The 60,948-nt window shown below is 62.8% G+C and overlaps 4 protein-coding genes across 7 annotated transcripts in view; 3 read left to right on the plus strand and 1 right to left on the minus strand.

Annotated features, from left to right (window-relative positions):
• The window catches only part of LOC147415910 (uncharacterized), a 19,604-nt gene extending 10,533 nt beyond the window's left edge, over window positions 1-9,071 (plus strand). The window contains exons 19-32 of the mRNA XM_086460881.1: window positions 142-297; window positions 1,022-1,242; window positions 1,541-1,718; window positions 2,017-2,163; window positions 2,376-2,759; window positions 4,399-5,931; window positions 6,355-6,435; window positions 6,653-6,739; window positions 6,863-6,954; window positions 7,189-7,274; window positions 7,860-7,926; window positions 8,039-8,202; window positions 8,489-8,623; window positions 8,836-9,071. Of these exons, the coding sequence (XP_086317007.1) occupies window positions 142-297; window positions 1,022-1,242; window positions 1,541-1,718; window positions 2,017-2,163; window positions 2,376-2,759; window positions 4,399-5,931; window positions 6,355-6,435; window positions 6,653-6,739; window positions 6,863-6,954; window positions 7,189-7,274; window positions 7,860-7,926; window positions 8,039-8,202; window positions 8,489-8,623; window positions 8,836-9,071 (3,567 nt within the window). The remainder of the gene's footprint in view (window positions 1-141; window positions 298-1,021; window positions 1,243-1,540; window positions 1,719-2,016; window positions 2,164-2,375; window positions 2,760-4,398; window positions 5,932-6,354; window positions 6,436-6,652; window positions 6,740-6,862; window positions 6,955-7,188; window positions 7,275-7,859; window positions 7,927-8,038; window positions 8,203-8,488; window positions 8,624-8,835) is intronic.
• A 23,585-nt stretch (window positions 9,072-32,656) lies between these two features.
• SLC29A1 (solute carrier family 29 member 1 (Augustine blood group)) lies at window positions 32,657-46,758 on the plus strand. The gene is made up of 13 exons (XM_086461825.1): window positions 32,657-32,823; window positions 39,041-39,123; window positions 39,612-39,693; window positions 39,830-40,002; window positions 40,231-40,370; window positions 40,568-40,702; window positions 40,887-40,984; window positions 41,325-41,415; window positions 41,515-41,606; window positions 41,740-41,848; window positions 43,231-43,316; window positions 44,987-45,186; window positions 45,766-46,758. Exons 2-13 carry the CDS (start codon window positions 39,095-39,097, stop codon window positions 45,875-45,877), a joined length of 1,347 nt encoding a protein of 448 aa, XP_086317951.1. The 5' UTR covers window positions 32,657-32,823; window positions 39,041-39,094; the 3' UTR covers window positions 45,878-46,758.
• A 1,414-nt stretch (window positions 46,759-48,172) lies between these two features.
• Window positions 48,173-54,275, plus strand: HSP90AB1 (heat shock protein 90 alpha family class B member 1). Of its 4 annotated transcripts, none has more exons than XR_015183370.1 (11): window positions 48,173-48,364; window positions 48,551-48,757; window positions 49,004-49,163; window positions 49,415-49,548; window positions 50,046-50,363; window positions 50,847-51,012; window positions 51,229-51,419; window positions 51,702-51,849; window positions 52,094-52,362; window positions 52,477-52,542; window positions 52,801-52,831. XR_015183370.1 is itself a non-coding variant. In XM_009951556.2 (11 exons), the coding sequence occupies exons 1-11, from the start codon at window positions 48,215-48,217 to the stop codon at window positions 53,795-53,797; spliced, it is 2,187 nt and encodes a 728-aa protein (XP_009949858.1). In that variant the 5' UTR covers window positions 48,173-48,214; the 3' UTR covers window positions 53,798-54,275. The 4 variants fall into 4 exon arrangements, 3 of the variants coding, with proteins under 3 accessions (XP_009949858.1, XP_009949859.1, XP_009949860.1); XM_009951556.2 differs by lacking the exon at window positions 52,477-52,542 and adding an exon at window positions 53,688-54,275 and having other exon boundaries at window positions 52,801-53,134; XM_009951557.2 differs by lacking the exon at window positions 52,477-52,542 and adding an exon at window positions 53,688-54,275 and having other exon boundaries at window positions 49,034-49,163; window positions 52,801-53,134.
• A 3,027-nt stretch (window positions 54,276-57,302) lies between these two features.
• Window positions 57,303-60,129, minus strand: SLC35B2 (solute carrier family 35 member B2). The gene is made up of 3 exons (XM_009951559.2): window positions 59,973-60,129; window positions 59,486-59,646; window positions 57,303-58,241 (listed from the first exon to the last, which is right to left on the minus strand). The coding sequence occupies exons 1-3, from the start codon at window positions 60,127-60,129 to the stop codon at window positions 57,303-57,305; spliced, it is 1,257 nt and encodes a 418-aa protein (XP_009949861.2).
• Window positions 60,130-60,948: the final 819 nt, after the last annotated feature.

The following is a 60,948-nucleotide window of genomic DNA, read 5'->3' on the forward strand; positions in this document are numbered from 1 at the left end:
TGGTGTGCCCGTCCCTCCCGGGGCTGGTGCTCCCTGCCCTCTTGCAGGTACATGGCAGGGTGGGCTGGGGGTGTGTGGCAAGTGGTGGCACAGGGGGTCCCACGCCGGGACTCATCTCTCTTTCCCCCGGCACCCACCAAGGTGGCAGAGGTGTCCCCGCGCCTGGAGGCCCTTCGATGCAGAGCCGAGGCGCTGGCTCGGGACACTGCCCAAGCAGAGAGGGGCTTCACTGCGGTGAAGAGCGAGAAGGACCTCCAGGGGTTGCAGGGCTTGCTGAGCCAGCAGCAGGAGATGGAGGTGAGACCCCAGGGAGCACCGTGGCCAGCCCTGCCTGCGGCAGGGAGGTGTCCTGGCTGGCTGGGACCGTCCCAGGGAGGCACTGGCCCCCCGGGGGCCCAGGTGTCGTAAGCTTTGGCACGCAGCAACGGGCTGGGCTGGAATTTTCCATCGGAGCCGAGCCCTGCCCCGCTCCGCTCCCCTCTGCCAGCATGGGCCAGGCAAGAGGAGGGAGTTTGCATGAGCTCCCATGTGCCAGCGCCTGGCTGCCACCACCTTGCACATCTTCTCGCTGGCGGGGAGGTGACACTCGAGCAGAGCAGGGAAACCAGGCAGCCCCCTGCTCTGTGCGTCCTCGCCACCAAGGGCGGCTCTGCCCGCTCCCCACAGCCCCTGTGCCAGCATCTTCCCCCCCCATCCCCGCGTCGTCCCCTCCATCCCCGCGCCGTCCCCTCCATCCCCGCGCCGTCCCCTCCATCCCCGCGCCGTCCCCTCCATCCCCGCGCCGTCCCCTCCATCCCCGCGTCGTCCCCTCCATCCCCGCGTCGTCCCCTCCATCCCCGCGTCGTCCCCTCCATCCCCGCGTCGTCCCCTCCATCCCCGCGTCGTCCCCTCCATCCCCGCGTCGTCCCCTCCATCCCCGCGTCTTCCCCCTCCATCCCTGCATCCCAGAAGGCAGGGGAGTCCAGCCCGGGCGCAGAGGGCTCAGATGCATCCCGAACCTTTTCTGCCTTATGATCTTCAGCGTGCGGCGTCGGAGACCCTGCAGGGGCAGCTGGAGGAGCTGGAGAGGGCAGCTGCCCGCTTGCAAGAGCTCTGTCCCGCTCGGCTCTGCCCCGTCCACCGGGAGGTGCAGGGGACGCTGCGGGCCTGGGCAGGGCTGCGGGAGCGGCTGCAGGAGACCCGGGCCCGCGTGGAGCAAGCCAGCCGGCTGCGGCGCTTCTTCAAGGATTACTTAGCCATGATGTAAGTGGTGAGGAGCTGCCGGGGGTGCCGCTGCGGCGGTTGCGGGGGGGAGCTGGTGGTGGGACGGCGTTGCCAGAGCCTGTGGGCAGTGCCAAAGCCAGGCAGGACCGCGGGGAGCCTGTGACGCAGGGCTGCCTGCGGTGGGGCAGCCCTACGGCATCTCGCCCTGCCCTGCCAGCATTGCCGCTACGGCAGCGAGTTGCTTTCAGCTGTCCCTGAACACGGGAATGGCGTCCCTGGGGCCTGCAGGGCTGAGGAGGGGCTGGCTCGTTCTTTCACGTCTTTCACACGCCCACAGCTCCTGGACAGAGGACACACGGGCTCAGATCTTCTCTGAAAGCCCAAGCGGCCACAGCCTCCCAGAGACTCCGTGTGAGGAGCTGGAGAGGAGGATCGAAGGGAAACTCAAGGAATTTGAGGCGCTGGCGGCGGCGGGGCAGCAGCTGGTGTCTGAGGAGCACTACCTGAGCGCAACAGTAAGGACGGGGCAAGTGGGGTCGGGGAAACCCTCAGCCACCCCTTGGAGTCCTCTGGGGACCGTCCCTGGAGGAGAGAGCAAGGTGTGGGTGCAGAGCCCCCGGCGAGTGGTACAGGGCCAGCCGTGCATCCCCGGGGCTGCTCAGGGCAACAGATGCTGAGACCTGAGGTGATGTGACTGACTCTATCCTGCTCTCAAAAAGCTCCTAAACTGCTCTGTAGTGGGGTGTCCTGGTAGGGCCGGTGTCCCTGGGCCGGGGGTACTCGCAGGCTGCCCGACATCTCTCCTCTTCTCAGATAAAGGAGCGCTTGGAGGAGCTGCAGAGCATGCTGGGCTGGGTGCTGGTGCGCTGGCGAGCACAGAGGCACCAGCAGGACCCGGGGAGCAAGCAGGAGGACAGGAGGGACCTGAAGAGCCCCTCAGGCGCATCCCCCACCTGCCAAGTGAGTACCCAGCCACGTTGAGACTGTCGGGGAGCAGGACCAGCCTCCAGAGACACCGGCCAAAGCGGGTGGTGCGACGGTAGGGGAGGGATGTGCGCCGACACCCCTGGGACTCTCTGGGGTTCAGGCAGGGCAAAGGGAAGACCAGCCTGAGAAGGTGCCTGGCCCCAGCAGCCTTTCCTCTACGTTCCCTCTCTTGCCTCACTCCCCAGGAGCAGCTGAGGGGTATCCACAGCCCCGTGGAGTTCACACCCTGCTCCCTCCCGGAGCCCGCGCAGAGCCTGGAGCCCCAGCTGCCAGCAGGAACGACCCTCTCCCCGCCGACATCACCCCTCTCGGATGCCCCACGGGGAGCGGAGCAGAGCTGGGGGGAGCCCAGCAGCTCAACACCCCATAGTGGGGGACCCCCCGAGGAGGCTGTCCTCTGGGATCCTGCCGAGACCTCCACGCTGCTGCTGCCGCCGCGGGGCCCTGGCGGGCTGGGGGGGACAGTCAACCTCATCCTCAGCATCGGCAAGAAGGGCGAGAAGAAGAAGGTGCAGCCAGGGGAGGAGGCGCTGCGGACGGTACGTGTGGGACAGCAGGCAGAACCACGGGTGGGCACCCAGAGCCCACCCCAGGGCCGCCCACCGCCGTGGAAGCCAGGGCAGCTCCCCAAAGCTGTGCCCCGACACCGACCGGGGTGGGGGGGGTGTGGGTTCTTTGAGGGCTGCAGGGCAGCCGCCTCGCTAGGACCACCCCAGGCTGTTTCCAAGGGAGCTGTTGGGGCTGTGTCCGTCTCGGGAAAGGGATCTTTGGCTGCGCCGATGCCGAGCGATGCCCAAGGGCTGAGGACCAGCTTGCGCCACCCCCTTCGCTGCCTGCGCTCTCCTGCTGCAGCTCCTTGCCCGCTCTGCCTTCAACTCTCTGTGTCTCTCTCTCTTTCCCCCCCCCTGCTCAGCTCCCCGCCACTAAAACCTCGGGCTGTAAGACCCTTTGGAAGCGTTGCCAGGGGCTTTTGGGAAACACTTGGGGTAGTTTAAAGCGAAAGAGAAAGCTGCCTCGCCAGACGGTGGAAGAGGTAACAACGCCGGGCGAGGCTGCATGCCGGGCAGAGTGGCTGCATGGCGTGAACCCGTGCCTGCTACCAACCCTCCTGGCTGTGCCCTGCCGCCGGTGGTCCCTTGGGAGAGGGGGGAACCCTCCCAGTGCCGTGGGTCCCAGAGGGTGTGTTGTGCTGGGGCATGCAAGGAGGGAGCTCGGGTAGGGCTGGCCACAGTTTGGCCCCCTCCGGGTAAGTGGTTTCGATGGCTGTGGCAGGCATGGCAAGGTGGTGGCTGGAGGGAGAGCCTCATCCCTCCGCTGCTGGGGGGGCAGCAGCAGTCTCTTGTGCAGCTGACTGGAGGGGGCAAGGGTGGATGGGGCCGTGTGAGGGTGCACGTTTTGGCTCCAGGTTGCATGGCTTGTAACCGTGGGGCTGGGAGCCCAGTATTTTGTCGGGGGCTCGCATCCATGTGTTGCTCCAGAGCCCGTACGAAGGTCTGTGTGCGAGGAGCCCCAGGAGCAGCCACGGCTGGGCCCCCCCATGCAGCCAGGCTGGGTAGCCCAAGGGAGAGGACGGGGGGAAGCCAGAGAGGCCAGAAGGCATCGAGGCAGGGCTAAGGGCTGCTGAGCTGCCAGGAGAGTTTTGGTGACAGGCACCCTCCAGCCTAAGGGGTACAGGGGGACACACTGCTCCAGCTCCTGCGGGCAAAGCCCTTTGCTTTCATCCTTGCAGCGCTGGAAACCCAGGAAAAGGGCTGTGGCTGAGCTGGGGAGGGTGTCTGTGGGGAAGGGGAGGGGAAGGGGCTGTGCTCAGCCCCTGCCCTTGCATTCGCCCGCTTTGCTGTCTGGGGGCATGCAGGGGTGGGCAGCAGTGACTGCTCAGTAGCCACTTAACAGCGGTGGCTCGGAGGGCAGTGGTGAGGGGGGGGATAGCTGTATGGCACAGGCGGCCCCTGCTGCACCTCGCTTCAGGGGGGGGACTCCATCATGGTCAGATGTTCCCCTGCCTGCGATGAGGTGGGAGCAGCCCTTGGGGGGGCTGGGGTGAAGCTGTGCCCCTCCCAGCTCCGCACAAACGCCGCTGGTGAGGATATTTGGCCGCTGGGGAGCTCCCTGCTTGCCCAGGCACAGCATGGAGGTTGGTGCAGGGTGGTGGAGGCTCCGGCCATGGCGGGGTCACTCCTTTCTCCTCCTCTCTGTCCCCAGGTGCAGGTGGAGGCCGGGAAAACGCCTGCTGCCAAGCGGCCGCCCACCATTGCCCGCCATCCCCCTCCAGCATCCAGCAGTGGGACGCATCCTGCCGCATCCCACACCCTGCCCAAGGCCGGGGCCGGCTCCTTCTTCAACAGCCTGCAGCGGCGGGAACGGGCGAGGGCTGAGCAGGCGCGGGTGCTGACGCTGCGGGGCATCATGGGCGCCAGCTCCCTGCCACCCGCGCCCGAGGAGCCCCCCGGCCCCAGCAACACGTGGCCGCAGAAGTGCGGCCGGAGGAAAGCGGGGCCGGGGGAAGCCGCCGCTGACCCCCCGCTCGGGGAGCTGCTGCTCTACGTCAGGAACCCGCTGGTGCGGGACATCGACGCTGAGTGCGGGGCGGCCCCCCAGGACCCCTGCCTCCCTACCCCGAAACCCACGTGCCCCCAGCTTTCCCTGGGCTCCGTGCTCAGCCTGGAGCTGCCCCGGCGCGCGGTGGTCCTGGGGGGCCACCAAAGGGCCACGGCGCGGCAGGAGGAGGCGGAGGGGCAGGAGCGGAGGCAGAGCAGGGGGGTGAAGCCGCGGGAGCCCACAGGCCCGCGCGGGGAGGGATGGCAGGAGGAGGTAGATGCGGACGGGCACAGTCCCCAGGGGCCTGGCGGGATGCTGGGGACGTCCCCCAAGAGCGAGCGAGGAACGTGGTTCGAGGAGGTGAGCTACAACCCCAGCTACAGCCGGCAAAGGGCACACCGGGCTGGGGAGCAGCGCCGGAGCCCTGGGAGCCCCGGCAGTGCCGGTGAAGACCCCTTGGACTTCAGGCCGAGCCGGCCATCCTGCCTCGGGGTGCTGAGCGAGCGGGTCAGCCGGGAGGGGGACGAGCCGGCCGCTCGGCTGGGCCAGGACGGCAGCCCCAGCGCCGCCGGCAGGGCCAGGCATCGCGAAGCCACTCGTCCGGAGCTCGGGCCGTCCCCTTCCAGCAGCATCCCAGGCAGGGCAGGAGCCATCCTTGGCACCCCTAGTGCCGACAGCGGCCAGCCCAGAGGGTCCCCGGCTTCCCCTGCCGCCCCCACCCAGCTCTCCGTCTTCGAGTGGGCGCTGGGGTCCCCGCAGCCCCCCAGCCCTGTGGCGGGCAGCGGGGAGGTTTGCCACCCGGCCCACGGGCAGTTTGAGGAAGAGGAGGAGGAGCTGCAGGCCATCTGGGACGGGGCGGCTGAGCGGCGGGCACCCAGCCCGCTGGCGGGCAGCTGTGCCCACCGTCGGCCGGGGAGCCGGGCAGGCAGCTTGCCCAGCCCCGATGCCACCGCCGGCGGGCCCCTCATCCTCTCGGCGGCCAACAACATGCTAGTGGCCAAGTTCACCCTTCCCACCGCCGCTCGGCTCCTCCACGGCCCGGCGGGAGAAAAGACCCCCAGCACGGGGCACGGCGGCGGTGGCAGCCCCGGTGGGCTCGGGGGGTCCCCACGCACAGAGGAGCTGGTGTCGGCAGCCCCCATGGACAGTCCCAGAGCCTGGGATCGGCGGCGGCATGGGGAAGAGGAGAGAGAGGGCAGGAAGGTGAGAGCTGCGGGCCAGGGGGTCTGTCTCAGGGTTAAGGGGGGGGGGGGTGGGGGTGTTGGGGGAAACCTCAGGCAGCTGGGTTACCTCCTCCAGCAAACGCGAGCTGTGTTTGGGGGCGCCCCGACTGCAGCGGCCCCTGCGCTCCAGCTGGCGGGGTGTGGAAGAGCTAGGTGCTGAATCTGGGGGTCCCTGCAGAGTGCACTTCCCCCCAAAAGCCTACGAACAGCCTTAGCAAGGCAGCACTTCATCCCACGAACAGCCCAGCCCCTGCCCCGGCCAGAAAATTGCTTCTGTTGTCCCGTTCCCCCCCCCCCCTTGGCATTGCCTGTGGGGATGGGTCCGATGGACCCTGTGTGCCCCAGGGCTGAAGTGGCGCTGCCAGCCTCAGCACTGCTTTGCTCACCCCCTGTCCCCTTGCAGGCTTCTCCTGGTAAAATGGAGTTTCAGATGATGGAGGGGACGCTGGAAAGGAAGCACGTGTTGCAGCCAGGAGGGAAGAAGGTACCAGGGGCTTCTTTGGGGTGCTGGGACATGGTGGGGGGCATCTGGGGCAGGCGGGAAGCCAGGGATGCTCCTGGCGCTACCGTGGCAGTGCTGCTAGCCATGTTGGGAGGGCAGAGCCCACCGGGGCTGGGGGGGCATTTTTGAGTGGGAGATAACCCCTTGTCTTCTCCCAAACCTGTTGATGTCACTGCTGTCCCCTGCTTGTGTCCCACAGGCCAACTACCGAGCCTGGGGCCTCTTCCACGCCGTGCTGATGAGGCAGACGCTGTGCTTCTACCAGGACCGCAGAGACAGCCTCAAGGTGGGGTGGGGGAGAGTGGGGTGACATGAGAGGGGGCTGGCAGCAGGGTGCCCTCGCCCCCGCAGCTGGGGAAGGCAGAGCCTGCCAACCCCGCTGTTGCTCTTGCTGTTCCCTGTGCTGCAGAGCTCCGTGGTGGCCCTTCCCCTGAACCTCTCCGGGGCTGTCTGCACCCCAGACGCCGAGTACACCAAGAAGACCAACTGCTTCAGGCTTCAGTGAGTCACCCCCAAAACCCAGGGCAGCCTCGTAGCCACAGCCCTCCCTAATGTGTCCCCGCTGGGACAGCTACGCACCAACACCCCCAGAGAGGGCTAGCTCAGCCTGGTGCTTGGCTGAGGATTTCCTTCTCTCTTTCCCACCTGCTTCCCTTCTTTCCCAGGCTGGCGGGGGCTGTGGTACCTCCACCCCACGTCTGCCTCGTGGCTGACTTGTTCTCCCCGCCCTGGCAGGCTGCGGGATGGCTCCGAATACCTCCTGAGGGCCCCCTCCCAGCCCCTCATGAATGAATGGGTCTCCAAGCTGCAGCAAAACTCAGGTGAGCAGCCCTGGCTGGCAGAGCAGGGCCCCGGCTAGACGCGGTTCGGCGGGGTGTGCGGGCCCTGCCGAGCACGGCGGGTCAGAAGAGAAGCAGCCCAGCGTTGTCTCCGGTTGATGAACCCTCCTAACCTGCCTGGGGAACGGCAGTTCTCTGCCAGGCAGGATTTGGAGGCTTTGTTTTCGCACCACATACACAGTTATAAATCAGGAATAGCGCGGCTTGACGTCAGCGGAGCCTCAGCAGCAAAAAAAAAAGCCAGTGTCAGGAAAATTGTAATTGCGCCTCAGCCTTCCTCCATCTCCCCTGTGGGGCCTGGAAACCCCTTGCCTGCCCTCCAGGCAAGGCGACCTGTCATGCTGAGGTCTTTCCCGCTGCTGCACCCATACCCGGGGGGGGGGGGGGGTGGGGGGGGTGGGGATTCGGGCCCCGCCATGAAGTCCTAGGCGGGTTGGCAGGACCGAGAGCGGACGCTACGGCAGGAGGTCGGCGAGCCCAGCCGTGCAGCGTGGGCACCTGGGGCTGGCTCTGCGGGCTGCTCCTGTGTGCTGCCAGCGCCCAGCAGCGTGTTTGCTGTGCCCCCAGGTTTCCCCGAAGTGGATTACTTTCAGGCAGCGGCACAGCGTGGCGAGGGCACCAGCGGTGCCGGGGGGTGAGTCGCCACGAGCCGGCCAGCCGGGTCTCGTTGTCCCAACTCTCCCACGTGTTGCTCCAGCGGGGGCGTTGGTGGGCCAGTCTGGTTCGCTCAATCTGCTCCTTTCCAGTTTCAGCAAGGTCCCCAGCCCTGGGAGCTCCCACCTCCAGGGACACCATCAGGTCGCGACCGCCAAGAGCCAGGAGATCGTGGTGCTACCCCGCTCAAATGCCCGGCTGCAGCGGCCGCTGGGCCGCCAGGAGGGCCCAGCTGATGGGGCTGTGGCAGCAGCAGGTGACTTTCCTGCCTGGCTGGGCTCCTGCTGTCCCCCTGACTCCTCTCCCCAGCCCGGAGAGGTGCAAGAGAGCCAACTGAGGGAAGCTGAAGGCTGTCAGTCAGTCTTGAACGTGGGGGTGTCTGGGCCAGGAGTGCCCAGGGATGGGGTTGGGGGAAGGACCAGTTACCTCCCTTCGCTTCCTGGGGTGCTGGTATAACCACACGTTTCCCTGTCCTCTGTGGGGCTGACACAGCGGTGTCCTGTGGTGGCCTTGCCTGGTGACGTGTCTCCATTCCTCTTCAGAGGACGCGCGTGGGGCTGGGCTCAGGGAGCAGCAGTGGTCACCCAGGGGCTCCCCCGGGCTGTGGGACAACAGCTGCCGAGACGACGACGGCGGGCTGGTGGCCAACAAGAGGAGGTCCTACTCCTTCACCTCAGGTATGGCCCTGGTTTCGCCGTCACTCCCAAGAGGTGGCACCGCTGCCCCTGTCCCCGCAGACACCCGAGGGCTGGTGCGATGCTGCCCCAGCACCCACCCGCTCCCACGTCCCTGTGCCTTGGGCTGCAGCTCCCCCCCCCCCGCTCAGGGATGGCTCGGGGGGGTGGCTGCTGGCACCCTTGCCCTCCCCGCTGACTGCTCCCTCTTGCAGCCACCTACCAGAAGATCACCCCCGTGGCGGCGCCGAAGGAGCCGGCAGAGGCTGGGAGCAGCTACTCGGTCACCCTCTACATCGGGGAGCAAGCGCCGGCCGTGCCCCGGGCACGCTGCCACTCCTTCGTGGCCCGGCCGGGGAGCCCACGGGACACGCTGGTGGAGAAGCCCCCCGGTCCCCCTCGCCCCAAGAACAAATCCGTCTTCAAGAAGTTCTTTGGGAAGAAGGAGTGAGCCCCAGCTGAGGGGGGGGCCTGGGGGAGAAAAGCCCTGGCCTCTCCTTCATCCTCCTCCTGGGTGCCAGCCTGGCATGGTCTCCGCTCCTAACACCAGCTCACCCCTCGCCGCCTCCCCCGGGGGGCAGAGGGGCTGCAGCAAGCAGCTCCGCTCCAGCCAGCCCCGGGGCTGCACCTCAGCCCGGTGCTGAGCACCTGCTGCCCACCCACCGGGTGCTCTCCTTGGGTGCCACCAGCTCCCCGGGCGTCCTGCTGACACACAGCACAAGCAGAGGTGGGGTGGGGGGTGGTTGTTTTTAATTAAAAAAAAAAAAACCAACAAGATGCTTAGTCTGGGAGCTTCTTCCTCCAGCAGCACCTGTCAGTGAGGGGTGGTCTCTGCTAAGGGGTAAGGGGAGCTGCAGCTGAGGGGGGGCCCCTGCAGCGGGGTTCGGTCCTGCGCGGGGAGAAGTCTGAGCCGGCTGGTGCCTCTCACAAGGATGCTTTGTCTCGTGGTTCCTTTATGCCTGCACCCAGCCCAGCTAATCCCACGGGGAAAAGGGGCCCGGGTGCCTACAGAGCAAATCCTCCCGCCTGCACCCCCCCTGCCCAGGCTCCCTCTCTCCCAGGGCGGCCGCCGGCTCAGGTCACGGCAGAAGGATGCTGCACTGCCGTGGAACGGGCCAGGGGAGCGTGGCCGGACCCCCAGGGCTTCCTGCACCCCAGATATTTTGCAATAATCTCACCAGGCTACACCGGCTTCAGCTGCCCTGGTTCCTGCCGGCGCTGGGAAGGGGCAAGAGGAGCTGGTCCAACCTGCCCTGAGCCTGTGCCAGCCCCAGGGGGAGAAGGGGAAGGTTCCGGGGCCGTGGGTAGCAGGGCCTCTCCCTGGCAGGCTGCGAGGCTTGGCCTCGCAAACCCCTCGCCTCCTCAATACACATTGTGGGGCTTAAAATAGAAGTGCTGGCTGCAGCCCAGCTCTGCAGCAAGGGCTGGGAGAGGAGAAATTCTCCCACCACCTCCTCTCCCTCCCACAGTGTCCCCAGGCTTGGGGACAGGCAGCGGGAGGTGGAGGTGGGCACGCCGGTGTCACCGGCCGAGGGGCTTTCTCCGTGCTCCCAGGGAGGGGTGGGAGGGAATGCTGGTGAGGGGTGCTGCCAGGCGGGCGGGGGTGTGCTTTTTGTGTTCCCCCTGGTGCCTTCCCGCCCTCCCTTTGGCTCCATCGCTCTTGGCTCCGGCACCTGTTTTCCTCCGGCACCGAAGCTCAGCTGCCAGCGCTGCCTTAATGGGAAGAGGCGAGAGGGATGGCGGGGCTGGGGGGCGATGGCCTGGGAGGGGGGGGGCCAACCCCAGCTGGGCTGGGGAGGAGGCCGAGGCCCGGCCTTCAGGGCTCCGGCCGCACATACCAGCGGAGCAACCGGTGGGCAGGCGCCAGGTCATTCCTGAGCCGCCGAGGGGCCCGGCGGAGGGACAGCGGGTGCGGGGTGCTCTGCTGAGGGTCCCCCGGGGGTCCGATGCTCTGCGGAGGGTCCCCCAGGGGTCTGATGCTGACCCATGGGGGGATGGGGGGGGGGGGGGGGGCTCAGCAAGCATCTCGCCGTGGCTCCAGCACAGCAGCCTGGGGGGTGACACGCGTGCCACGGTCCCCTCGGTGGAGTCGGGGTGGTTCGTTCGCTGTGATCCCAAAGCGCAAAACGAAGGCGACCTCGTCAAAGAGGTTGGCTGCCCTCAGCGGACTCGTGATGATGGGCCAGCGGAGAGGTGCCCCCCATCCCAGGGACGATGCTGGTGGCCCCTGTAGCGGCACTGTCATGTGTCGTGTGTGTGTCCCCCCTTTGCATGGGCTGCGTTGTCGGTGTCGTGTCCCCCCCCTTTCTCCTTCCCCGCACTGGGGGTCGGCCCCGCTGACGAATCCCGCTCCTCGCAGTTCCTATGGCAGAAGCCACTTCGCACACACCCCCCCCCCCCGCCCACCCCCCCCACCCCCCCTCTAATCCGCCCCTGAGGGCAGCCTCCACCTGCTGAGCCAGCGGGAGCTCAGCTCAGCCCGCCCCAGCCACCACCGGGGCTCTCACCCCCCTCCGGCTGCAGAGCCCCCCCCTGGGGGCAGAAACACACCACCCCCCCCCCCGGGGCAGCAGAGCCTCCCCCCGGTGGCAGCAGAGCCCCCCGCCCCCCGGGGTAGCGGAGCCTCCACGCCCCCCGGTCCCGCCGCTGCAGGAGACCCCCGGCCCCTCTCGGCACCAGGCAGCGAGGGGGCTGCGGGCAGCATCAGCTGAGCCCTCCAGGTAAGGGCAGGGTGCAGGCGGGGGAGCAGAGCAAGCGCTGTCCCTGCTGGGCCTTGTGCCCCCCTCCCTCCCCCCGGGGTACCAGGGAGGAGGAGGGGGTCCCCTCCAGCCAGCCAAGGACACCTTCCCTGTTTTGGCTGCCCGGCAAGGTCACCCTTGCAGCCGGGGGGGGGGGGCTGTGCTGAGCTCCCGGAGCCCTGCTTCCCCACCTCCTGGGGGGGGACAGAGGTCTGGGACACCCCCACCCCCCCCCCCCGCCCCTAACCCAGGACCTGGGGCTTGCCGTGGCTGCAAGGAAGGCTGGAGCCTGGCGAGGGGAGCGGGGGGCGATGGGGCTGGCTGGGGGCACCCTTTGCCTGCTTCGCCTGGGCAAACTGGCAGCACGGCAATACCCCTCCTCCCGGGGCAAGGGGACCCCCGGGGCAGGGTCCCCAGGAGGGTGCCAGGGGCAGGAGGACCAGGAGGAAGGGGAGGCACCGGGAAAAGCCGGAGCAACGGGGGGCATCCCTGTGCGGGGGCTTGGGGCGACGGGGCGAGCCCCGCAGCACCTTCCTCGCAGCGCGGGGTGGGGTGGGGGGGTGCCAGGCAGGGGGTCGGGAGCACTGAGTTGGGGGCTGAGGGCTGCCCTGTGTCCTTGACGTGGCAGGCAGGGCGCTAGGACCTGGCCGGCCCCCCGGCGGGCATTGCTGGCAGCGCCCTGCCGGAGCCGTGCGGGACCCTGCAGCACCGCGGGAAGGAGCCTGTAGGCTCCGGGGGGGGACAAAAACCATGTAAGTAAGGGGGGGGGGGGGGCTGTACCCCGGGACACCCCGGGATGGGCTGCAGCGACCTGCGCTGCGCCCCAGGGGCAGGGAAGCGTCGGTCGGAGGGCTGGGGGGGGGCCGGCTGGAAAGGGGGCACCGGTGCCGGGAGTGGTGGGGGGGGGGGGATATGTGCTGCAGAGCGGGGACCCCGGCAGCGGGCGGGGGGGGTGGCAGTGCTGCGGGAAAGCCCTGGCACCCATCTCGGGGCAGGGCAGGGTAGGGCGGCCCGGGGTTGGGGTGCTGCGGGGGGGGGGGGGGGGGGGGCGGCCGGTGGGTGATTTGACCCCCACGCGGGCAGCCCCGCACTCCTGCCTGCACTGGGTGCTGCCGCCTTCCTCTACTCCCTTTGGGACGACACCCCCCCCCCCCCCCCCCCGGGGCTTGGGCAGGACCTCTCTCCCTTTGGGACACACACCCCCCCCCCTCCCCTCCGGGTCTGGGCAGGAGATCTGCGGTGGGAGACAGGGCTGGCACCAGGACAGTGCCATGGGGCAGCAAATCCCACCCCCTCCCCAGCACCAGCCGGCTGGGTACGGTGTTGGGCGAGCCTGCCCGTGGGGCTGTCACCCCAGGGCTGGCATGGCCACCTCTTACTGGCCCCTGTCACCTTCTGGTGTCGGTCCCAGCCTGCCCTGAGCGCTGGTTCCCTCCCTGCCTGCGCAGCCCCATATGTTCCCGTATGGCCCCAGGGGTGTCTGCGCTGCAGGGACACGGAGCCCTCCCTGTTCCTCGAAGCCCTAGGGCTGTGCCACCCCTCACCTCCCCGCCAGGGCTTCTTCTGCCACCCCATCTGCCTCTCGCAGGCCCTTTGCTCCCGGAGCCGGGCACTCTCCCGTGACCCCTTTCCATTTTGTAGGCTGCCCACTGGGAGCCAGGAGCCCGCCCTCTGCCCTTGCGCCATTCCCCACGCAGCTCCTTCCTCCCCAGGTCCTTTGTCCCCAGCTGTCCTCAGCATGATTTGGCCCGGTGCAGAGGTCCCGGCTGTCCCCGGGGCCCGAAGCTTAGCCCCAGCCTTGTTTGCAGGCCTCTGACCCCGTGTGCAGGGGAGAGAGAGAGGAAGGTACAGCCAGCGTAGGGCTCATGGCGTGGCCCTTGCCCTCGCATCTGTGGTGCAAGGCCAGGGCGCTGCTCTGCTGCCCAAGTAAAGGTCTGATGTGAGAAGTGACAAAAAGAGGGTCCCCGCAGCTGTTTGCTGTCCCTTGCGTGCCCTGGTGCTGCCTCGGGGAAGACGTGGGTGCTGTAGGGGCTGCGATAGGTGGGGAGCGAGGGAAGCTGGCGCGGACGGGCGGTGGGAGACGGTGAAACCCGTCTGTCACGGTCCCCAGACCCACGCAGGAAAGATGGTGGGGGACACGGTGGAGGAGCATGGACATGTGCTGCTGCTGGCCTGCTTGTGCACAGACATATAAGGAGCCCCCAGTCCCTGCCTGGAGCGACCAGAGCCACCCTGAAGGCGAGCTGGTTGGCACTGGGAGCAGTGGGACGGGAGATGCGGGCAGCAGCAGCAGCAGAGCAGCCTGTCCTGCAGCAGAGCGGGCAGCCCTGACCTGAGCTTCTGGCAGCAATGGGCTGCTCCAGGGCTTACTGGGAAGCCAGGCTTCCATGGAACCCTTTTCCTTCTCGAGGAGCCTGGCTTTTTGCAGGGATCCCAGCACCCTCGTGACTGCAGCGACAAAGCAGGGCCAGCAGCAGCAGCAGCTCCAGCCCCGCTCCGAAGCTTCCCAGGGCACGGCACTAGTGAAAAGCCGGGTGAGGCTTTTCCACCTGCTTGCACCTCCTGGAGGTGGCAGGTCCTGCGGGGAGAGCGGAGAAGGCAGGGAATAGGTGATGCCTGGAGCTCCTCCTCAGAAGGGTGGTCTTCCTGGGATGCCAGACGCCTGTTCTTTTCAGGGTTGACTTCTGGCTCGACAGAGAGGAGATTTACTGGGTCTGGGTCACTGTGTTAGCAGAGCAGGCTGTTTCCCTGGAGGCTGTGAAGCCCTATGGACTGAGGATGGATGTGGCAAGTCAGCCTCAGGCCCTGAGACCCTGGGAAGGCAGTGCCAGGAGCCCATCTTGTCCCTGGCGTGCTTGGCAGAGGCACGAGGGTGCTCCTGGTCCCCTTATAGCCCAGGGCCGTGGGGAGAAGCAAGCAGGCTGCCTTCTGAGAAGCGAGCTGCACCGAGGAGGTGCGCCCTGTGCTTTTCCCCACCCCACCCCACCCCTGTGAGACTCAGGGCCCTCAGAAGACCAGCCAGGACCCCTTTTCTCCGTGGCCTGCAGTCAAGCCCAGCCCCGCAGGACAGCTATCGTGCTCAGGGTGGCTGTCGCTGTGTGATGTCCTCATGTGATCCATCCCTGGGTGACAGCAAGATCCTGGAATCTGCTTCCCAGCACCGTCCCTGCCCTTCTGCATGGTACAGGGACCTGCAAGCAGGTGCTGCCCTTCCAACCAAGAGCTGGAGCTTCTGCCCTTGGACTTCCCTGCTCGCCCCCTGCCAGTTTTCCGGGCTCTTGCTCATCCCCAGACCCCCCACCCCGCCCTGCGGCACGGCGCCCACCCTAAACCCTCCGAATCGCTGCCCACGCTTTGGGGTGCCTGGTCCCACTTTTAGCTCCCGGTGATGCTCCCTCCACCCCCCTGCTTCAGCCCTTTGCCTCCTCATCCTCACGGCAGGCCCGGGGTCCCCAGCAGCCTGGGGTCCTTGGGATGCTTCCAAAGGCCACATCCTCTCCCACCAGCCATCAGCTCCCCACTTTTGGGAGGGTGCCGCTGGTGTCCCACATCACACCCCCCCCCCCTTCCCCCAATATGCCGCGGAGCCGCTCAAGCCTAGAGGCCGGCTAAGCCCTTCCCCGTGCCCCCCCCCCCCCCCCCCCCCCCCCCGTGCTCCCCGGTCACCGGAGGGGGCCCGCAGCTACCGGGGGTCGCCGCAGGGCTGGGGGGGGGCAGTGCCACGCTGCCGCCACCAGAGGGCAGCACCGGCACATGCGCCTCCCGGAGATGAGTTTGTGCGTGCTCTGCGGGGGGGGGGGGGTGCCCCCCAACAGACCCCCCAAGCAGAGCCCCTCTCGGGGCCAGGCAGCTTTGCAGTGAGGGCGAGCAGGGGCCAGAAGCGGGGGCCTCCCCTCCGAGAGCGGGGGGCACTGCAGGCTGCCGGTGGCTGTCCCCCCCAGTCCCATGCATGAGGGGCGCAGGACACCCCCCCCACACCCCCTTCGAGGGGTTCCCTTCTCCCCAGGCCGTGTTAGCGCATCCTCTGCCCACTGGGGTTGTGGAGGGGCTGAGGGTGGTCACTTGGGGGGTACCCGGCAGCCGGGCTGCCGGTCATGGGTTCGGCGTGCCCTTCTTTTGATGTCCCATGGTTGCGCTCTGCCGGGTGGCCTGGGGGCCACGTTTCGGCTTGGGAACCTACGGAAGCATGGCTGGCAAGGAGAGGGGAATGATGAAGGGCTGGTACTGTTGGAAACTGTGGGAAAGGGCCCTCCTGGAGACCTCCCTGGGGGATGTTTGGGAGCATTCAGCCACAGCCGGTTTGCCCAAGGGGGAAAGCATGACAGGACGGGCTTAGTCTCCAAACAGGATTTAATCAGCCGTGCCAGACGTTTGCACAGAGCTGAATTCCTCCACGCCAGCCAGCGACTCTTGGGCCAGGCACAGACCGGGGCCGGCATGGCTGGGAGAGAGCCTGGGGCTGTGTTGGGAGCCCTCGCCTCTGCGGCTGGCCCGGTACCACCACGGTCCCTGTGGTGCTGGTGGCTGCAGAGCCCCCCTGGGGAGCGGGCTGGCTGGGAGAGCAGGCAGGCGCCTTGCCCCTGCTTGGCTGTGCAGGGTGGGCAACCTCCAACCACAGCTGCGCTCCCCGAGAGCCGGAGCATGGCTCTGCTCGGGAAGGCTGATGGGGAGCCACGGCTTCAGGCTGTTCCTCGGGGCTGGGATTCAGCCAGCCTCCGGAAAGGCTTCTTCTGCCTTTTAGGCGATGCTTGGAGGTGCTTCTTCTGCCTTTTCGACGATGCTCGGAGGTCCAGGGAGCTGCTGGGCACCTGGCTGTGCCCGGGCATGGCCAGGCTTTGTGGAGTGGGACCACACAGCAGCTGCCACCTCCCTTCCTCCCGCCACGTTCCCTCATTCCCAGCTGCCCGCAGGTCCCCTGGGGAGTTTTACAAGGGTGGCTGGGTGCCAGCCGGCTCCTTCCTCAATGGCTCTGCTCCCGTGGTGCCAAGGAGTGGGATGTGCCGCCGTCGCCGGCACGGCTTCAATGGGCCGGATGGCCTTGACCGTAGCCTGGCTCCCTCCGCCCACACCAGCTCCATCCTCGGCCAAGGGCACCTGGCGGCTTCGCAGAGACCTTGACAGGGCCTGCGCGGAGTGGCCTGTGCCCTGGGGCTGCCGTTGCTGAATGCAGCAGGGCATTGCTGCCCACCGCTGTGCCAGGGGTTAACCCTGGCTCCTCCTGGGAGCTTGCACTCTGTGTGTGTCGAGTTTTCCCAGGTCTCAGCTCGGCCCCTGGCAAGTGGGAGCCGCCAGCTGCAGGGGTAACATTTCACCCTGTCACTCAATAACTAGCCACCCAGCGACTCTGCGGCTAATTGGTGTCATTAGGCAGTAAATGCTTGTAAGAAGAAGCAAAGGGGCAGCTGGGGCTGAGGGGAGGACGGCAGCGGTGCAGGGAGGGCAGGAAGATGTGCGGGGCGGCGGGGAGGGAGGGAGGCAGAGTGATGGGGGCGGAGGAGGGAGGGATCGCTGCGGGAAGGATCGCGCCCAGGGGGTGGTGGGGAGCGGAGACCCTCAGCGGTGGCTTGGGCGGAGGGGTTGTGTCCCCCCCGCAGCCTGCCAGCGGGGAGGTGCCCCATGTCCCAAAGGCGCTGCTGCCCCACAGGGCACCAGTCCCTCCCTTCTGGCAGTCTGAGAGGGGCTGGAGCTTGCCTGGACCCCACCAGCCCGCGGGAGCCTTGTGGGCACCCCAGGCCCTTCGCCGAGCCGTGCCAGCCCGGCGGACAATGGGGTTTGTTTCTGCTTGCCCAGCTGGAAAACACCCACGGCCCCACCGTCGGGCTGGAGGCGCTCGGGGCCGGGGCCCTTCCCTGCCTCCTCTCTGGGCTGTTTGCTCACGGGGGCTGCGAGTGCTTTTGGGGGTGGCGGCGGCACCCCGTTGCGTCTCAGTGTTACCGGCGAGGGGGGACGCGGGGCGTGAGGAGACGGTGGGACCGATGGACAGCAAGTGCCTCCCTCTCTCCTTGCAGGTTTTCACCCAGGGCTGCTCCTCGACGGGCACCGAGCTCCTGCTGCCCTCAGCCCGCTGGTGAAGAAGTCCCAGGCAGCTGCCTGGCTTTATACCGGCGGGTCCGCGTGGCTCCCGGCAAGCGGTGACGTGCCTGGCTGGATCTCCGTGCCACGGGCAGAGCTCGGCAGGGGATCGCAGCCTGCTCCTTCCCCGCCTCGTCCCAGCCAGGCTCAGGCCATCAGGTGAGCATCACCTCCACTCTGCCACCTCTCTCATCCCGAAACGCGGGGCAGGGCACCGGGAGGTCACCGCTGGGAGGCCCGCAAGCCGTGACCGGAGAACTCCCACCCCAAAAAAGGGTCTGCCAGCAGCTCTGGGGTCAAGCCAGGACCCTGCTCTGGGGTCAGCCAGGGCCAGGGAGGGAACAGCGAAACTAAAACGGTCCCTGAGCCGTTCGCTGATCTCAGCAACAGGCTGAGATGCTTTGTTGACTATCAAAGCATCCAGGATCGTTGCAGTCTCATTATAACTGGATTCCCAGGAGCCTGTAGTGGGGTTTTTCCCCCCCCCCTTCATTGGGTAATAGGTTAATAACCTGCTGGCACTTGACAGAGCTCCAGCATCTTCTGTGTTTCCCTCCATGTGACCGATTAAAATGCCCCTTCTCCCCCTTTCCCACACCGGCTGGGCTCCGCCGCCGTGTCACACGTGCGGAGAATCGGATACGGCTGCTAATCCGCTTGCCACCCCACTCCTGCCTGCCCGCTCGGCCTCTGAAACACACTGGCTCTCTGTTCCCCTGCTCCGCGGTGCCGAGGGCCGGCGCCGAGGCTCTCGGAGCTGAGCCACCCCTGCCTTCCGCCGGGAGAGGGTGGGCAGCGCCCCGTGGAAGGAAACGCGGTCGCCGTGGGCCGTGCTGGCCAAGGGAAGGGCGGTTTGGTGATGGGAAGGGGAGCTGGGCGGCGTGCAGCCCCCCCGCCCCCAGCCCCGATGGAGGCTGCCGGCCTCGCTGTGCCTCAGTTTCCCCTGCCCCTAGCAAGGTAGAGGGAAAGGGAAATCTCACTGTAGGGGAGGGGGGCTGGAGGGTTCATGAATATAGGGTTGCAAAGTGCTCGCAAATCTCCAAGGAGAACGGGTGCCAAGTGTAAAGGACCCTAGAAACACTAAACGCCTGCAAATGCTGCCTAGAGCCTCAGGCCCTACAACTCAAATATTGCCCAAGAGGCACGGAAAATATTCCTTCTGCTCGTATGATGCATTACCCACAGCCTGGAATAAATCTCCTTTCTTTTTTTTTTTTTTTTTTTTGCTCTTGCTTTCCAAACCAGCTGTTTGTTTGCTTTCCCCTTTTTGGATTTCGGTGCTTTAGTTGAAGTGGGGAATTGCTACAAGGGGCGGGGAGGGGGCGGGGGGGAAAGCGGCTTTTGTGAAGGGTTTGGCAGCAAGATTCTCCGAAGGGAGAGCCCTTGGCTTCTTTGTTCCCCTTGTTACCCGCCAGTTTTGAGCGGGGCGTACAGAGGGGGCTGCAGGTGGCAGCGCCGCAGTGCCCGCGGCACCCGTTTGGGGTTTCGGGAAGAGAACTTGAAGGGTTGGGCGGCTTGAGCCCCGTTGGCGTGTCCTGGGGAGCGTGGCCGTGGGACCCCCGGCCTTACGTAAGGGAGAGGCTTTGCTGGCTGCCTTCCTCCGGGAAAGCAGGGCTCTGCCTTCTCCCTCCGCTCCAGGGAGCGCAGCAAGCTGCCAACGGCAGCAGCGTGGCTTGGCACCACGGAGGAGCAACGAGCTCCCCCCCCCGGGCCCCACTCGAGGCTGCCTTTCCTCCTCGGGGAGAAACATCTACCTCTGCGTGGCTTACAGTGGTGGGCCCCAGTACCAGCGCTGGGCAAAGCACCAGCTGTTTCCAGTTTGGAGCAGAAGCCGTTTCCGTAGTTGTTTGCTTTTTCTGGGAGGTTTTTTTATTACCCTACGCGAAGGCGATAAGGTGAGGACTTGGGAGCAGAGGGCTCTCCGCCAAGGCGATGCGTCCCACCGAGATGGAGCGAGGTGGCTTGGTCCTTCAGCCAGGGCCCGCGTTTCTGGGGCAGTAAGTGAGCGGTCGCCGGCTGCGTGGTTTGTCACCGTCCCTCACAGAGGAGCTGTCGCCGGCCCGAGATCCCACGCCAGCACTACATCGCGCAGCCCGAGGGCTGAAGACAAACGTGCTCCCCCGGGGGGAGGAGACAAGGGGGTGAAATTCCCATCCTGCACCAGCCAGGTCTGGATTTTAAGAGCAGCTCTCTCCCAGCCCGAGCTTTCCTCGCTCCACGGCGCCTTGCTCGCTCCAGGTCTCCTGCTCGCCCAAAGGAAGGCACCGTTCGAGCCCACCCTACAAGGTGGTGGAGGTGGGTGGGTGGGCAGGTGGGTGCAGAGAAGCGGCCCGTGCTGTGCTTAGGAGCTGGAAGCTGCCTTTCTCCTCGCCTCCCCTCGGGTGTATCTGCCGGCTTTCTGTCTGCCTGCGGTCTGTTCAGCGCTAATGGATTTCAAACCCCACGGAGAGACATCTCTGTGGAGAGATGTTGGTTCCAGCGCTCAGGAGGGGACAGGACCAGAGCTGTGAATCAGAGAACATTTCACCCCGTGCTTTGGCGATGGTAAGTGCTACACACCCCGGCTGCTGAAAGCCTGGGGTGAGGCAGCAGCTACACCCACCCCGTCCCGAAGCGGAGGCTTCCCGGAACATCCACTCAAAAGGTAAATTTTGTGGCGTTTCTCCTCCCGACGAGGCCTGAGGCTCTTAAGGCTGCTGAGAGCCGAGGCCTGAGGCTCTTAAAGCTGCTGAGAGCCTTGTCCTGGCTTCTCAAACCGCAGCGGCGGTTTGGCTGGGCACCACCAGGCTGGGCCTTGTGCTCGGGAGTCCCTGGGGGGAATCGGTTCCCACAGCTTTTTAGCCTGAAGTTGGAGCTTTTATAGAGAAATAAAATTGCAGTGGTGTTCAAATTTTAGCTCAGTGCTGCTGAGCGGCGAGGGTGGACGTCTGGAGAGGAGACACGGGGCTCGTCGGGCTCCGTAGGTGACGGTGCAGCAAACCTCCATGCCAGAGAGGAGGTGACGTGAGACGTCCCAAATCAGGCGAACTTGCTCTTCTATTTTGCCTTTTTTTTTTTTTCCCCAGTCTGTTTTGAAGTGATCTTGGTTCATGTTTTTTCCCTTTAGGCTGGGGTGGAACGAGAGGAGAGGGGAGAGGAGAGGAGAGGGGAGAGGAGGGGAGAGGTGAGGAGAGGGGAGAGGAGAGGGTAGAGGGGAGAGGAGAGGGGAGAGGAGAGGAGAGGAGAGGGGAGAGGAGAGGAGAGGAGAGGAGAGGAGGGGAGAGGAGAGGAGAGGGGAGAGGAGAGGAGAGGAGGGGAGAGGAGAGGAGGGGAGAAAGGAATGAGGAGCTCACCCAGAAGACAACCTTCCAGATCGGAAAGGCTTAGGGAAAGTCGGCTGAAGAAAGGCAGGCCCAGGGCGTGGATCCATCCTTGCCTGGGAGATGCAGCAGGAGCTTAATTGGCGACGGGAGCTTCTAAATTTAATTTGATCTGATATGAATCTTACATTTAAGGCGGCAGCAGCCTCCTGTCTCATTATCTGACAACGTTGCCTGCTGCTCGTTTCGTGTCGTCAGTGCCCCAGAACCCCATCGCCACAACCAATACCTGCCACCAGCGCCGAGGGAGAGATCCAGCGGCAGCCGCCGCCGCTGAGCGGGGCGGCGAAGTCGCTCGCTGAGGGTGACACTCCGCGGTGTCGTCATCATTGCGTCTCAGAAAGCCCCAAGGGCTGGCTCACCCCCCGTCCCCGTTGCCTTTTTCTCAGGCTCTGGGGATTTTCTGCTGCTGTGGCGACGCTTTGCAGGTCTGTCTCAAAATACAAGCTTGGCGCTTGGATCCTGCAGGGAGATGTGGGTTAGAGATCGATCCCTGAGAGACCGGGGGGGATCCGCCAGAGCGTTTGGGGGTGTTTTTAACTTCAATTTTAGTTTCTAACCCAAGCGGATCGCTGTCTCTAGAGGTTTCTCCGAGGCTGTTTGTTCAGGGAGCCGACGCTTCTGCAGTCAGAGCAGCTGCAAGGGGCTTCCTGGGGCCGCTGCCTGCGGTCGGGCGGCCCAGGTGAAGGGAGCGGGCGAGGAGGGCCCTGTGCCGCCGGCGGAAGCACCTTGAATCGCCGAGCTGCAGAAAAACCACCATTTCTGCCGAGCGTTTCACCGCCCGGCTAAGAGGCTGATTTCAGGTGCGCTCCCCTGTGCCCGGGGGACAAAGTACCCCGAGTCGTGCCGCACACTTAAGCGAAACGACAGACTTTTATCACAGCAGAGCCCCCATTATCTATTCCGGAGAGATAGGAGCCTGGAGACGGGGAGCCTGGAAGGAAAACCAGCTTAGAGTCCGCGCCTGCCCTTTGCGTGCTGGGTACACGCCACGCTTCTGTCCTCTGGGTCCGAGGGGAAATAATTGCTAAATTTCGAAGGGGTCTGCACATCCCCTGCTCTCCTGGGTAGCACCAGCATGAGCAGTGCAAAAAGCCGTCTTCTCTCCGTAACCGGATATATATAGATAGATAGAAATAGATATATTTACATCCCTAAGTGGTGACTGACAGCAGAGAGGATTAGGAAGCAGCGTGGGGGATAAGTGGAGCGAACAGGGCCAGTTCACGCTGCGTTTAGAGCCGTCAGATACCGTATGGCTGCGATATTTACTGCTGTAGGGGTACGAATGCAAACCCGGAGCTCGGGAGGGTACGGGGGGGGGGTTGTGGGTGGGTGTTTTTCTGGCAAACCCGGAGCTCAGAAGGGTTAGAGGGGGGGGGTTGTGGGTTGGTTTTTTTTTCTGGCAAACCCAGAGCTCAGGAGGGTATAGGGGGGGTTGTGGGTTGGGTTTTTTTTTTGGCAAATCCGGAGCTCAGGAGGGTAAAGGGGGGATGTCAGTTGGGTTTTTTTCTGGCAAACCTGCAGCTCAGGAGGGTAGAGGGGGGGTTGTGGTCTGGTTTTTTGGTGGGTTTTTTTTTTTTTTGGCAAACCCGGAGCTCAGGAGGGTACGGGGGTGGGGGGGTGGGGGGGGGTGGGTTGGTGGTGTTTTTTTGGCAAGCCCGGAGCTCAGGAGGGTACGGGGGGGGGGGGTTGTGGTCTGGGTTTTTTTTTGGCAAACCCGGAGCTCAAGAGGGTACAGGGGGGGTTGTGGGTTGGGTGTTTTTTTTTTTGGCAAGCCCGGAGCTCAGGAGGATACAGGGGGGGTTGTGAGTTGGTGGTGTTTTTTTGGCAAACCCGGAGCTCAGGAGGGGTAGAGGGGGGGGGTTGTGGTTTGGGTTGTTTTGGGGTGGTTTTTTTTTGGTTTTTTGTTGTTTTTTTTTTTTTTTTGCAAGCAACCGAACGCCGGGCTGGGGAGGGAGGGAGGGAGGGAGGGCCGGGGGGGTTTCCCCCCCGCGGGTTATAGGGAGGTGCTCCAAGGGGTGGGGAGCCAGGGGCGGGCAAAGCCCGGGCGGGAGGGTCGGGGCCGGGGAGCGGCGCGGCGCGGCGCGGCGCGGCAGAAGAGCGCGGCGGGCGCAGGTGGGTTCACCCGGGGGCTGCGCTGCCCGCGGAGGGGTCGCGGCGCCCCTTTCCCATTCTCTCCCCCTCCTGGGGAGGCTGGGGGGGAGGGGAGGGGGAGGAAGAGCACACACCACCCCCACCCCCCCTCCTCCTCCTCCTCCTCCTCCACGCGGGAACCGCGTGGTGCTGAAAGGCGGCAAAAGGAGGAGGAGGAGTCTGCGGAGGGAAGGAAGGAGGTGGTTTCCCATCCGAGTGGGGACAGAAAGAGTTGGGGGGGGGGGGCGGGCCAGCAGCGGTGGGCTCCTGTATTTAAAGTATTGGGTCAAACTTACAAACCGCCCCCCCCCCCAGGCTCCTAGCAGCGTTTCAAAGCTGCCGGGTGCGTGGGTCCCCCACGGGGGGGGGGGGGGGGGGGGGGTAGCTCAGGATCCGGCGCCGCAGCGTGGAGGGGTGGGGGGGGGGAGGGGAGGCGGCTTGGTGCTGGGGAGGGGGGGGGGGTGGTGGTGGGGGGTGATGTGCGGGTGGTGCCTTTTGGGGTAGGGGGGGGGCGGGGCGCTGGTTTCCTCGCTGCCTCGCAGGGCAAGTCCAAATCCCCTTTCGTAGTTACTGGTCCGGGTTCGGGGGGGGGAGCATGGGGGGTTTTGGGGTGCGAAGTAGAGCAGCCGGCGGGGGGGGGGGGGGGGTTTGGGGATGCAGAGTAGAGCAGCCGGCGTGGAGGGGTTTTGGGGATGCGAAGTGGAGCAGCCGGCGTGGGGGGGTTTGGGGATGCGAAGCAGAGTAGCCGGCGTGGGGGGTTTTGGGGATGCGAAGTGGAGCAGCCGGCGTGGGGGGGGTTTGGGGATGCAGAGTAGAGCAGCCGGCGTGGGGGGGGTTTTGGGGATGCGAAGTGGAGCAGCCGGTGTGGGGGGGGTTTTGGGGATGCGAAGTGGAGCAGCCGGCGTGGGGGGGGTTTTGGGGATGCGAAGCGGAGCAGCCGGCGTGGGGGGGGTTTTGGGGATGCGAAGCGGAGCAGCCGGCGTGGGGGGGTTTTGGGGATGCGAAGCGGAGTAGCCGGCGTGGGGGGGTTTTGGGGATGCGAAGCGGAGTAGCCGGCGTGGGGGGGTTCTGGGGATGCGAAGTGGAGCAACCGGCGTGGGGGGGGTTTGGGGATGCAGAGTAGAGCAGCCGGCGTGGGGGGGGTTTTGGGGATGCGAAGTGGAGCAGCCGGCGTGGGGGGGGTTTTGGGATGCGAAGCAGAGCAGCCGGCACGGGTGATGCACAGCAAGCAATGACAATTTCTTTGGTGGGACAGCAGTGGGGGTTTTGGGGATGCAAAGCGGAGCAGCCGGCGTGGGGGGGGGTTTGGGGGTGCGAAGCGCGGTGATGCCGTGATGCCCGAGAGCGCGGGCCTTCGCTGAGGGGTCTGTGGAGGGGGCCTCCAGCTGCAGGGGTGCATTGCCCATCGCTGCCGAGCACTCGTGCGTGTGTGTGGGCACGACAGCGGGTGCCGGCGTGCCGCAGCCGGGCACGTGTTGCGAGGACCCGCTGGAAGGCGCGTGGGCTGGGCGCCATGTGCCAGCAGCGGGGCCAGAGCCCCCTTGGCCGCCAGCAGAGCCGCTGGGCCGGGGTTGCTCCAGGTCCTGCTCAGGAGGATGCTCCCAGTTGGCAGTGGGATGCCGTGGAAGATTTCAGTGAGCGTTTCTTTCCGTTCCTGAGCAAACCAGCCGCGTTAACGGCAAGCCTCGTCCTTGTGTGGAGCCCTTTTGTGCTGTACTCCCTACCCCTGTAGCTAAATGTGAGCCTCTAGTTAAATCTGAACCTCACACCCTTGCGAGGTGCTCAGGCTGCCAGACCAACACACAGTCCCTGCCTGGACCCACCAGTGCTCCTTGGGAACAGGCTGTGGAGCTGCGGGCTGTGTGGGAAGGCGGCAGGAGCCAAGCCCTGGGGCTGTGGGATCGCAGACAAGCGAGCCTGTATCCTGGAGCCCAGTAGATTCCCCAGGGCTAGGGGCTGCAGGAGGAATTTGTGCAGCTGTTGGCCACAGCTGGATGCGCTTCCCGGCCGCTCCGAAGCAGGAAGCGGCGTGACGGCACCTCGGTTGCCTGTTGTGAGCCGACACAATCGAGGGACTTTTTTGTGAATGCCGAGGCGGGAAATCCCACTCCCCTCCCGCACCGTATCCCGGCTTGGCGGCATCGTTTCCGCTCGCCAGCCCCTGCGAGCCGCCGGACAGCCTCGGGCTCCCTGGAGCCTGCCTTGGCCACAAAGCTGTCTCGGGATGTGACTAGGCACGGATGCTTTTCTCTCGGCTTCACTGGTTGTCCCACCAGGGCTGTGGTGTCAGTGCAGTGCCACCACCACGTGTGTGCCCTCTGGAGCGCTCCTGCTCCTGCCTTTTGCTCCTGGAAAAGCCAGATGGGCTTGCTCTTGGCTCACCGAGGAGGTATTCACAGAGAAGGGGCGCTTTCCATACAGCACCGAGGGCTGTGGCGTAGGCCCCAGAAGATGGTGACTGTTTCCCCCACAGCTAGTGCGGTCAAGAGGTGGGAGGCCTACGCTGTGCCAGGTACATGGAGCGGAGAGACTGAAGAAATTCCCTCCAGCCTGAACCTGCAAACGTAGTGCCAGCCCACAGGGCGGTGTGGCACCTCCATCCTGCAGTTGTCCTTCTTTTCCCTCCCTCCCCAAGCTGCATAATTAAATACTGGCATCATTTTGCCATCATGGCATCCCTACTCTCATTATCTTGGGCTGGGAGGTATTAACGAGCCTCTTCCTCTTTGAAGATGAGCCATGGGTTTTGTTCTTGCCCCGGCCTGACCTGTCTCCCTCCTTGTTGTGGTCTGGGGGGAAGCCAGGGCGCAGAGGACAAGGCACCCACCCCGACACGGCACCTTCCTCGCTCTCCCTGGCTCCACTCCCAGCTCCGCTGGCAAGAGGCAGGGCTGGGGACTGGCTCGTTGGGCCAGAGGGAGCCCAGGAGCTGCCCTGTCCAGACGGGGAGGCACTGGGCATGGGCTTTGGGAACACACAGCCTCTGGTGCTTTCTCTAGGACAGATGTAGATCTCGCTTGTTTTCGTCCAGCGTAACGTCCAGGTCCTTGGCAAGTGTTAAGGAAGCTGCAACGCCCGCTCTTATCAGCAGAGTGCTGTTTGCTCGTGGTCCTTGCCAGCTCTGTACCAACCCCACGGTGCAAACTCCGCTCGCCTCCCTGAGCGCCCTTCCCCAGCACCTAGCGCTGCCCCGTGGCTGGGGCTGCTGGGGCTGCGGGGTTGTGAGCTCTCCGAGCCGCATCGCCGCGCTGCCGGCAAGCTCAGGAGCAAAGCGCTGTGCGGGGTGAGCTGCAGGCGTGTGGAGGTGGGCAGGAGTCAGCCGTGCCGCTATTAGGACTTGATTAAGCAGTGCCATCGAGGCTAGATGCTTCCTATGTCAATAGGGTGCCAGATGTGGGATGGGGAGAAGAAGTACAGGGGAGTCAGGGGGGACCCTGAGCAGGTTTGGTTACATCAGGATGCGTCGTCCCGCAGGCCCCCAGCTGATGAGGTTGCAGCACAGCCCTGCACCCCGTCTCCCGCTCCAGACCCTGCAGACCTGACCTGGGGGAGATTTGCTGTACGTGGGCTCTGGGGTCCCCGTGCGGGAGAGGAACCGTGGTGCTGCGTGAGGAACGTGTACGAGGGTTGTTGCTCCTGTGGTTGAAGGGTTGTTGCTTCTGTGGTTGACGGGTTGTTGCTCCCACGAGACAAGGGAAGCTGTTGCGTAGGGGCAGCACTAACCCTTTGTAACTTCATTGCTGCTGGTGGTGAACATCGCTGTTGTGACATTTTGGTCCTGCTCTGGCTTGGAGCAGGCTTTTCGCTGGTCTCACCGATCCCTGACAAAGGGGAGGCTCAAAGCACTGGGTACCCGTGGCTGTCGCGCATTCTCCGTGACCCAAACTGGTGAGCCTGGCGTTCTGGGTGCGGGGCTGAAGGCTTTCCTTCAGCCTTTTAGTTAAGCCGCGGGTGAGCCCCGTCAGGCTTCACCTCCAGGAAACCGGGTTTTTTTTCGAGGCCAAAGGGGAGCAGAGGCCTGTTGCCTGCCCGCCGGCTCCGGCAGGAGAAGCCAGCAGGAAATCAGGCAGATTTCCGCAGAGCCTTCTCGCCTTCTTCCCACCGCACCGCTGCCGGTGGGATTTGCTTAAGTTCATTTCCTTTTAGGACTCGTCTGAAGGGAAAGCACCTCGCTGTGAAATTTCCAGCTGGAAATTCATGGAGTGAGCGGACTGGGAAGCCTCAGGAGGGAGGAGGCAGGCAGGGGCTGGAGGTGGAGAGGAGCAAAGCTGGGAGGGATGTGGCTGGGTCGGGAGCAGCGGTGGGATCCGAGGGGCGTGCAGGCAGCCTCACGCCCAGCGAGCAGCCCTCCCTGGCCCTGTACCGAGGCTGAGTCACAACAACAGGACTGGGTCTCCTCCCAAACTCCTCCTCGCTGTGCCCAGGGCAAGCCACCAACCCCAACGCGTACCAGTGTTCTCCTGCAAGGCTGCTGGGCAGAGGGGCGTCCCACCCGGGCCACCCCCCCCCGTGGCTGGTCCCACTGCTGCCCGCGCTGTGGCTCCGAGCGTGGTCCTCACCCCTGGCTGGTTCATCACGCCTGGCACAGCCACCCGCCGACGCCACGCCGGGACGGGGAGCTGCTTTACACTGAGGGCTGGCTCGCCTGGAGGAGCTCAGAGACGGTGAGGGCTTTGGGGTGGGCAGCCCCCTTCGAGTTTTGCTGCAGGTTTTTGCTTGTGGGAGACCTTCGTGAGAGGACCTCCCTCCTTTTAGGCTTGGGGGTTGCCCATGGAGAACAGCTTGGGGAGGTGGGAGGGACTGGTGGCACAGCTTCCTTCTTGGTCCTGGCCAGGGGCTCAGGGTTGAAGGAGCTGCCTGCCCTGCCTTCGACAGCCCTTGTCTTTTCCTGTCCTCAGGACCAAGTTGGAAGCGATTCTGTTTTTCTTTTTTTTTTTTCCTGGACTATCTTCCCTCGATGCTGTGGATGAGCTCGCCGATGGTGTTTGCTCCGGACAAGACCTCTGCCCCCTCGGGGAGCCCGCTGCTGCGGGCTGCGTGTGGGGAGCACGGTGCTTTCAGCCCGTCGGGGTTTGTGGGTGTTGGGCTGTGGCCGGTGGGGTTGGGTAGGTCCCCGTGCTGTCCTGCTGACAGCAGGAGCATTGTCTACTCAGCACAGGTGAAGGCAACACAACCGAGCTATTAAGAAGCGAGCCACCCTTCCCTGCAGCTTCTCTTTCCCGTCCTCACACCCACTCCTTGTGGCCATGCAAGGTCGGGGTGACTGGGTGGTGAACCACATCAGGGCACTGATCTGCTGGCACCTTCCTGGACGGGGCTGTCACCCTGGAGGCAGCGGGTGCGGGGTGCCCGGGTGATGGGGAGCAGGAGCCGTGCCTTGCTGGGGGCGGGGGAGTGTCAAGGGAGCTGCTGTAGGGCCCTGTGCTCCGTGTGCCTGGGCTCTGCAGCTGGGCTCCTTCCAAAAGAAGAGCCCTCGCCCAGAAACAAAGCCCAACAGCAGTAAGATGCCTGGCTGTGGATGGAAAAACGCGAGTTGTCTGCCGCCGGCTGCCCTCCCTTCCTTCCCCCCGTGGCTGTGAGGGGTTTGCCAGCATGGCTTCAGCGGGGCTCAGCCCCTGGGCTCCCTGTCACCCGGTGTCCCAGTGTGTTCAGGCACTCGGGCAAGCTGCATCAGGACACCTTGCTGGCTGTCCAGCCCGCTCTGATGGAGACTATGGTACTCTCGGGTCTTCCAGCAGGGAGCCTCAGAGCTGCCCTTGTCTCCTCTGCTCCCCGGATTAATGGGGGGGCAGGGGGGGGGGAAGGCTGAGGTGACGGTGGAGCCCGCAAGCTGACGCCAACCTCTCTAACCCCCTGTTTCAGCACAGCGGGCTCTCAGGTGGGGCTCTCCGTGCCTACCCGAGGCATCCCCAAGGATGTTCGTGGTCCCAGGCAGCCCTGGACCTCGTGGCCGTGGCACACGGTGCGTTGGCTGGTTGCAGGGATGCGGCAGCGTCGGCAGGTTGGGATTTGGAAGGGACGTGACTTGCCCTTTCCTGACTTGCAGCCACGCTTGTTATTGTTGGCGGTGAAGGAGAGTGTTTTGCAGGGCTTTGGGCAGACGCGGGGGTGAGCTCCCCACCTCCTGTCGGCTCTCCCCACCTGATCCCACCCCCATAAAGGTTTTCCTGTTCGCCGCAGCTTAGCCGAGGCCAGCGCCGAAAGCGGGAGGTTTGGGCTCTGACTTATCCCTTCCGAAGGAGGCGTCCACCTCGAGCCTTGATCTGGCTCCACGGGTGAGACCGGAGTCCTGCCAGGGCGTTTGGGGAAGCTGAGTCGTTCAGGGAGGAGGCAAGCAAGAGGGTGCCAGAAGTGGCGTTTCCGCCCTGGGTGTTTGCTCCAAGCCCTTTGCTTGCTCCACGCCGCTGATGGCACGCTGCCGCCTTGGCTTTCCGCTCCTCGGTCCCCAGACCGTGCGCTGCCCGCATGGAGCTTCTGGAGCTGCCGCAGAGGAGGGACGCGGCGAGCCCAGCTCTCAGCAGGCAGCATCTTCCCCTCAGCCTAATTTAAATGTGCAGGCGTGCCTGGCTCCTCGAATGCCCCCCAGCTCCTAGGACTCGTGGGGACGGCTGCCACTTTGGAATTGGCTGGCTTTGGGCGCGTGGGGGGGGAGCAGACCCCAGCCAGGGCATCCATCGCTTCTCCCTCCTTTTGCTTCTGGGGATCGTGGGGTGCCCCTTGGCTGAGACGAAAGGGGTGAGGGTGTGACAGATGTGCCCTGTGGCCTGGAGCGGAGCCACCGTTGCCCCGTCCGTTGTGAAACTGCTGCGTCGAGCGGCTGGAGGCAGCTGGGGATTTGTGAGGCGCCGCGGGTGCCCGGGCAGCGAGCGGGACCTTGGCAGGACAGGCGGCTGGCAGGGGGACGGCGGGGACTCGCGGTGAGTGACAAAACCTACTCCCCTGCTCGCCACCCGCTTTCCCAGCAGGGCTGGGGATGTTTCATGCTGGAAATGGTCAGCTCTGAGCTGCCTACGGTCAAAATAGCCCTTGTATTTCTGTCCTGGGCGCAGCTGACAGGCAGGGGGACGGAGCCAGCCTCGACCTGCCGCCGAGCCGGCAGCGGTTGGACCCCGCGCGTCCGTCCCAGCTTCTGCCGGGGGGCTGCTGGTCAGCGGGGGAGGAATCGCCCCCCCCCCCTCCAAATTTGGGGAGCTGGGAAGATGGTGACGGCGGGGGGAAAATCATATTGTTCTGGCTCTGGTTTCGCTCCTCTGTCCGTCCGTCCGTCCGTCCGTCCCCTGCTACGCTGGAAGCAGCTGTCCCGGACCAGCCCCTGAAAAATTGCTGAGTGGGGCAAAACGAGCTGTGCCTCTGTGCCACCCCCGCTCCTGGCAGGGCTGGCAGCTCCTCTGCCGGCTCCGCTGGGTGCAGGGGCAAGGCTTGCTCCATCCAGCCCTGGGGATGCTCTCCCACCTGCTCGGGGGCGGGGGGGGGCTCGGGCAAGGGGGGCAGCGCAGCCCAGGGGCAAGTGGTTCGGCAGCTTCTGCTGGTTGCCAGCATGAGGGTCCTGCCTGCTGCCAGCTCTGGTTTTGGCACCCGGCACCGGCTCCGTGAGGGAAGGAGCCGGAGCTGGAAGGAGAGAGCCTGTCCCCCAGGGAGGCGGACGTGCCCTCGGGGTGCAGGAGGTGGCCGGGTGGCAGTGGGCAGGGGGGCTGCTGTGGGCAGGTGCGCTCGCAACTGGTTGACCCCCCAGCTTTTCCAGAAGCAGCCCTGTTTTGGGGAGAGGGGCCCCTGTAGAGGGCAGAGTGGCCTTTGGAGTGGGTGGGGGAGCATGTTTGGGGTTGAGCTGAGCCCTCCAAGCTTCCTCGGCTGGGGGCTCTGTGCGTAGAGGGGGCTCCCTGCATCGTTCGGGGATCGATTTAGAAGAACTTCCCAATGATTTCGCAGCTCTCCCTGCCCTGCCCCTCACTTCAGGGCTGTTTTGAGGACCTCCCAGCTGCAGCATAAGCTGCCCCTAGCCTTCTCCCCCAGCCCCTCGTTGCAGGTTGCTCCGTGCTCAGCTCCCTTGTGTCGTTCCTGGCCTGACTCCTTCCTGGGTCTGCCAGCTCTGAGCTCAGTCCTGGGGCCAGGAACATGAAGCAATGAAGGAGGAATCCTCTCTTGCTCTCCATCCCAGCACCCTGGGGGCCACCGATGGCAGGTGGCCTCCTGCAGCCCTGCTCTTCCCCTCTGGTACTGATCCCTGAGCGGTGGTGACCTTGGGATAGCCATGTGTTGCAGGTAGACAGGGCCCTACCAAGCCCAGGAGAAGGCAGAGGATGGAGAAACTCATCGTGCCCCTTTTTTCATTCCCTGCCCACGGGGCTCTATCCCCTGGGCTCCTTCCCATGCGTTTGTTGCGTCCTTATCTTCAGACCTGGCTGTCCACAAGCTGGTTTGTTCTCATCCTGCCTTGCTGTCTGCTTCCTCCTTGCAGGTTTCAGCTTCGCCCCTTTCAGCTGCGGACGGGAGAGGGGGAACGGGGTCACGGTCCCGTAGGCTCAGCCCATCCCTCCGACGGGGCTGTTGCTGCTGCCCAAGGTGCGGCTGACCGAGATAGCATCTGTACAGACAGTGATTACTCTTGAGCAAGCCCAAGCGTGACTCCAGGAGCGAGGGCGGGGGGGAAAGCTACTAAAGCAGAAGAGAAGCATCTGGCAGCCATGCCCCAAGGGGTCCTTACCTAAGCGCTGCCCCAGCCCACCAAGGAGCATCCCTCTTCCCACCCGCCCAGGGTGGAAATGAGGAGCGTTCACCTGCCTGCGGGAGAGCCAGGCTGCGGGGCAGGCGGGAGCCTCTGCCCTCGGTGCGTGGCTGTCCTGGGACGTGGTGGCCTGTGGCACTGCTGTGCCAAGGCCCGGGCTCCTCCGTGCAGGAGGATTTGGGGCTGCCTCTGGCCGCTCCTTGTGCTCCCAGCTGGTTTTTTACACTAGCGGCGTCCGGTCGCTCTCCCCAGGGGTCCCGTTGGGCTTTCTCCGTTGGGAAGTGGAAATGTGGCTTCCTCCCATTGTGCCTCTTCCCAACGACCTCGGCGGAGCACCTCCTCCTGCAGCATCCCCCCCCCCTCCCTGCGGCAACCGGGCAGAGCCGGCACCACCAGGGGCTCGGGCCAGCCCTGTGGATGAGGGCTAAGGAGGGGGGGGGTGCCGGCTGCAGAGGATGCTGAGCGAGGATGAAGGTTCTGGGGTAAAGCATCCTGGGGCTCTCCCCTTCCCGTGGGAAGGCATGGCCAGGTGGCGTGAGCTTGGTGTGAGCTTCTGTGCCTGCCCCATCCCACCTCCAGGCAGCCCCTGGAGTGCTGAAAGCTGCCTGGAGGCACCGTCCGGGTCCTGGAGGTGGTTTCTGCCTGGTTTCGGAGGTTTCTGCAGCTGCATTGAGTGGAGCCCTGAGCAAATCCCTCCCTCTGCCCTTGGGGGGAAAAAAGGGTCTTTATTTTTTATAAATTTCCAACAAACGGAGCCTGAACCTAGCCCTGGAAAAAAAATGTGCCTCCTTCCTCAGTCTGCCAAGAAGCAGTTCGGGGTTATGGCGCGGAGGGGATGGTCTCTTCCCTTGGGGACAGCAACCTGAGGAGGTGCCATCAGGGAAACCAACTCCTTGGAAGAGTCCCTGCGAATCCTGTCTCTGTAAACAGGCTCCTGAGAACAGCTTATCTCTCCCCCTCTGACGCCTCCTCAGAAGTGACGTCCCCTGTTAGCTCTTGCTCTCCCCCCGGGCACTGTATCTCCTCCTGCACCCCCTAAACCACTGGCCTTGGAGCAGGTGACTGCCCCAATATTTGGGGGGCTTTTCCTGCCTCTCCCAAGGCCATGGTGTCCCTGCAGTCCCGTGGCCTGAAGTGACCAGGAGAGCAAGGGGCTGGGACCAACCTGCCCTTCAGGTAAGCTCCTTGCTTACCAGACGTTAAAATGTCTCCTCACAGCGTTTGGTGGGGTGCCGAGCAGGAGCACCCATCTCTGCTCGGGGGGGGGGCTGCATGCGTGCCTGGAGGGGTTTTCTCTGGCCAGGGACTAGGTGAGCCTGGGCTTGGGTGTGCTGAGGAGAGAGGTGTGTGCGTTCAGCGTGGGGCTGCCGTCGCTAGAGCCCCCTGGTTGGTGTTTGGGCAGTGATTTGTCAGGGCTGGAAACCCACCCGGCAGCCCCCGGTGGGGAGGAGGATGCCCACAGCCTTGTGGGGACTTGGTGATGGGTGGAAGAGTCCCGGCTGCGTTATTTGGGGTAGTTTTAGGGCTGGCTCTGTCCCGTCGTGGCCCACTCCCCTCTCCCTGGTGGGAAGCCCTTCGTGGATGGTGCTGGAGTCCCACCGGGCCCTGTGGAGTTTACCGCCTGGCTGGGTCACTTTACCTGCTGGGGCCGAGGGGCCCCCAGGGAGCCTCTTGGGGCTCCTTGACCTCTCCAGATAAGGGACTTTGCAGCTGGCTGGGGTGTGCAGTTCAAAACACACCACGGGGCTGAATCCTCCCCCCTCCCCACGCCTCCCCGTGCCACCCGGCAGCCGAGATAACGGCCAGCGGCGCGTGCTGGGAGCCGGGATGGTCTCCGTAGCTCCTGCTCTGCCTGGAGATCGCGGGGTGGCTGAGTGTCACAAGACTGGAGGCGGAGAAGGTCTGGAGCTTCCTCTCCTTTCGCCCACGGAGGAGCGGAGGGAGCAAGGCGAAGCAGGGCAGAAGCATCGCCCGGGGACCCTGACCTCTGTGGGGCGAGGGTGCTGCACGGGCTGCCTGGCAGGAGGTTTCTGCTGCCTGCCAAGCCCTGGCGGTGCGGAGGGGTTCGTCTGCAGGCAGCGAGGCAAGGGAGGAGGCGGAGATGCCCCCATCCTGCTCCCCCGCGAAGCTGCTAGGACGCAGGCACGAGCGGCGCTTGGGGGGAGCGGCTGGTGCAGCAAGCCTGTTTGCAGGGAGGCAAGGCTCAGAAAGGAGAAGGACAAGAATAATAGGAAGCGTTATGAGCTCTTGGGTGGAAGCTGTTCACAAAGCACACCAGGAGCAGGAGGCCTGTTGCAGTCCGTTGGAGGGACGGGGGATCGGAGGCAGCCAAGCCGTAGCAACGCTTTTGCCTCTCTGTTCGCATCCAGAAGAGCCCGAGCGGTTTCTTTCACCTTCTTTTTGCGTGTCGGGGCGGGGGGTTTGCTCCTCAGAGCACCCACAGAGGAAAGGTTAGAAAGCAGAGCTAAAGGGCAGCAAGTCGCTAGGGCAAGGCGATGCTCGCCAGAAGGAAAGGGGAGGGTGAACCGGCTGGCTGTCACGTGTGGCCTCTAGTAACCCATTCACAACTGTCCCGGCCCCCGGGGACTGGGAGGGGGGAAAGATATAATGTTCGTTTCTAAGAAGGGCTGGAGGGAACTTCAGGGAAAACTTGCCACGTGTCCCGGGTGTCCGCGCAGGGACGTGGTCCGTGGGGAGGCTCCTTTTCCCCGAGCTGGGGCAGCACTTCGTAGGGACTCTGAGCCCACGGCGCCCACGCTGCTTCCCAAAAAAGCATTCAGACGGGGCTTTCAGCCCAGTTTTTAGGGGACTTGGCTGGTCGAGAGGGAAGGTCCTCAGAGGGCTCCGTAACTGGTACGAAAACAGGAAGGAGGGTGTAGGAGTCAGCGGTCAGTTTTTGCGGCGGAGAGAGGTCACTGTGTTGGGTCCCGTGTTTTGGGTTTGTTTTTTTTTTTTGCAACGCGTCTGTGAGTGACCTGGAAAAGGGAAGGAGCAACGAGATGGCAGGGCTTGCTGAGGTGATTGGGTTACTCAGCTTCGCGGGGAGATGGGGCAGCTAGGAAGCGTACAGAACACCATGACAACGCTGGGCAGCGGGCAGATGGATTTCAGTTTAGATAGGTGTCAAGTGATAGACAAGGTGGGGAGGAAAAAAAAACAAAACAAACCAAAAAAGGCCCCAAATCCACAAAGAAGATTACACAACGAGGCAGCCACTCTCAGCAAGGCCTGGGGCTGTTGCAGATAGCTTGGTGTGCATAAAAACACGTCGAATCATCTTTGTGAGCCGCAAAGCAGAAGCAAAGCAGGAAAGCCTTGCGCCGCTTCTCAAAGGGGCGTCTCGCTCCCTCGCGGGCCCTGTGTGCTCCCCGCCCCGCTTTCTCCAGAAGGGTGGAAGGGAGCCGAGGAAGGTGGCGGGGAAAAACCCACAAGGAGGACCGAAGGCGTGGAGCTGCGCCTGGGTGACTAACTGAGCTAGAATTTCTCTGGAAAATGGGCTGTTGGGTGGATACGATCCAGGCCTGTAAAGCTGTGGCTGGCGTGGAGGAGCCACTTCAGGGTTCATCCCGCCTTGGAGGGCGAGGGAGCCCCGGCTGAAGCTCTGTGTGCGGGGAGTGATGCTGCTCTTGCTCAGAGGCTCTCGAGTTAAGAGGGGGGGAAGCGGGGATTTCACAGAAGTGAAACCCGCCACGGGCTCCAAAACACGTGGACAGCATGTCCCTCCCGGCTCTGAGGCTGGGGGGGGAGCAGTCAGGGAGTTAGTCCGTGCCTGTGCCGCTCTTAGCCGAGCTTTTGAGCCAGACCAGCCTCTGTGTGGACGCGGGGTACCTGCCCTTATTTTGGGAGGGCTCGCCTTCGTCCCGGCGGCGCAGCAATGGTGCACAACCACGCGCGCTCCTACGTGCTGCCCAAGAGGCTGGTTCCCTGGACCCCGGCACAAGGTAGGAGAACCCGCGAGCGCCGTGGTTAGAGTTCAGGCACGCACGTGAAATCTCACGAAACGGGTGGTCTCGGAGCGTTTCCCAGCCTTCAGCTGCATCACGGCCGCCAGGGCTTCTTGTGGCACGCACGGGTAGACCTTGGCGGGCCCCCGGGTCGGCATTCCTGCCAGGAGGGCTCTGGTGTCACCGAGCAGATGTAGGGGATGGGGTGAAGCCAGGTGAGGTGCTTGGCTCTGCCCCGTCTTGGGTCTTGGCCACGCTGACCTTAGCCCTGCAAAGCGATCCCCTGCCCGTGGTGGCAGGAGGAGGCGGCGTGCTTGCCACCTGCTGGCAGCCCCTTGTGGAGGGGCAGTGCCACGCTTGGTGTGGCTTAAAGGGCTTTTCTTTCAAAAAGCTGGTGTTTTGTGGGTATAAACCCGTAGCATGCCTGCCCGGGCACCGTGAAATCGCTCTTGCATGGAAAGCCAAGCGTGTGCCGTGCTCACCTTCGGTGGAAGCAGGAGAAAAGACGACGCGCAGGAAGGGAGAGGTAGGGAAATCTCCGAAGCCGGGTGACACAGCCGCCGGCAGGCGTGGCTGTCCTGCAGTGCAAGTTTTTCTGCAGAGGTTAGGCAGTTTTGGTGACAGCTGGCCCTGCTGCGGGCTCCCAGGGCTTGGCTGGCGATGGGACTGCGCTGTGGCCCAATACCTCAGCGTCTGTCAAGTCCTTTGTGCGAGGGGAACGGGCCATTAAAGTTGTGCCACCTCTTGTTTGTACCCGCTCGGAGGTGCTAGCCTGTGGTTTGTGAAGCCCACTCTTTCTTATCTTGCTCCTTCCACTTACACATCACTTCTGAGGGGGTAAATCAGGCTGCTCTACGCCCAGAATTCTACAAAAAGAATGTCCTTGGCCCCATGTTGCTCCTCTTTTTCCCTGTCCTCCAGGCTGTGCAGCCACCGAACTGGTGGCTGGGCTGAACATCAAGAGGCTGCTCCAGGAGGTGGTTAGAGTTGTGGCGCTCCAGCCCGGTGGCTGGAGGGTGGCCTCGGTCCCCTGGGTCCCTTAGGGTAAGGCTGCTCTCGCCGGCTGGGAGCAGGGTTGCCTCCTGTGGCTGGCGTTGGGTTTGGGTGACCTTTTCTGCTCGTTGGAGGGTTGTTCAGAAGAGCCGGCGGGCTGGACGCGTTTCCTGCCGTAATGAGTGCTGACCCGCGCGCCCCTTGGCAGGTACCGGCTCTTTGTGGAAAAAAAATTAGAAGGCACTTAGTGAAGTGAGACAGAAAACAAACAGAGCAGGCAGGAGGCGGCAGCCAGGCAGCACCCACCGAGGAGGCTGGCCTCCTGACGCGGGGGATGCGGGTGCTCTCCGGGCAGAAGCAGGAGGAGGCCAGGAAAGCAGCCTGGTGGAGCAGCACCCTGCCCTGGCACCCCCCGCCCCCCCTCCACCCAAACCCCACTCCTGATCCTCCCTGCCTCTTCCCCAACACCCCCAGCTCCCGCCACCTTCTCCACGCCGCCCTTCCCTTCCCTTCCTCCCTTCCTGGGCAGCGGGACGCAGGCCGTGTGCCAGCGGTGGTACCCGACACCTCTTCTCCTCCTCCGCGGATGCCACCAGATCCACATGGCCCCGGTCCCCGTGACTTGAGCGGGGGCCTGACGCTCCCCTCCGAGAGCAGGCGAGTGTGTGTGTGTGGGGGGGGGGGGGGGGGCAGACTGCACCGCCTTCAAATACACCAAACCCAGGGCTTTTCCTTGGCTCCGTCCTCCCCAGCTATGTCTGCGGGGGTCGGTCACTGTCCTGGTTTCTTGGGACACTGACCTGACGTGGTAGGGGGCTGGAAGGGGGACCGTGGGCTTGGCTGGGCAAGGGGCAGAGTGTTGAGGGCTTGCTGGGGGAGCTGGGGTTCTCCTGGCTGTTTGGGGGAGCGGTCTGCTTGCTCGGAGCCAAGCGGCAGCCCCAGCGGGGTTTCTGTGTGCGAGGGGGTGAGTTGTGCTTGCAGATCCCCCCCCCCCCCCCCCGCTCATCCAGGGTCAGGGCTCTCCTGCCCACGGAGGCACTGGCAGGTCTGCTGGGAGGGGATGTTGGGATGTTTTCTCTGGAAGCCCCGGGTGGCTCACCAGGGCAAGGCAGGAGCTGTCATACCCTGAGCCGTCTGCGTGGGAAGGCAGGGGAGCAGCACCGCGGGCGGCTCCGGCGCCGTGGGGTGGCACCTCCCAAGTTGGTGGGGCTCTCGGTCCCAACGCAGACGTACCTGTCAGCCTGCTCGGGCTTATCCAAGCAGCTTCCCAAATCCTTCTCAGCATCCTGACGGCTCTGTTTTTGGCTCCATCACAGCCGTAGGCTTCCCCCACCAGCAGAACCACACCGGGCTGGGGGGGGGGGGGGGGGGGAAGGAGGTGAGCTGTGCCCAGAACCAAGCGAGAACCTGCGACGAGGGTCGGGCTCCGCTGCCTTTAACGCACGCCAGGGCTGGCAGGGACTACAAATCCCAGCATGCTGCATCCCGCCTGCCTCTTCCCACGCCCTACCTGGCAGGGTGCAGGCAGGGATGCTGTAGCGGGCAGCAGTGCGGGCAGCAGAGGGGTATGCCCCGGGGGGGCTGGGGGCTCAGCGCTGGGAGCCCCTCTGCAGATGAAGCCTTGGGAGAGGTGCCAGAGCAGCCCATGCTGCACCGTCCGGACTGGAAAAGGACAAGGCAGGCCTGTGGCTTCTCGGGGGGGACACAACCGGGGGGGGGGGAATGTGCCTTTTCGGGGTTCCCAGGGCGGTGTCTGTGGGGCTGGTTGCGGGGAGAGCATCGGCAGGGCGGTAGCAGGAGCTGGGCAGGTGGTGACGGCGGGGGGAAAAAGGAGCGGTGGGTGCTGGGGAGGGAGGCACAGCAGTGCCAGGGACGCCCTTGGCTTCCCAAGGTGACCCAGGAAAGGGCTGCGAGAGCCTCAGGGAAGCAGGGATTGGAAATGGAGAAGGGGGGGGGGGGGGGGGGGCTGGTTTTGCATGGTTGAGGCTGCTGAATTAAATGTGTCTTTTGTGCCGCCGTGGGAGGGAGGTGGGGAGGGGTGGACGCAGCCCGCCGCGCGTATGCTTCGCTCGCAGCCCCAGGATTGGGGCCAGAGAGCTGCAGGCTCACAAATCCCTTCAGAGCTTACTGCGGAGCCGCTGGGCGGCCGGCGCGGAGCAGTCTGGGCACCTCAGGAAAGCGGTTTCCCTTTCGGAGGGAAGGCTCCTTGTGTTCCCCCCCTCCCCAGCCAGCAGAATGAGGCCGTGTGTCACAGCCCCTCAGCTGAAGGACTCGGAGCCGCAGGTTTCCGAAGCTGCTGGGCTGCGCTCTCGCCGTTTCCCAGCTCGGCAACGGCTCCCAGGGCTGTGGAGCGCTTCCCTGGCAGCGCAGCCGGGGGGGGGGGGTTAAAACCAGCACTGCCCCTGCCTGGCCTGCATCCCTCACTCCCCCAGAAAAATCCCCTGTTTGCTTTCCAGACGGAGAGAAGCCACGCGACTCGCTGGGACCAGTGCTGACCCTTGCCGCACAAGATGACAGCAAGAGACGGGCCCCAAGATAGGTAATGCCGGGCTCTGGGGCGGCTGTGGGGGCACACCCAGGATGTCAGGAGGTGAGGGAGGACCAGGGCACCCTGCATCTGGGGGACCCCCCCCTCCCTCTCCTGCACGCTCACCAGGCTACCTTCCCCGAGATGCTCTTCCCATCAGCTTTTCCGCAGCAAAGGGGCTGTAAACAGTCTCCTGTGTGGCAACACGCCTGGGGAGCGTGACTCCCTCCCAGCTCTGGTGACAGCTGCTGTGCGTCTCGATGGCACCTGCTGAGGAGCAGCCAGCCTCCCCCTGCCGCCTTACCCTCCCTGGGAGGGCGTCCCATGGCCCCTCTGCAGTGCCACAACCTCTGGCAGCCCAGGCCAGCAGGGGCAGGGCCAGGGCAAGAAATGTCATCCTCCCTTCTCCTCCTGGTGCCTCCCGCTGCAGAGTCAGAGCGACGCCTGTCCCCTGCTCTGCCCAGCATCCTTGCTCCAAAACTGCTCTGTCCCCTCCGCAGGTACAAAGCTGTCTGGCTGATTTTCTTCATCCTCGGCCTGGGAACGCTGCTGCCGTGGAATTTCTTCATGACCGCCAGGGAGGTGAGGGCTTCCCTCCCGCTGCTGCCCGTGACACTCATCGTCCCCTGTAACGTCCAGGGGTGGCCTGAGTGTGCTGGGGGGGGGACACACACACGACTCGCTGCACCACGGCCCCACCGGGCTCCTTCCCTCGCAGTATTTCATCGGCCGCCTCGCGGAGCCGGAGGAGCTGAGAAGCTTCAGGAACCAGAGCGGTGAGGCTGCCTTGGCGCCCTCCTACCTGCCGTCCATGTTTGACAACTTCATGACCCTCTGCGCCATGGTGCCCCTCCTCATCTTCACCTGCCTCAACTCCTTCATCCACCAGCGGTGAGCCTTGCCCCGTCCTGGCCCCTGCCAGCCTCCATAGGGCCACCCAGCCCTGGCTTGTCCTCCTGCCCCAGCACTGAGCCGAGCCACGGACCGTTCCGTCGAGTCAAAGGCGAAACACCAGTCTCCTGTGCTGGGGTTTGGCTGGGATTCCCCTGGCAGAGCTTGGCCTCAGCCCCACAGGCTTTTAGGGGGGTGGGTTTTCCTCGCTGAGACCCTCTCTTGCAGGATACCCCAGCAGATCCGCATCTCGGGCAGCCTGGTGGCCATCGGGCTGGTGTTTTTAGTCACCGCAATCATGGTGAAGGTTGCCATGGAGCCTCTTCCCTTCTTCGTCTTTACCATGATCAGCATCATCTTCATCAACTGTGAGTGAGGCAGCGGCGGGCGGGGGGAGGAAGGAGGCAGAGCCCTGTGGCTAGGGCTGATCTCTCCGGGAGAAAAGCGTGAAGCTCGCTGTGGGAGAGCCAAGGAGGAGGGGGACCTGCCTTGCCTCAGAGCGCGGGGGCCTTGGCTTCGTCTTCGCCTTTGGTGGCTCATTTCGGCTCCTCTTTCCCCTTCGCAGCCTTCGGCGCCATCCTCCAGAGCAGCCTCTTTGGGCTGGCAGGGCTCCTGCCCGCCAGCTACACGGCTCCCATCATGAGCGGGCAGGGCCTGGCGGGCACCTTTGCCGCGTTGGCGATGATCTTCAGTATCGCCAGTGAGTAACCCCGGCCCTGCGCGTGGCAGAGCCTTCCCAGAGCCAACCACGTCTTGCCGGGGTCGTGCTGTAGGGTTGGGTGGGAGATGGCAGCGGGGCCTCGCTCCTCTCAGCCCTTGTCATCTTCCTTTTACCACCCCACCGCCCCCCCCCGCCCTCGTCTCCTTCCTTCCTGTGCTCCCAGTTGGCGCCCAGCAACCCGAGAGCTTCATCGGTTACTTCACCACGGCCTGTGTGGCGATCGTGCTGGCAATCATCTCCTACATCCTTCTGCCTCGCATGGTGAGACTTTGTTGTCCTGGGGAGGGGGGGGAAAGGGTGTGGGGACACAGGACCTTCATGCAGCGCATGGACCGTGGCCCACTAGCCCCAACCAGCCTCCACCTCCTGGGTCAGGGCAAACTCTCCCCCGTCCCAAGGGAGATCTCTGGGATACCTCCCACCTCAGATATCCCAGTATCCTTGGGGAACGGTGGCAATGAGCCGCTGGGTGACCAGGAAAGCATCGGTATCAGAAATAAGTGGAAGGACTACTTTGCCCACATCTGCTCTGGCCACACAGCCCCCAGCAGCCTTCTTTCCTCACGCGTGAAATGAGGTCGCTGTGGCTGTCTCTCTGCAGGATTTCTTCCGATACTACTCCATGAAGGACAAGACCGAGTACTGTGTGTACAACGCAGAGCTGGAGACCAAGAGGGACCTGATTAAGAAAGGTGAGGGGCTGAGAGGAGGAAGGAGTAAGAGGAAGAGCTGGGCTGGACTCAGTTAGATCTCTGGAGTCTGCTGTGCCCTACTTGTGTCTCTCCCTGCAGACGAGCCCAATGGGATGGAGCAGAATAACTCAAAGGTCATCCCTATCCACAACCCTGATGAGAAGCCCTCGGTCATCGCTATTTTTAAGAAGGTCTCTGAGTTGTCAGCAACCCCTCGTATCCGGGGATGGGCACGGGTGTGGGAGAGCAGGGGGAGAGGAGACCAGCCCTGCACTGGTCCCTTGCCCTGTGGTTGGTACCAGCCTCTTTCTTCCGTCTGCCTAGCTCTGGGTCATGGCCGTGTCCGTCTGCTTTGTCTTCACGGTCACCATCGGCGTCTTTCCTTCCATCACAGCCAAGGTGTCCACTGTCCTCGGGGAGGGAAACGGATGGGGTAAGTGTGGCATGGGGTGGGGTGGGCTAGGAGGAAACTGGGAGCAAGGTAGATGGGAGAAAAGAAAGTGGGGCTTGAAGTAGTAGATACGTGTGGTGGGTTGACCCTGTCTGGACGCCACGTGCCCACCAAAGCCGCTCTGTCACTCCCCCTACTAAGCTGGACAGGAGAGAGACAATATAACGGAAGGCTCGTGGGTCAAGATAAGAACAGGGGGAGATCACTCAGTGAGTACTGCCACAGGCAAAACAGACTCAACGTGGGGAAAAAGAATTTCATTTATTACCAATCAAACCAGGGCAGGATAACGAGAAATAAAAACTAAATCTTTAAACACCTGCCCCTCACCCCTCCCCTTCTTCCCAGGCTCAACTTCACTCCCGATTTCTCTCCCTCCTGCCCCTCCAGCAGCACAGGGGGATGGGGAATGGGGATGGGGGTTGTGGCCAGTTCATCACACATCTCTGCCGCTCCTTCCTCCTCACGCTCTTCCCCTGTTCCAGCGTGGGGTCCCTCCCACAGGAGGGAGTTCTCCATGAACTTCTCCAACGTGAGTCCTTCCCAGGGGCTGCAGTTCTCCACGCACTGCTCCAGTGTGGGTCCCTTCCGTGGGGTGCAGTCCCTCAGGAACAGACTGCTTCAGCATCGGGGGGGTCACAAGTCCTGCCAGCAAACCTGCTCCACCGTGGGCTCCTCTCTCCACGGGGCCACAGGTCCTGCCAGGAGCCTGCTCCAGCGGGGGGCTTCCCACGGGGTCACAGCCTCCTTTGGGCATCCACCTGCCCTGATGTGGGGTCCTCCATGGGCTGCAGGTGGAGATCTGCTCCCCTGGCTGCAAGGGGGCAGCCTGCCTCACCATGGTCTTCCCCACGGGCTGCAGGGGAATCTCTGCACCGGTGCCTGGAGCATCTCCTGCCCCTCCTTCTTCACCGACCTTGGTGTCTGCAGAGTTGTTTCTCTCACATCTCTCTCTGTCTGCAATTGCACAGGGGGGTTTTTGGTGTCCCCCCCCTTCTTAAATACGTTGTCACAGAGGTTCTATACCCCTGCTGCTGCTGGGCTCAGCCTTGGCCAGCAGTGGGTCCATCTTGGAGCTGGCTGGCACTGGCTGTATCAGACATAAGGGAAGCTTCTAGCAGCTTCTCCCACCAGCCACTCCTGCTACCAAAATCGTGCCACACGAAACCAATACAGGATGCCTGAGGGGAAGAGGAAACCACTGCCTACGACGGTTTGGATGCGGACACCAGTCTGGCTGGGAGACCATTCCAGCCCTTAGCAGGAAACCAGGAGAACCTAGACCTGAAAGACGGTCTCCGTGCAATCGGCAGGAGGGCCTGGGGCGCCCTGGACTTGTCAGTGACGTTCTCCCCCTTCTGCAGGTCTCTACTTCATCCCTGTCTCCTGCTTCCTGCTCTTTAATGTCTTTGACTGGACAGGACGGAGTCTTACTGCCCTCTTCACATGGGTAAGCGTGGGGCAGGGAGCAACCACCCAGGTGGTCTCCATCCCCAGGCCCCTCGGCCACCGCTATCGCTGGGGCTGCCATCCGTGGCTGGGAGCAGGAAGGAGGTGCAGAGCTGCCTCCTGCCTTGGCTTTAAGTCCTAAGCAGAGATTCTATGATTTATGGGTCAGAGCCGAGAACCACAATGTTGTCCTGTCCTCCCACCCCTCCTTCAGCATGGCTTGGATGAAGCTGCCTCCTCCGTTTCAGCCCCTTTGTAAACAAACCTCCACTCCAGCTATGCAAACAGCAAGACAGGACGGCAGCGGGGAAAGAGGGTGAAAGACAGGGCAGCCCAAAATAAAACCTCTGGCCTCCACACAGGACACATCTGTTTTTTAAAGAGCCTTGTCCTGGGAGCAGGGCAGAGCCGTGCCATGTGGGTCTCAGAGCTGTCCCCTCGCTTTCCTCTCCCCTGCCTGGCTCCGAGCGACGGGAGCTGCGGTGGGGGTGGGCGAGGAAGGGGGGGGGGGCTATCCCGTCTGTGTCTCTTCCCACCCCCTTCCCTCTCTATTGTCCAGGCTGTTTGTTTAGAGAAGCTCCTCAGCATCCCACGCCGTGGGGTCTGTCCAGGCCTGGCTTCCCCGCGGCCCTGGAGCCATCGCTGCTGGCTGCCCTCGGCCTTGGCCACGAGCCGCCTTGCCTGGTGTCCAGGCCACAGCCTCCGTGGTGGGATGACCCAGCAGGAGACATTTCCAAAACAAGGCTGGGTGGAAAATCTCACTGCTTGCAGTTTGGGCCTCAGTTCCCTGGTCGGGGCCCCAGTCGCTCCTTTTCTCCTCCTCGAGCAGGAGAAGCTGCTGCTTTTGCCAGTTTGCCCGCAGACACGGCGGCTCGCCTACCCCCAGCTTCCTCCTGCGCTCCTGAAGCGTCCTGTGGCTCTGCCAGCCCAGCGGCTCCCCAGGCCGCTGTGGGTCTCCCCTGACCCCAGCCCTGTCATCTGTGACCCTGTCATCTGCCCCAGACAGAGCCAGGCACGTTGTCGTACCAGGGGCTGCCTCGGTCCCAGCTGCAGGGACAACACAGCGGGGGGACGACACGGTGCCTCCTTCTTCCTCCCAGCCTCACGCATCCAGGGATTCTGTTAGGATCTGAGGAGAACATAACTGGGACCGTGCCTTTCCCAGCGCTGCCTGAAACAGCTCCAGCATAATCCCTTTCCCAGATTGCTGGATCCTGCCCCTGCTTGGCTGGGGGGGGTGGGGGTGGGGGATGGCGTGGGAGGCTGAAGAGCTGGTTAAAGCCCAGTTTGCAGGCCCTGAGGTGCCAGAGGGGATTTACCTCAGCCAGCCTTGTCCTGCGCAGTGGGGTGGCTGGAGGAGATGGCGTGAGCGAGCACAAGGCCCTGCCTGCCTGTTGTTTCCAGCGAGGGCTTAGCAGTCGCTCGCTCGCAAGCCCCACTCGGTAATTTGGCTCTAGCGCTGCTGGGACAGGACTTTCAGGGCCTCCTCACCACAGCAGGCGGCGACGCCGAGGTTTGTCGCAGCGGAGAAAGTCTCTCGGCGACTTGGCCGCCTCGGTGGCTCCTCCGCAGCCGCCGGGACAGCCTCTGTACAGCCCCCGCCATGGGATGGGGAACGGGATGGGGAATGTCGTCTTCTCAGCTGCTCGCTGACCTGTGTTGTTCTCCCAGCCCGGGAAGGACAGCTGCCTCCTGCCGGTGATGGTGGCCCTCCGTGTCATCTTCATCCCTCTTTTCATGCTGTGCAACGTGCAGCCCCGTCACTACCTGCCTGTCTTATTCTCTCACGACGCCTGGTTCATCATCTTCATGATCTTCTTCTCCATCTCCAACGGCTACCTGGCCAGCCTTTGCATGTGCTTCGGGCCCAAGTGAGTAAGAGCTGGGGGACAGGGGAAGGGTTGGTTACACCCCCAGGTGCCAGCCCCAGCGTGACTCCTGGGGACTGGCTCTGCCCAGCATCTGGAGAAGGGGATGCAGGCGCAGAGGGGAATCCCCACAGCACCACAAGGAGGACAACCCCGCCGTCCCATCTCCCAGCCTTGCGCCTCCACACCCTAGGGATGAGGAAGCTATTTGGGCTCTCCTTTCCCCCCCGCCTGCCGTGCTGGGGAAGGGGCCGGTCGCAGCGGGGGGATCTGGAGGGGAGCAAGGTGGCACCCACAGCGGGGCGAGCAGCCTCGAGGGGCACGAGGAGCCCAGCTGGGGCTCAGCTGGGGGGGCTGCAGTGGGCAGGAGTCGGGGAGGGCTGGTGCTGGGAGCTTGAGGGCACTTTTTCTCTCTTTACGAGCCCGTGCTGTGGAGGCAGGCTCTTGGAGCCCAGGGGGATTTGCTCTTGCTGTTCCTCTGCTGCAGAGGAGCACAGCTTCTGGCTCCTCTGCGGCCTCCTCCCATCTCTCCGGTGAACTCACGGCATCATCCTCGGGGTCTGACGTGGGTTTCTCCCCTAGGAAAGTGCTCGCCCATGAAGCAGAGACGGCTGGGGCCGTCATGGCCTTTTTCCTGTCGCTGGGCTTGGCCCTAGGAGCGGCTGTCTCCTTTCTGTTCCGAATCCTCATCTAGCAGAGGCACCCGGAGGGTGCAGGTACAGCGAGAGACGGCTCCGCATCCTCCTCCGAGGCCTTGGCCGCCTCGGCGCCGTGGGGGAAGAGAACACCTCACGCCTGCCCCTGCCGAATCGCGCCGCCACGGCAGGCGTCGCGCCCAGGGGCAGTTCCACTCCTGCAGGGTTGGCCTGGCTCATGCCACGCTCGGCTGTGTGATGCCTTCAGGCCTACGTGCCTTCTCCTTCCCCACGCTGTGTGTGTGTAAGACCCCTGGGATCTCACCGAGGTCCAGCCGCCTCCCACGCTGCATATTTTCCCCAGCTCAAAGCCAAAAGCCATTCTCGGCCTCCTCCTCTCTGACGGAGTTGAAGGCTGGTATCCAGTGTTATTCCCTCTCTTGCCCTTGTCCCCAAGGCACCGAGGGACTTGCTCTCCTCTCCTTCCAGGGGGCCTGGGAACATCCCAAGCCGCTTCTCCTGCTGGTGAGACTTGCAAAAAGGGGAGGAGAGCCCCAGCCGGCCTCGCCGTCCCCACTCGCTGTCCCCTGCATCCCAGGGGCATAGGTATCCGTGTCCCACCCAACCCCAAGAGCCAACGCTGTGGCTAGGCTGAGGGAGGAGGAGGTCTCCATATCCCGCCTTCTCTCCCTCTCCTTGCCTTTGTTCCCTACTTTTTTGGTGATTTTCCCCAGTTTTCTTTCTGCTTCCTGGTTGTGTGACAGGAGGTTCCCGCCGTGGGCTGCAAGAGGAGAGGTGGCAACTCCGTTCCCACCCGGGCTGCCTTCCCTGCCCGCCTGTGCTGCAGGGGGAGGCCCGACCTCTCCCTTGGCTTTCCCATCCCTCGTCTGTGTAAATGTTGCCTGTACAGTTGCCGTTTTCTATAAAAAAAAAAAAAAACCCAAAATGCCCTTTGGGTACGTGTCTCCATCGCCACAGGGGAGAGGGCAAGGGCTGAAGAGAGCCAGCACTGGCATTTCCCGGGCATTCCCAGGGTCCCCAGTATCGGGCAGTGAGTGTGTGTGTGCGTCCCCTGCACAGCGGGGCTCTGCTACGGGGCCACGGCCAGCATGGGAACGGGGTGCTGCCCTCGGGGTACACCCAGGGACCACCAGCACAAGGAGAGGACGCACCTGTGCATTTTGGGGTGCGCTGACTTGGGAGCTTTGTGCCTGAGAACAGCCGGAGTGCCACCTCCTGCTGCTGGCGGGGGGACACACGATGACTCCGTCACCCTGCCAGCGGCCTTCCAGCCCCCACATCACCCCTGGGTACCACCTCTGCAGCACCCCCGGGGCACTAATAAGGCAAAAGCTGTGAGGCCCGGATCCCCCTCATGCCTCCCCCGCCTTCCTTTGCCTGCCCACAGGCCCAACAGGGAGGATAAGGCCTGAGGGTTGGGTTTTTTTCATTTTATTATTGCCCTTAAGACATTCAAAATAACAAACACCAAGGTTTCAATGGGGAAAACGGGCCTGCTTTGCTCTCGGACCCTGACACGACCCCCTCCGGCCTCCCCCTCCGGAGCCAGGCCCCTCCATCTTGGCCCCTCCTCAACCCCAAAGCCCCATGGTGACACCCCCCCCGCCTCAGGACGCCACAGCTACACGGCTCTGGGCCTCAGGGGAAGCCCCCAGCACGGAGCTGGGACACCAGGGAGGGGGCTCGGTGGATCCCCCCTTCGCCGCCCACGCCCGGAGGGAACCGCCCGCTCCCCCTGAGGGAGGACCGCAGTACTGCTGTTTCCCCCTCGCCGCTGTGCTCTTCCGCGGCCGGTCGCGGGAAGTAGTCCCTCGGCCGGGGGGTCCCCGCCGTCCTTCGCCGCGGCGCTCGGAGGGCCGCCGGCCCTCCGAGCGCCGCGGCGAAGGACGGCGGGGAGCCCCCGGCCGGGAGCTGTCCCGGTAGCGGCATGGAGCTGAAGGCTGCGCTCCCACCTCCACCATGTCCGCCGCCGTTAAAACGGCAACGTCAGTGGTCCCCACACAGCGTCGCGCCGCGGCGGCCGGCGTGGCGAGAAGCAGCGGAGCCGGCTCGTCGAGGGAGCAGACGGGGTAAACGCGGAGGATATAACAGACAAGGGCGGCAGGAAGGTGTGTTCATGAGGGTGGGGAGGAGCAGCATGTTGCGGCGGGAAACGTAGCCGTTTTAAGGCGGAAGGAGACGGCGGGCGGTGAGTCCGCCCCCCCCCCCCCCCCCCCCCGTGCCTATAAAAGGCGGCCGGCGGCGGGGCTCGGGTCTTTTGCCGGTGCGTCCCTCCCAGCGCGGTGAGGACCCTGCGGCGGGTTGGGCCTGGTGCCCCCGTGGGTTCCCACCCCTGCACCCACCCCGGCGTTTAACGGCCTGTGGTTGCCTTGCAGATGCCTGAGGAAGTGCGGCCTGAGGAGGAGGAGGATGCGGAGACCTTCGCCTTCCAGGCGGAGATCGCCCAGCTCATGTCTCTCATCATCAACACCTTCTACTCCAACAAGGAGATCTTCCTACGGGAGCTCATCTCCAACGCCTCCGATGTGAGCCCGGGCCCTGCTTTCCCCCTATCCCTGAGGGGGGAGGTCTGCTTCCTCTGCTGGGGGGGGCCTGGTGTCCCACCGGGGGTGCCCAGGGAGAGGCTGGTGGCTGGGAGGCTTGTGCCGGGGGGGAAGGAGGTGGCTGTTGGGGAGGCAGGCTGTGGTGAGCATCCTCCTTCTCTCCCCTAGGCGCTGGATAAGATCCGCTATGAGAGCCTGACGGACCCTTCGAAGCTCGACAGCGGTAAGGACCTCAAGATTGACATAGTCCCCAACCCCCGGGACCGTACGCTCACCCTCGTGGACACTGGCATTGGGATGACAAAAGCTGACCTCATCAACAACCTGGGCACGATTGCCAAATCCGGTACCAAAGCCTTCATGGAAGCCCTGCAGGTGGGTCGCCTTTGGCTGCATGGGTTCCCTAGGGCCATAGGCTTTCACTGGGCTACAACCCCAGCCTTGCTGCCTTTTGCTGTGGGACCTGTTGCCCTTCCTCACCTTTCCAGCAGCAGGGAGGAGCTGGCCGTGCGCTGGCACTTGTCTCTCTGTGCCTGCTGACCCCGTTCTTTGCTGCTGTGAATTAGTTGCAGACATCTCCTGTCTCTTCGCTGGTCTATCAGTCTTTACTTGCTTTCACAGGCTGGCGCCGACATCTCCATGATTGGGCAGTTCGGTGTGGGCTTCTATTCTGCCTATTTAGTGGCTGAGAAAGTGGTGGTCGTTACCAAACACAACGATGACGAGCAGTATGCTTGGGAGTCATCAGCTGGGGGCTCCTTCACGGTCCGAACGGACCACGGTAAGTATTGTACAAAACCCCAAGCCTGTTTCTTTGCTAGAAGCACCCCTTTTCCTGGTGCTCCCTAGAGCTGTGCTGTGTTGTCAGTCAAGCACCTCTTTTCCTGGTGCTTCCTAGAGCTGTGCTGCATGGTCAGTCATGCTTGATGTTAGGTGTCAAGGAGTGTTTAGGCTCAAGGAGCTGGTCCCACTTGCTCTCTGCCCTTTAACACTCTGCCCTGAGGTGCCGATGCTTCTCTCTCCACACCGTAGGTGAGCCCATTGGACGGGGTACCAAAGTGATCCTGTATTTGAAGGAGGACCAGACGGAGTACTTGGAGGAGCGGCGTGTCAAAGAGGTGGTGAAGAAGCACTCCCAGTTCATTGGCTACCCCATCACGCTCTATGTACGTAAGGGAAGGACTGCGGGGACCCACTGGAAAGCTGGAGGCAGGGGTGGGTGGTGTTGGGAGCAGGAGCCCAGAAAAGGGCAGAGCATGGCCTCTTCTGTTCCCTTCTTTAGTTGCTGGGCACTGAGCAATGGTGCTCCCAGTTTCTGTGGCTGGATGTGATCTGAGGCTGGGGTCTTATTGGAGGTGATGGCGGTGGGTATCCAGCCCTGCTTTTGGCCTTTGGTCTGCTCTTTTGGCCTTTGGAGGTCCTCTAAACCAGCCATGGAGGAAAGAGGGTTTCCTGCCCCTTGCCTCGTCTTCTCAGACACAGCTTTTGGTTGCATGAGCTGTGGGAGGGAGTCTGAGGGCTGGTTTCAGGAGAAACACCCTGGTTCTAAGTGCTGCATTTGTCAGGTCTTGGAGGACACAGTTTTTCTCATCTGGAGCAAAAGGATTCCTGGTAACAGTTGCTCGGGGCTAAACCTGACTCCTGCTTGTCCTTTTCTCTACAGCTGGAGAAGGAGCGTGAGAAAGAGATCAGTGATGATGAGGCAGAGGAGGAGAAGGGTGAAAAGGAAGAGGAAGAGTCAGCATCCAAAGATGAGGAGAAGCCCAAAATCGAGGATGTGGGCTCGGATGAGGATGAGGAGGAAGGAGACAAAGGCAAGAAGAAAAAGACCAAGAAAATCAAGGAGAAATATATTGACCAGGAGGAGCTGAACAAGACCAAGCCTATTTGGACCCGCAACCCTGACGACATCACCCAGGAGGAGTATGGCGAGTTCTACAAAAGCCTCACCAACGACTGGGAGGACCACCTGGCTGTCAAGGTGAGTGCTGGGCCACCCTGGCTTCCAGGGAGAGACAGAGAGGGCCTCTTTCCAGCCCATACCCAGAGCCACCACGTGGTTGTGCCTCAGTGGGACTGAGGGCTCCTGGGCCACTTGGTGGTGCCTCAGCCTGCCCTGCCACTGCCATGCAGGCGGAGGGGTTGGCAGTGCCAGCCTAGAAGCGGGACAGGAGGGTTGCTGTTCCGCAGAGAAGCACGACTCCTCTGTCCAGGCCTGCTGGATGCCAGAGATCCCTGGCACAGAGTGGTCTGAGGAGGGGGAAACGCAGCCTGCTGGGGTGCTAGAGACGCTGCTGTGCCCCCCTGCCAGCCCCACCGCTGAGGACGGGCAGTTCAGCCGGCCTGCAGCAGGCCCTGGGGGGGGGGAAGGGGTGGAAGGGAAAGCCCCCTGGCAGCTGTTTTTCGTGCTGAGGGGTGGAAGGGAAAGCCCCCTGGCAGCTGTTTTTCCTTGCTGGCTCTGCAGCACTTTTCCGTGGAAGGGCAGCTGGAGTTCAGGGCCTTGCTCTTCATCCCGCGCCGTGCCCCTTTTGACCTCTTTGAGAACAAGAAGAAGAAGAACAACATTAAGCTGTATGTGAGGCGTGTCTTCATCATGGACAGCTGTGACGAGCTCATCCCTGAGTACCTAAGTAAGAGCCCCCCCTGCCTCAGCCTCCCACTGTAGTGCTGGGGACACCCCCCCACACCCCACACCCCCCCGCCTGGGGCGCTGCTCCCAGTACAAAGGAGCTGGATGAGGCACTTAGCTGGTGTGGGCGCACAGCAGTCAGTGTCTTGGCACTTCTCCTCCTGTGATGAAGCTCAGAGCTCTTCACCCGATTCCTGTTTTCCTTTCCCCTACTCAGACTTCATCCGGGGGGTGGTGGACTCGGAGGACCTGCCCCTGAACATCTCTCGTGAGATGCTCCAGCAGAGCAAGATCCTGAAGGTGATTCGCAAAAACATTGTGAAGAAATGCTTGGAGCTCTTCTCTGAGCTGGCAGAGGACAAAGAGAACTACAAGAAATTTTACGAGGCCTTTTCCAAGAATCTGAAGGTGAGCTGGGCGCCCTGCACCTGGAGGAGGGAGGGGCCCATGACCCATCTGCCTGAGGAGCAATCTTGTCCTTGTGCCATGTCTTCTCTGCATGGGTGTGTGGATAGAAGGGGTCTCCAGTGTGCCCCAGAGAGCCTTTGTGGGCAGCTGGCCCCCTCTGGCTGCCCTAGAACCAACAGTCAAATGATCAGGGGTGGGCAGAGATGGCTGTGCCTCAGGGGTGGTGACCAAGGTGCATGCAAGTCCCACCCTGGAGGCTTCATGCGTCTCCTCTGCCCCCAGCTGGGCATCCACGAGGACTCGACCAACCGAAAGCGCCTTTCGGAGCTGCTGCGTTACCACACGTCCCAGTCGGGCGACGAGGTGACCTCGCTTTCGGAGTACGTGTCCCGTATGAAGGAGACCCAGAAGAGCATCTACTACATCACAGGTGAGCCAGAGCTCCTCCCTGCCCCGGGGAGGTGGGTTACCTGCCTACCAGCCTGAATGAAAGCTGATTTTTCCAGGTAGGTCCTGCTGCCTTCAGCAGGTCCTCCCTGCTGAATCACAGACCGCCAGGCCTAGAGCCCCTCGCACCCCTGTGCTCGGGGTTCTGAGTGACTGGTGCTGTTTATCCCGCTGTAAACCAGCTCTTGCATCTGGGTGACCTCTCTCATTTCTAACCCCCCCCCCAGGGGAGAGTAAGGAGCAGGTTGCCAACTCGGCCTTTGTGGAGCGCGTGCGGAAGCGTGGCTTCGAGGTGGTGTACATGACGGAGCCCATTGACGAGTACTGCGTCCAGCAGCTCAAGGAGTTCGATGGCAAGACCCTGGTATCGGTCACTAAAGAGGGGCTGGAGCTGCCCGAGGATGAGGAGGAGAAGAAGAAGATGGAGGAGAGCAAGGCCAAGTTGGAGACTCTCTGCAAACTCATGAAGGAGATCCTGGACAAGAAAGTGGAGAAGGTGAGGTGGGCAGGGAGCTCAGCCCTGGGCTGGAGGGAGGAGGGCTGTGCCCTCCGGGATGCAGGCAAGAGCCTCAGCTCAATGCGTGCCTCTCCTCTACCTCATCTCCTGCAGAGGAGCCACTAAAGGAGACTGGAGGTCCCAGCATGCACCATCTCGCTCTAAGCAGCCAGGCTGCAGGTGAGGGGCACTGACCCAAAAACGTGCATGGATGGGAGAGGGTAAGTGTGGGCAACACGCAGCGGGCGCTGAAGGTGCTGGCTTGAGCTCTCCGAACTAGTCTGTGCAGCAGTCCTGGAGCTGCTTGGAGGATCTCTGCTTGCTTTGGGGTGTCCCCCAGCTGCACCTGGGGCAAAGACCTGGGGTGTCGTGGGTGCTGTGGCTGGGCCCAGGCCATAGCGGGGACCTTGTTCAGTTAACCCTTGGCTGCATCGGCAGGTGACTGTCTCAAACCGGTTGGTGTCCTCTCCCTGCTGCATCGTCACCAGCACCTACGGTTGGACAGCCAACATGGAGCGCATCATGAAGGCTCAGGCGCTGCGGGACAACTCCACCATGGGCTATATGATGGCCAAGAAGCACCTGGAGATCAACCCTGACCACCCAATTGTGGAAACCCTCCGCCAGAAGGCCGAGGCTGACAAGAATGACAAAGCTGTCAAAGACCTGGTGGTGCTACTCTTTGAGACTGCTCTGCTGTCCTCTGGCTTCTCCCTGGAAGATCCCCAGACCCACTCCAACCGCATCTACAGGATGATCAAACTGGGGCTCGGTAGGTGTCCTTGGAGCTTCTCGGGCCTGGAGCAGGTCCTGAAAGTGGGTTAGCTGGTCAGGCTAGTGTGTAACTGTCCCTCCCTCCCAGGGGGGAGGCCAGTAGGTGAGCCATGCTGGTGTGATGTGCAGAACTGGCTGTGCACATGAGGTGGCTAGGGGCAGGTGGAAACCTCGAACGAGGTACTTTGGGAGGGCTCAGGGCTCTGAGTGGACTGTCCTGTCCACCACGAGGCCAGGAACCACCACCAGGCTGCTCAGATGACAAGGTGAGGCTGCTTTTTGGGGTTTTTTTTTTCATCAGAGTGAATGTCAGCAGTCTGTCACGGGAGATGTGACCCCTCTGGTGAAACAGCTTGGGCTTGCACCCAACTCTTTTTCTCCAAATTGGCTGTTTAGCTAAAAATGGGAGGTGCTGCAGCTTGGCATAACTGCTGGATGCTAATAGCCCTCAGGCTGCGGGCAGGAGTTAGCCTTTGCTCTGGGAGAGGCTGTACCCCTGGGATCGGGTGGCACTGGGAAGCCTCATCTCTTCCCTTCCTTCTCTCTCCCAGGCATTGATGAAGAGGAGGTGACTGCAGAGGAGCCCAGTGCAGCTGTCCCTGATGAAATCCCCCCTCTGGAGGGAGATGAAGATGCATCCCGCATGGAAGAGGTAGACTAAAGTTGAAGGAAGCCTCTTCCCTCCCCTGCCAGGCTGCTGCCCCGTATCATGTCCGCTCCCACCAGCTGCTACTGACTCCTTGGTGGTGTCTGTTTATTTTTTTTTGGATTTGCTTGGTTGGGGTTGTGTTTGGGCAGGGTTGCAGGAGGGCATGCGTCCCTGTTTGTCAGTAGTGAGTGATTCAGGCAGCCCGAGGGCTGTCTGTTCTGTGTCTTTCTGCTTGTGTAGGAACAGCAGGTGGGGGGTGGAGGCATCTGGCTTCCCCTTCTCTCCCCTCCACGGGGTCTCCCACGTTCCCAGTAGGCATCAACCACTGCCCTGGTTCCATCAGGGTGGGAGAGCCCTTCCTCTGAGCTGCTGCATATAGTGAACCCTCAGGGTGTAGGATATTGTCATTTGGTTGGCTTAGGATTTTTTTGTTGTTGGATTATTTTTCTGTTGTGTTGTTCTACTGGAATTAAAGTATGGAAGAACGTGATTGACGTGGTGGGGGGTCCCTTGTATTTCACGCCTACCCTAGGGAGGAAAGGGTCTCGGCCTGTGCCTGGGCTGGTGGTCAGAGCCCTGCTTTAGGTGATCTCTGCCCTGTCTCTCCTCAGGCACCATGAAGTGGGGTGGGAGAAACGTGGGACCTGCTGTCCAGGTGGTGTCACCCCCAACTGGCAGGAGTTCTGCCTGCTCCCCAAAGCCTGGGAAGAAACCTTTCCACCCCTGTCTGCTGGGCAAGCTGCGCCAGGAGCTGAGCCTGCACTGCTGGGGGGGTCTGACCTGCCTCCCTGTGGGCAGGAGCCATCTGCCTGTCCCCTTGCAGGGCAGAGCGAGGGTGCAGCGACAGCTCAGAGCTGACTGTCCTCGAGCTGCCTCTCTTCACCTCTTTGTGCTCTAGGCTCCTCCATTCCTCCCACCTCCAGCCTGTCCTTTCTGACCTTCTGCACCCCCTCGGGGGGGGGTGTTTCAGCAGTATCTGGCCACCCCCTGGCTTTGCCTGCATCCCAGGCCATGAAGCCTGGGGTGTCACCTCCGATTCCTCTGCCCCTCGCATGCCCCACGAGCGGGGGTTTGTCCCCCTCGGCCACAATAGCCCCTGGGGTTTGTCAGGGAAAAGTGACACCAACATCAAGTTCCTTTGCTGGCTGCTTGCCCGCAACCACAGGCACCAGAGGGAGCTTTAGCCAGGCTCCATCTTCCACAGGGAGGGAGGGAGGAGGCAGATCCTGCTGGAGTCCCTTGCTGCACACCAAGGCACTGTGGGGAGCTGTTGGGGTGCAGGCTGCTGGAGCTGAGCTAGCAAATGCCTGCAGGGTGGTTTTCTTTCCCTGAGACAGGAGGAAAAAAAAATGGTTTAAAAGTAAGATTCCTCTCTGGACAGGAAGGTTTTGCCAAATAATGAACTTAAAGTGTTTTAGGTTGGTTTTTTTTTTTTTTTTTCCCATTAAATCTACATTTAAATTAGAAAAGGTATCCCATTCCCTACCTGGCAGACAACCTATTTTTTTCTAACCAAATTAAAAAAAATCCTGTTCCTTTTCCAGTCTGTCAGCAGGTGGTGGGGGCAGCCACTTGGGGGAATTTGTAGGGGCAGGACGAAGAGCTGTGAGGCTGGCTGCACAGGCACTTTGAAGAGCTTGGAGCTGGGAAAAGGGCAGAGGTGCAACTGTTGGGAGAGCCGAGTGCTCTGAAGCGTGGGGCTGTGCTCAGCACCAGCTCTGTTATCCCTGCTGGCTCGGCTAACTCAGCACTGGGATCAGCAGCTCCTGGCCCTGGTCTCCTGTTTGTCTCGTAGCCCTCAGCGTGACGAGGTTGCCGAGGCCTACAGGCAAGGATTTTCACCAGAGGGATGTACCATCCACACCCCAAGCCTCCCCTGGCTCTGGTGTGGGGCCTGTGGAGGTCGTGTCGGCACAGAGGCACCCCACACAGGGTGGGTTCCTCCAGGGCCTTGCTCCAGCGCTGGTGTCCTTGGCTGGCCAGGTGCTCAGCAGGCCTCTGCACCATCTCCTTTAGCTACACCCCCTGGTGCACCACCCAGGGAACCCAGGAACCTAACCAGAAGCGGGCTAACAGCTCCTCCACCAGCATAAACCTGGCTCTGCTCCCCAGTCACGTGTGCGAGGATCTTGGGTCAGGCCTCGGGAACTTTGGGTCCAGCCCTGGCTGATACCTGCCTGGGCAAATGCAGAGGCACCTGTGGCCAGAAAGGCAAGACAGGGAGGGTTGGGAAGTCTCTCCCCTCCTTCCAGGTACATGGAAAAAATAATTAAAAATAACATTTAACCCCAGGGCACTATATGCAGCATATTTTTAATTTAATAAAATAAAGAGAGAAAAAAAGTTGCCTCTCAAAAGTACCAAAACCTGCTGGCTTGTCAGTCAGGTTGTGTTGAGGAGAAAAGGGTTAACCAGTAAAACCCAGGCTTCTGGGGAAAAGCAGCTTCCACTGCTCCATCCCCTGCTGCCTGGCGAGCAGGCGCCCACTCGCTCCATCCCCCTGCTGCCCGTGGAGCAGGAACAAGGCACCACCAGCAGGCTCTGCTCCACCCTCCAGGCACAGTGGGGGGCTCTGGCCAGGCCCCAGGAAAGCCGTGGCCAATGCCTCCAGTCGGCAGGAAGAAGAGGGGCTATTTGTGCTTCTCTGAATGGCAACTGCAAAGCCCAGAAACTGAGACAACCCCCCGCCCAGGCGACGCTGGGGCTTTCTGGGCAGCGCAGCCTTTGGCCTGTAACAGCAGCGGCTGTAACTAAAAAGCAACCTAGAACAACTCAGCAAGCCTCGGGAACGGTACTGGCCAGCCTCAGTCTGCATAAAAATCAGTCTGGGCCAAGGGGAGGGGAGGAAAGTGTCTCTGAGCAGGGGTAAGGAACGGATAAAACCAAACGGGGAGGTACTGGGTTTCACTGCGGAGTGCCCTTCTGGAGCAAGACCCCACGCCTGGGGTAGGACAGGCTTGGAGTCCTTCCCTTTGACATGCCTGTCCTACCTGAAGCACCTCCTGGGAGGGAGGCTGGAGAGCTCCTCCTCGTGGGACAGACTCAGCTGGGGACTTGCCTCCCATGGAAGTGTTTCGGCAAACCAAGCTAGTGTTTTGTTTGCCCTTTCCTCCTGCTGAGCTCTGGAGTAGTGACAGAGATGGAGAAACGTTAGCCAGAGGCAAGACGGTGTCAGGGAAAAGAGGCTCCCTCAGTGACTTTGTAGAGAAGCCACAAGACAAAGGTGGGGCAGGAGTACCAGCAGCCCCATGCTGGTTTTCCCCCCAGGCCCGTGCCTCGGCTGGAAGTCTTTGACCCATTAAGGCAAACAGAAAGGTTTGGAGCTGTGGCAGCCTGGGAGCATTCCCTGGGCTTGTTCCAGCCCTTTCCCCAGGAAAAGCAGGTGGAACAGTCAGTCACTGGTCCAGCCTATCCATACCCCACCCTGCTCCTCAGTGTGTTCTGAGAAATCAAGCAAGGACCCCCGAGCGGAGGCAGGACAGCAGGCATGGGCTCAAATGCCCCGGCCCCCAGCTCCTTAGACCTTTTGTACGGGGGTCTCGCCTGGTGGGAGCTTCTTACTGCGCTTCTTCATGCGGCTGCGGGCGTAGACGCGGAGGAAGAGGGCCACGAAGACCACCGCTACGCCCAGCCCACCCACCACCGTGACGGTGTGCCCGTAGATGAGGCAGGAGAGGAGGATGGCGAAGGCCTGGCGGAGCGTCATGATGATGGTGAAGACGGCTGCCCCGAACTGGTTGATGGTGTAGAAGATGAAGAGCTGGCCGCAGGCCGAGCACACCGAGAGCAGCACGGCGTGGGCCGTGAACTCCGAGTGGCGGGCCATGAAGCGTACCGACTCCAGCAAGGCACCCTGCTCCAGGAGCGAGCCCACCGTGAAGAGGCAGGAGAAGACGTTGACACCGAACATCATCTGCACGGGAGACATCTTGTAGGTGAAGAGGGCGTCCTGCCAGTTGGAGGTGAAGCTGTCAAAGAGGATGTAGCCGGCCAGGAGGACTACGCCTGAGAAAGTGGTGACAGTGGACACGTGCCTGTTGGGAGCACTGGAGAGCAGGAACATGCTGACCCCCACGGAGATGAGGGCAGCAGTCAGGTACTCCCAGTACTCGTAACTCTTGCGCGACACCAGTTTGCCCATCATCATCACTGGGATCACTTTGGAGGCCTTGGCCAGCACTTGGGTGGGGAAGCTGATGTATTTGAGCGCCTCGTACTGGCACCAGCTGCTGAGGACGTTGGAGAGGGAGGCAAAGGAGTATTTGTACATAGGAGCCCCGTGGCGTGGCTGCTTGGTCAGGGCGCAGTAGAGCCCCGCCACCGTGAAGGCCAGGATGCGGTTCATGAACACCAGGAACTGGGAGTCCTTGAACTTCTCACCGGGGTCCGTCTCCGTGGCACCGTACGTCCTCGTCATCACCCGCTCCTGGAGGACGCCCCACGTGAGGTAGGAGGCCTGCGAAGCAGGAGCGAGCACGGGGAGAGTCAGGACCCACCATGGCAGCTGCAAGCAACCACGGGGGAAAAAAAACAGGACCCCCCCCCGCCCCCAGGAGATCCTTGCTTGTCGCAGCGTCGCCTCCTCCTCTGCACAGCAACGCCTCCCTGAGACACTGGGAGACGGGGCCACCCGCTGTCCCACGTGGTTACAGCCGGGAACATCCCATCCCAAACCAAACCCGCTCCGTTTCCAGCCTCCTCCGGGGAAGAGGAGCCCGCAGAGCAAACATCCTGGTGTAGGGCGAGCGGTTACGGTTGAACCAGACCGACAAGATCAGGGAATGTCACCGAGGGGCAGCTGCCGTTTTGGGGCCAGCTCCCTGCGGCAGGTCCTGGCAGTTTTCCCACTGTCCTCTGCATTGGGTTTTCCCGTCCAGCTCCCTAGGCCCGGTTCTTCCAATCCAAATCAATTCTAGTTTCAAACCCAACAGATGAAATTGTCCTCCAGGGATGATCACCGCTCTGGCTGTCACCACCACTACTTCTGGTGCAACGGTAACCTCACAGAAGTAACACAGACTTATATCCCCTCCTGAGAAACTGAGGCACAGAGAGATGGAAGAACTTGTTGGTGACCTGCAGCAAGTCTGAACGGGCTGGGATGGTAGGCCAGAGAGTGGGTGTCTTCTGCTGGCTGCAGGATTTGGGAGTTTTTCTATCATAATGCCCACATTTCTATCTTTAGTCCTTGCAGACTCAAAAGGCTGCCCTTCCTAATGATGCTCAGGCTATAGCTGAGGCTTAGGGAAAGTAAGATTTCCTGTTTATCTGTAGCTGAAGTCAGTATTCCTCTCCAGTACTCAAATCCAATCCATCAAGGCAGGACACCATCAGCCCCAGAAGGTAACCTAGAGGAGAGCCTGGGAGCTAAGACAGCTCCAAGCATCTGCTGCTCTGACACGAGGGCCAGAACAAGAGCAGCCCTAACAATATCTGCTGAATCACAGCATTTTCCTTATCCACGGCTGCAGAGCACTGCGATCAGACGGACAGGAGGTCCCAAGCCAGATGTGACACCAACTAAACAGCCCTTAGAGGTGACACAGCAGCTCTGGTGGACTCCCCTGGTTAAGAGGCTGTGTCCCAGCCTCCAACCCCACCCCAGTCCTTGGTGTTTGAGGAACTGATGGCCACAAACCCACTGCCCACCTCCTCCCCCCCCCCAAGTGGACTGGCCACACACACGCACAGGGCCCCTACCTGTAGACCAGCAGCGCAGAAGAGCAGCTTGAAGACCTGTCGGGCTGTAGAGGATTCTGTGGGCTCCACTCGGGGCGGCAGGGAGCCATCGTCCTGGTGCACAGACTTCACCTCGGAGCCGAACACGCATGATTTAATGACAGGGAAGCAAATGCCTCGGCCTAAACGGGGTCAGAGAGCACAGAGACAGAATTAACCACAGCCTGGGCACCGCAAGCTGCACCAGCTGGAGAGGTGAAGCCTCCCTCCTTACTGGCCTCCACGTCTGCTGGCACGAGGGCCTCGGAGAAACTCGTTTCAGGCTAGCGCCCAGGCAGCTCTGGGATGCAGCTCTGGGATGCAGCTCTGGGATGCAGCTCTGTGAGCGGCTCAAGCCTGGTCTGACACAGCAGTTTGGGGGAAACCACCCGTCAGTGCCAAACTGGGTTGACCCAGGGGGTGCGGTGAGCTCGGAGGCAGGATGGGGAAGGGAAGCTCCTGCCCTTACCCGTCTCCAGGTAATTCCTTCTCTTGAAGTACTGGATGAGGAGGAATCCCGGGACCACGATGCTCGCGTAGCCGGCAGCATTAACGAAGAATCGGAAGAGCCAGAAGTCCCCCCACGAGTCCTGCAGGGCAGGGGTGATCTCTTCGCCAGCAGCCATCGTCGGGAGGGAAGCCAGCACGAGGGGAAGGCAAGGTCTGCGGAGAGAGGCGAGAGGCAGGTGGTGGGCTAGGGGTGGGCAGCCAGCTCTGCTCTGCGTGCCTGTGCCACCCGCTGCCCGGCCGGCTCCCCACCAACACCCACACCCCACCCCAGTAATTACAGCGATGATGGCGGCACACGGAGTAGGAAAAGCCCTCGGGAGCTGAAGAGCACATGCCAAACCTTTCTGTTTGCTTCTGTTAAGGGTGTTTGCTCTGGCTTACGAACACGTGGACTTAGAAACTCGGATTTCCAGGATTGGAGAGAAGGGTTGGACACTGTTGTAACCATCAGGTTTTGGCAACGCCCTTACTCCAAATGCAAGGAGCACTTTGCGCCTCACCTTTTTTTAGGTTAAACTTTAGCACAGCTCCTAGGTGGAAAACGAAAAGGTCACTGAATGGAAAAAGCGCCTCCTGCCAACTCATGTTTCAAGCCTGTGGCCAGAGCCTTCCTCTGAGAGCAAAAGGTTCAGAGCTTTCCCCCTCCGGCCGCGCCAGGTGAGCGGAGGAGGGCTCAGGCTGCCAGACTCCCCCACCTCCCCACGCCAAGGCATTCCCCACAGCTCAGAGGAAAGCACCAGGGCTCACCCGCTTGGCAAGGCTCAGCCAGAGAGCAAGGCTGGGAAGGAACTTGCCTACCAGCTGGCCAGCTGGGATTTTACCAGGACTATCCGAGAAGGTAGAGCTGATATTCTTCGGATACAGCCCTAGGTGGTGGACTAGCCCGAATAACCCCGAAAGGAGTTTCTCCCTCCACTGCCCCCTCCCTCGCTGAG

The sequence above is a fragment of the Leptosomus discolor genome, chromosome 2 (assembly GCF_034619465.1).
Source record: "Leptosomus discolor isolate bLepDis1 chromosome 2, bLepDis1.hap2, whole genome shotgun sequence".
Taxonomy (NCBI): domain Eukaryota; kingdom Metazoa; phylum Chordata; class Aves; order Leptosomiformes; family Leptosomidae; genus Leptosomus; species Leptosomus discolor.

What these genes read in the sequence shown, in the direction of transcription:
- HSP90AB1 (XM_009951556.2), top strand. Translation starts at nt 48,215, where the DNA reads ATGCCTGAGGAAGTGCGGCCTGAGGAGGAGGAGGATGCGGAGACCTTC. An exon ending in GCTACCCCATCACGCTCTAT is followed by an intron (nt 49,549 to 50,045) that starts GTACGTAAGGGA and finishes TTTTCTCTACAG; the next exon opens with CTGGAGAAGGAGCGTGAGAA. An exon ending in GAGCATCTACTACATCACAG is followed by an intron (nt 51,850 to 52,093) that starts GTGAGCCAGAGC and finishes CCCCCCCCCCAG; the next exon opens with GGGAGAGTAAGGAGCAGGTT.
- SLC29A1 (XM_086461825.1), top strand. Translation starts at nt 39,095, where the DNA reads ATGACAGCAAGAGACGGGCCCCAAGATAG. An exon ending in AGAGACGGGCCCCAAGATAG is followed by an intron (nt 39,124 to 39,611) that starts GTAATGCCGGGC and finishes TCCCCTCCGCAG; the next exon opens with GTACAAAGCTGTCTGGCTGA. An exon ending in TGCATGTGCTTCGGGCCCAA is followed by an intron (nt 45,187 to 45,765) that starts GTGAGTAAGAGC and finishes TTTCTCCCCTAG; the next exon opens with GAAAGTGCTCGCCCATGAAG.
- SLC35B2 (XM_009951559.2), bottom strand. Translation starts at nt 60,129, where the DNA reads ATGGCTGCTGGCGAAGAGATCACCCCTGCCCTGCAGGACTCGTGGGGG. An exon ending in AAGGAATTACCTGGAGACGG is followed by an intron (nt 59,647 to 59,972) that starts GTAAGGGCAGGA and finishes GACCCCGTTTAG; the next exon opens with GCCGAGGCATTTGCTTCCCT. An exon ending in TCTGCGCTGCTGGTCTACAG is followed by an intron (nt 58,242 to 59,485) that starts GTAGGGGCCCTG and finishes CCTGCTTCGCAG; the next exon opens with GCCTCCTACCTCACGTGGGG.